General features: G+C 35.7%; 2 protein-coding genes across 2 annotated transcripts; one reads left to right on the forward strand and one right to left on the reverse strand.

The window, feature by feature from the left end:
- The first annotated feature begins 7,262 nt into the window (after nt 1–7,262).
- Nucleotides 7,263–8,369, forward strand: LOC122738151 (centrin-2-like). Its single transcript, XM_043980213.1, has one exon. The coding sequence runs from the start codon at nt 7,501–7,503 to the stop codon at nt 7,963–7,965; it is 465 nt and encodes a 154-aa protein (XP_043836148.1). The 5' UTR covers nt 7,263–7,500; the 3' UTR covers nt 7,966–8,369.
- A 19,307-nt stretch (nt 8,370–27,676) lies between these two features.
- Nucleotides 27,677–28,021, reverse strand: LOC122739696 (pancreatic progenitor cell differentiation and proliferation factor-like). The gene has a single exon (XM_043981345.1). The coding sequence runs from the start codon at nt 28,019–28,021 to the stop codon at nt 27,677–27,679; it is 345 nt and encodes a 114-aa protein (XP_043837280.1).
- Nucleotides 28,022–72,089: the final 44,068 nt, after the last annotated feature.

Raw genomic sequence — 72,089 nt, forward strand, 5'->3', positions numbered from 1 at the left:
CCCAACAGGAAAACTCCAAGGAATATTGTAGCCAAATTCCAGAATTATCAGGTGAAGGAGAAAATACTCCAAGCAGCCAGAAAGAAGCAATTTAAATATCATGGAGCCACAGTCAGGATTGCTCAGGACCTGGCAGCTTCAACATTAAAGTACCGCAAGGCTTGGAATATGATATTCCGGAAAGCAAAGTAGCTTGGATTGCAGCCAAGAATCTATTACCCAGCAAAAATGTGCATTTTCTTTCAGGGGAAAAGATGGACATTTAATGACATTGGGGACTTTCAATCTTTCCTGGTGAAAAGACCAGAACTGAATAGAAAATTTGATCTCAACATACAAGACTCAAGAGAAGTTTAAAAAGGTAAACAGAGGGGAAAAAAAAGTTACCCTATTAGGTTAAACTGTTTATATCTCTACACAGGAAGATAATACTCATAACTCTTAAGAACTGTAAATGTATTTGGGCAGAGAGAAGGACTTTATATAGAGGGTATAAATATAAATTGTCTTTGATGTGATGATACAAAAGAATTAAGGGGATAAAAAGGGAGTCTATGGGGAGGAGAGGAAAGGGGAGGTGGAATGGGATGAATTATATCATATGAAGAGGTGGAAAAAAACCTATTACAAGAGAGGGAAAGAAAGGAGGGGGGAACATGGTTTCAACCCTATTCTCATTAGATTTGACTCAAAGAGGGAATAACATATACGTTCATTGGGATAAAGAAACAACTCATTCTTTAGGGAAACAAAAGGGGAAGGGAAAGGGGGGACTGATAGAAGGGAGGACAAAAGCAAGGGAGAAAAGGGTAAAGAAAAGCGAGGGGGGTGATAAAAAGGGAGGGCAGATCGGGGGAGGCAGGGGTAAGAAGTAAAACGTCGGTGAGGAGGAATAGGGTGAAAGAAGGGGGGAAAATTACAAAGGGGGTAAATAGAATGGAGGGGAATAGACAGTCAGTAATAATAACTGTGAATGTGAATGGGATGAACTCTGCTATAAAACGGAAGCGAATTGCAGAGTGGATTAAAAACCAGAACCCTACAATATGCTGTTTACAAGAAACACATTTGAAGCAGAGAGATACACACAGAGTAAAGGTAAAAGGCTAGAGCAGAATATATTATGCCTCAGCTAAAGTAAAAAAGGCAGGGGTAGCAATCCTTATCTCAGACAAAGTGCAGGCAAAAATAGATCTCATTAAAAGAGATAAGGAAGGAAATTACATCTTACTTAAAGGTACTATAGATAATGAAGTAATATCAATATTAAAATATGTATGCGCCAAGTGGTATAGCATCCAGGTTCTTAGAGGAGAAGTTAAATGAGTTACAAGAGGAATTAGACAGTAATACTATACTAGTGGGGGATCTGAATCTCCCCCTCTCAGAATTAGATAAATCTAGCCAAAAAATAAATAAGAAAGAAGTGAAAGAGGTGAATAGATTACTAGAAAAGTTAGACATGATAGATGTCTGGAGAAAATTGAATGGGGATAGAAAGGAATATACCTTTTTCTCAGCAGTACATGGCACATTTTCAAAAATTGACCATGTATTAGGGCACAAAAACATCATAGTCAAATGTAGAAAGGCAGAAATAGTAAATGCATCCTTCTCAGATCATGATGCAATAAAAATTACATGTAAGAAAGAGCCAGGGTAAAGTAGAATGAAAATCAATTGGAAACTAAATAATTTCATTCTAAAGAATGAATGGGCCAAACAAGAAATCATAGAAACAATCAATAACTTTATCCAAGAGAATGACAATAATGAGACAACATACCAAAATCTATGGGATGCAGCCAAAGCAGTGCTTAGGGGAAAATTTATAGCTCTAAATGCTTACATGAATAAGAAAGAGAAAGAGGAGATTAATGAATTGGGCATGCAACTTAAAAAGCTAGAAAAAGAACAAATTAGAAATCCCCAATTAGACACTAAATTAGAGATCCTGAAAATTAAAGGAGAAATCAATAAGATTGAAAGCAAAAAAACTATAGAATTAATCAATAAAACTAAGAGCTGGTTTTATGAAAAAACCAATAAAATAGATAAAATATTGGTTAATTTGATTAAAAAAAGAAAGAAGAAAACCAAATTACCAGTATCAAAAATGAAAAGGGTGATGTAACCACCAATGAAGTGGAAATTAAAGCAATAATTAGGAAATATTTTGCCCAACTGTATGCCAATAAATTTGACAATCTAAATGAAATGGATGAATATTTACAAAAATACAAACTGCCCAGGTTAACTGAAGAGGAAATAAAATCCTTAAATAAACCCATATTAGAAAAAGAAATTGAACAAGCTATTAATGAACTCCCTAAGAAAAAATCCCCAGGGCCAGATGGGTTTACGGGTGAATTTTACCAAACATTTAAAGAACAATTAATTCCAATATTATACAAACTATTTGGAAAAATAGGTGAAGAAGGAGTTCTACCAAATTCGTTTTATGACACAAATATGGTGGTGATACCAAAACCAGGCAAAGCAAAAACAGAGAAAGAAAATTATAGACCAATTTCCCTAGTTAATATTGATGCTAAAATCTTAAATGAGATATTAGCAAGGAGATTACAGCAACTAATCACCAGGATAATACACTATGACCAGGTGGGATTTATACCAGGAATGCAGGGCTGGTTCAACATTAGGAAAACTATTAACATAATCAACCACATCAATAAGAAAACCAACCAAAATCATATGATTATCTCAATAGATGCAGAGAAAGCTTTTGACAAAGTACAGCACCCATTCCTAATAAAAACACTAGAGAGTTTAGGAATAGGGGGAGCTTTCCTTAGAATAATAAACAGTATCTACCTAAAGCCATCAGCAAGTATTATATGCAATGGAGATAAATTAGAGGCCTTCCCAATAAGATCAGGGGTGAAACAGGGATGTCCATTATCACCCCTATTATTTAATATTGTTCTAGAAATGTTAGCTTTAGCAATCAGAGAAGAGAAAGGAATTAAAGGAATTAGAATAGGCAAGGAGGAAACAAAACTATCACTCTTTGCAGATGATATGATGGTATACTTAAGGAATCCTCGAGAATCAAGTCAAAAATTACTTGAAACAATTAACAACTTTAGCAAAGTAGCAGGATATAAAATAAATCCACATAAATCATCAGCATTTCTATACATGACCAACAAAGTCCAGCAGCAAGAGATAGAAAGAGAAATTCCATTTAAAGTAACGGTAGGTAATATAAAATACTTGGGAGTCTACTTGCCAAGACAAACCCAGGAACTCTATGAACACAACTACCAAACACTCTTCACACAAATCAAATCAGATCTAAATAATTGGAAAGATATCAATTGCTCATGGATAGGCAGAGCTAATATAGTAAAAATGACAATACTGCCTAAATTAATTTACTTTTTCAGTGCCATACCAATCAGGCTACCTAAAAATTATTTTATACAGCTAGAAAAAATAATAACAAAATTCATCTGGAAAAACAAAAAATCAAGAATATCCAGGGAAAGGATGAAAAAAAAATTCACAGGAAGGTGGGTTAGCGGTACCAAACCTGGAGCTTTATTATAAAGTGGCAGTCATCAAAACTATCTGGTACTGGCTAAAAAATAGAGTGGTAGATCAATGGAATAGGCTAGGCTCAGGAAATGCAGTAGTAAATGACACTAGTAATGTAGCATTTGACAAACCCAAAGACTCCAGCTTCTGGGATAGGAACTCAGTATTTGACAAAAACTGCTGGGAAAACTGGAAGATAGTATGGCAGAAATTAGGCATAGACCAACATCTTACACCTTATACTAAAATAAGGTCAAAATGGATACATGATTTAGACATAAGAGGTGATACCATAGGTAAATTAGGAGAGAAAGGAATAGTGTACCTATCAGATCTTTGGAAAGGAGAACAGTTTTTGACCAAACATGAGATAGAGTATATTATAAAATGCAAAGTGGATGATTTTGATTATATTAAATTAAAAAATTTTTGTACAAACAGAAGCAATGCATCCAAAATTGGAAGGGAGGCAGAAAGCTGGGAAACAATTTTTGAGGCCAGTGCTTCTGATAAAGGCCTCATCTCTAAAATATATAGGGAATTAAATCAAATTTATAAGAATCCAAGTCATTCCCCAATTGAGAAATGGTCAAAGGATATGAACAGGCAGTTTTCTGATGAAGAAACCAAAGCTATCTATTCCCATATGAAAAAATGCTCTAAATCTCTAATGATTAGAGAGATGCAAATTAAAACAACTCTGAGGTACCACCTGACACCTATCAGATTGGCTAAAATGACAAAAAAGGAAGATAATAAATGTTGGAGAGGCTGTGGGAAAATTGGAACACTAATGCATTGTTGGTGGAGCTGTGAGCTGATCCAACCATTCTGGAGAGCAATTTGGAATTATGCCCAAAGGGCGATAAAGCTGTGCATACCCTTTGACCCAGCAATCCCACTTTTAGGTCTTTTGCCCAAAGAAATCATGGAAGGGGGAAAGGGACCCACATGTACAAAAATATTTATAGCTGCTCTTTACGTGGTAGCAAGGAATTGGAAGTTGAGGGGGTGCCCATCAATTGGGGAATGGCTGGACAAGTTGTGGTATATGAATACAATGGAATACTATTGTGCTGTAAGAAATGATGAGCAGGAAGAGTTCAGAGAAACCTGGAGGGTCTTCCGTGAGCTGATGATGAGTGAGATGAGCAGAACCAGAAGAACATTGTACACAGTATCATCAACATTGAGTGTTGACCTACTGTGATGGACTCTATTCTTCTCACCAATGCAATGGTACAGAAGAGTTCCAGGGAACTCATGATAGAAGAGGATCTCCAAATCCAAGAAAAAAAAAGAAAGAAAGAACTGTGGAGTATAGATGCTGATTGAACCATATTATTTCTTTTGTTTTGGGTGCTGTTGGTTTTTTTTTTCTATTTTGAGGTTTTGCATCACTGCTCTGATTCTTTCTCTTGTAACAGGATTAATGCAGAAATAGGATTAATGTTATTGTGTGTATATATATGTGTGTGTGTATATATATATATATATATATATATATATATATATATATATATATATATATATATATGTGTGTATGTAGATATATAGATATAACCTATATCAGATTACCTGCTGTCTAGGGGAGGGGGGGAGGGAGGGGAGGGAGGGAGAAAAATCTGAAATTGTAAAGCATGTATAAACAAAAGTTGAGAACTATCTTTACATATAACGGAAAAAATAAAATATCTCATTAATTTTAAAAAAAAAAAAAGAAAGAAATATCAACCTCCAGTGAAAGAATACTCTCACATCTACAGGAAAGGCTGAGATTTCCCCTAACTGGCTTCTAATCCTAGTTCTACTCCTAAGTGTCATTATAGTTATTAACATGTGGACCCTAGTTTTCTCACTTAAAAATTACATAGTTGAAAAGGATTACAGAAAAGAATCATTTCACCTTTAAAAAATAGTCCTTCTTGGGCACCTAGGTGGCATAGTGGATAAAGCATCAGCCCTGTATTCAGGAGGACCTGAGTTCAAAAATTTGGCCTCAGACACTTGACACTTATTAGCTGTTTGACCCTGGGTAAGTCAGTTAACCTTCACTGCCCCAGACCAAAAAAAGAAAAAGAAAAGAATAGTATTGCTTCTTTCTATAAAATACGGACTATGAATCCTTATTACTCCTGGAGCAAATACACACATATAATCTTATATGTGCACATGCACATACACATACATATCCCACATACACATACATAGGGGCAGCTAGATGGGGGAGTAGATAGAGCACTGACCCTGAAGTTGTGAGGACCTGAATTCAAATCTCACCTCAGAGACTTACTAGCTGTATGACCCTGGGCAAGTCACTTAATTCCAATTACTTTAAACATCCAGGGCCATCTACAGTCATCCTGAAAAATATCTCACCACTGGACCCAGATTCCTCTTGAGAAGGGTGTGAGATTGATGACCTTGCACAGTCCTCTCTCACATACATCCAATTCAGCACAAGTCATGACATCATCCTGATCATATTTTTGGGAAGAAAGGACAAACAACAACAAACACATATGCATACACATACACATACATATTCTCAGAAAAAGATCTCATTTCGCATGATCTTTAATTATAAAATTCTACTTAAAAAAAACAGTGAGGGACCAGATGTGCATGGAATTGTCTATAAATAATCTTGTTTGAAATGAATGGATTGGCAATGTAAAGTTCCATAATGTTTTGCTAAACAACAACAACGACAACAAAAAAAATCAAACAAAAAACATCGCAGCAAAGGATAAGTTTTAATGGGAAAATATGGTGATGTGTACCTGATCCTTTGTAACAGAAAATATTTTTTGTTCCCCATTTTGCTCACAATAAGTTGAACATATGTGCCCTTGAGCACTTTAAGGGTGTAACTGTCTGAGGGATCATTCAAGTGAAACTGCAGTCACCTGATCCCTATACTATATGCATGAATGATGGTGTAAAAAAATAGTGGTATGTTATCAAACTGGGTAGTGGCAGACTTGTTTCCCTACTATTAAAAGCAAATATGACTCTGGAAAAGAATGATTAATCAATGCTTACAATTTCATTAATGTGAACTATTCTTTCTTTTTTCCCAGAGACAGCACAGATGTGCTAATGGATAATTGCTTTGCTAGATTTCATTATGAAAGGGTCTATAAATGTTGGATAGCACTATGTAATTCTCACAGTTGAGTTCCTCCCACTCAATGAGGTGACAAAGTCTTCTACTGCCATAAGATAGATAGATATTAGCTGTTCCAAATGACACCTCTGTTAAATTGATGCCTCCTGGGTCTCAGAGAAGAGTATCCTGAAATATTCAAGGGACATTACTCTGAGGAGCTTATAATGTAGTTACCAGTACCTGAGCCAGCCCTACAGAGTATATAGGTTAAGAATCCACCTAGGGAGTGTCTGCCCTTTAGCCATCAGGAGCGGAGGCATGGTGAGTGAGGCTACTCCCCCTCCTGCCCCTCAATACCCTCTGGATCCCACTCCTTGGCCCGGCCGGGCCGTGGTCTTGTCTTTCCCTTGGCCCTGGTGGGGAACTCTCTTCTGGCCTCCTTTTCCCTTCCTGCCCCCGGTGCCCCCGGTGCCCCCACCTCCACCATCACCGCTGCCGCCGCCGCCGCCTCAGCCCCGGTGGGACCTGCTCCCCCTGCGCCCGGCCCGGAGCCTCGGCGTCCCCACTGTGGCCTGGCCCCCCGAGCGCGGGGACCCCGTTGCTTGGTCAGCCCCCTGGTCTGTGGCCGGGCCCTTCCCTGCCCGGCCTGCCGGCCGCCCAGTGGCCACCCGGCCCCCAGCCCGGCCCATCGCCCGGCCCGCCTCCTCCCGACCCGCTGCTCCCTCCCTTCCCCCTGACGGGATCTGGTCGGCCTACTTTCTCCCACCCCAGGCCAGGCCAGTACCATCAAGAAGCCAAACCTGGGCTCCGCCCCCCCAAGAAAGAAGATGGGACCCAAACCCGAACGCACAGAAGACCAGAAACAAGAAATTAGAGAGGCATTTGATCTCTTTGATACAGATGGAACCGGGACAATAGATGTTAAGGAGCTCAAGGTGGCCATGAGAGCTCTGGACTTCAAACCCAAGAAAGAAGAGATCAAAAAAATGATATCTGACATTGACAAGGAGGGGACGGGAAAAATCAGTTTCAATGACTTCTTGGCTGTGATGACTCAAAAAATGGCTGAAAAGGATACCAAAGAAGAAATTCTGAAGGCTTTCAGACTCTTCGATGATGATGAAACCGGAAAAATCTCCTTCAAGAACTTAAAACGTGTGGCCAGAGAGCTAGGGGAAAACCTCACTGATGAGGAACTGCAGGAAATGATTGAGGAAGCTGATCGAGATGGAGATGGAGAAGTCAGTGAACAGGAGTTCCTGCGGATCATGAAAAAGACCAGTCTCTATTGAGGTCAATCTCTTCCCCTTTTGCAGGCACATACAAATAGATTTTCTGGTTATGAAGGTTCCTTGTTTTCATTTTTTGAGGCATCACTACAGTACATAGAGGCTGATTTTCCCCTTCCACTAATTTATCTAGAAAATTACATTGGCAAATACTTGACTCAGTTGTACGTTTTCTAAAGAATTCTAAAAACAGTTCTAGATAAAATGCCTTGTCAATGAATTTTGCAATTTGAAACCTACTAGGCTTAAGGTTGGGGGCCTGGAACTCCTCTCCCCCCACCCTTTTGCCTGATATCTCTTCTTTCTTTCATTAATATTACACCAAACCCCAGAACAAAATTCAAGTTTTACGGCCACCAAAGTGGGAACAAAGAATATCTCCTTTAAGGTGCTGGTTCCCTTATCACCTTACTTCCATCATCTCTTCCCCCCCTGCCATGCTCAGGTGTATGATACAGCAGGACCATGTGATTGGCTTGTAGGCCACCATACCAGGCCATTTTCCCCCTCCCTCTTCCATTCACACCTTTGATTTTCATTGACTTAGCTCTTTTAAGAAGAAACTAGAGTACCAACTTCTTTGTTGTGTCTGGAAGCACACTGACATATGTATTGTCTTGTGGAGGGCTTAGAATGTTCCATAGTATCATCCTCTCCAGTCATTGCTGGGGTAGCTGCATCTAGCTCATCCACTTTGAGTGTCATCCTGGCAAATGCTCTTTCCTTTTCCCAGGCCAGGCCATCAAATGAAAAAAGCTAAATGTAATGTTAGCCTAAGAAAATCATAAATAGCATAGGTTGGCTTAATACTAATGTTTAAAAAACACACACACAAATAAGCATTTCCTTAGTTCATAAGCTTTAAGGGCTTAGTTGCTTTGAAAATTGGGGTGGGTCGTGTTTCAAGTATTTAGCAAAGCCGTTTTCCCTTTTCCCTGCTTGGATGGAAGGGAACTGGCTGTTGTTGTCTTCATTAGAAATCTAATGTAACCGTGGCCATTTTCTACTGATTTTGTCACAAGTTCCTCTTTACTGGTTAGCTCTAAGAACCTTTGGTTCTTATTAATTAGTCCATGACTTTCTCCTCTGATGTATGGACACTGACAACCAAGTGTCCCACATGGGTAGTTTGACACACTGCTTTGTAACTCCCAGTGGTCTGTTCTGTGTTTATGCTATTTATTTTCTTTGTTGTGAATAAAGTCTTTCTTGTTTTAAAAAAAAAAAAAAAGAATCCACCTAGGGACCTATAAATTAAAAGCCAGAAAAGTTAGAAGCATTTTTTTAAAGTTTAACTCTACTACGCTATATGTATCTAGGTTACTATGTTAGAATAAGTGTGTTACATTTTTAACGGAGCATCAAAGAATGATTTATCAAATGTCCATAGTATATTTTGTCAATATAAAGTGCAGATTTACAGTTCAAAGTACTACACTAACAATAAAAATTACCAGATTAATCATAAAATTCTAAAGTTGTAAACAATGTTGTCATCTCAAATTATCAATTGAAAAGATGGAAATTACAGTTAATTAACAGAGTGATAGGCACCATCTATTTCAGCAGAACTAAGTGGTCATGTTAAGCTTAATATTTCTACATGTATGTCAAAAGAGCTTTGATGTTATCAAATTCCAGTCAGATGCTCTCATCATTTATTTCATATTCCTTAATTTTTGATACTGTAGCGTTTTGCTACTGATAAACTCAAGGGTGCTTAGGTATCAGAGATGAAACTAGAACTCAGGTGTATGACTAATAAGTACCCTGGATAGGATTCAGACACATATCCTCTGATTTCATGTCTAGTCCTTTTTTCAATAATATACAATATCAGGTTCCAAAAGTTAAGATATTCTTTCAAAGAGAAGCAACTCTCTTTATTCAGTTTTGTGCAAATGATCAAATATGTGCTTGTGGATAGAAGTAATCTTGAAAAGTGAAGTAGAAAAAAGTATTCAAGAGAGATATATTTAGTTATAATTGAAGACAAATGGACCACAGATTGTGGTTGTTTAATGATCTTTACAGATTCGGGTGAGGAATGCTTTCCCTTTATACAAGGAGACATCTGTGTTTATTCTAAATGATCAACACTATCATAATCATCAGGAGGGGGGAGAGTGGGGAGAGAGAGAGAGAGAAAGAGAGAGAGAGAGAAGGAGAGGGGGGGAAGAGAGAGGGTGGGGGGAGAGAGACCTATGAATGGCTAAGCTAAGTTTCATAACAGACAGCTAGTTGGCACAGTGGATAAAGTGCCAGATCTGAAGTCAGAAAGACTCATCTTCCTGAGTTCAAATCCACCTTCAGACATTTACTCACTTTTTGACATGGCATAAGTCACTTAACCTTGTTTGTCTTAGTTCCTCGCATAAAAAATGAGCTGGAGAAAAATATGGCAAATTACTCCACTGTTTTTATAAAGAAAATCCCAATTGGGGTCATGAAGTCAGACACAACTGAAAATTAGTAAACCACAACAAAAAGGTTGATGATACAGATAAATAAATGGTCTGTAGTTTATTTCAGTTTTGTTCAAGGTTTTATCATGAGGGAGGCAAAGGATAGAAGAAATCATGCTTATCAAATGGGAACCAAGACTTATCAGATCATATATGTAGAGCTTAAAGGGACTTTAGAGGGCATCAGGTCCAACTTCTATATTTTACAGATTAAAAAAAAAAAACGTTACACTGAGATGTGTAGTGGCTTAAGTAGGCCGGCATAGCTAATAAGTGCCTGAGATAGGCTTTGATTTCAGTTCTCTCTGAATCCAAACCAGTATTATATCCACTGACACTTCCATAATAATTGCTAATATTCATATTGTTATCAGATTGAGAATAGGTGTTACACATGTTTTGAGGCTCCAATTGTGGTGGGGGGATGCCATCCTTGTGCGTGACTGAAAGGCAGGCAGAATGGACACTTCTAGCCTCTTCCCCCATCTTTCTCCAAAAGAGACTTTTATTCCTTCCAGAAATGGAAGTAAGAGGTTGGGGATAGAAACAACCAATCAGTTCTCTGCAGAAAGAGTGAGTGCAGAGCTAGCAGTATATCTATCTGGGGCACCTGGGTGGTGCAGTGGATAAAGTAGCATTCCTAGATTCAGGAGGAACTGAATTCAAATCCAGCCTCAGACACTTCACATTTACTAGCTATGTGACCCTGGGCAAATCACTTAACCCTCATTGCCCTGGGGAAAACAAAAACCGTATATCTATCTTCTCCAGTAAATTTTCTTCATCAAGGGATTATTATTAGGTTCCATTTAACCTTTCTAACTATCTAGTCTTGTCATTTTGTTGGGAAACAGGAAGCCCAAACTCTTTATCCTAGTCTTGACCCCTTCTCCCTGTAATACCAATTCTACAATGAACACACATAGAGAATGGCAAAGTCTATTTATCCAAATCATAGCAAAAGAGAAATCAGAGAAGGCATGCCTTGAAGAATATGTACCAGATAATACTGAGTAAAGTAGCTCTCCCATTGGGAGGAAGAAAACTCAGTTTAACCAAGAAAGAATGTTCTGGCCCTCAAGGAGAAATTTCCTTAAGTCTCAAGTATAGCAATAAGTAATAGTGGCATGATGGCACTACATACTCCTCTCATGTGCTCTCAGAATCATTTTCTTCAGTAACCTGAAATGAGCTGACCTTGTGAGAAAAAATAATGCGATATGTCGGGGGGGAGAGGGGGGACTCAGAGGCCCCCCCACTAGAGGGAACCTTGTCTGACCTCTTTTAAGGCCAACCCAGTCAGTAAAGTTGGAGCTCAGGCTCTGAATAAAGACCATAGAGATTAGAACCACACCTACCTAAAAGCTTTGTCCTTAGAGGGTCTGTCTTTCACAGACCTTGAGCAGCAGGGCACTGCTCATTTGGATATGGACCACCTTCAAGTCATACCAATCAATGGACTTAAATATTACTGGCCAATTAGCTTGGGTCAAGGTCCAATGATCTGCCTCTACCTTGGAGAGGGTAAAATCCTTGGTTAAGCACTGCCCCCACCCCCAACATCTCCCTGGCTTTCTCTCCCTCACTCTCTCACCCTCTCTCTCTTGGCTGGAGGAGGCAGACACACTGCCTTGCTCTCTTCTTTATCTAAGTATGTAGGGATTCTAATTCTGGGCAATATGCTCTCTCTCTTTACTAACATTTAATATGCTTTAATAAATGCTTAATGCCAAAAACTCATGCAGTGGTCTCTAATGTACAGTAGTAATATATTAGAAACCCCAGCTAAGTTCCCTATAACCTAGAACAGAGAAAAGCACCTCCATATATTTTCAAATAGCACACCTCTTCCACCTTTGATCATGAAACTGAAATCCAGGAACACTTGAGAGAGTCCCCAAAGAGAGCCTAGGGAAGGCTGGAGCTCTCTTGCTAACTCTGCCTAGCGCCTTACACAGAGGAGGTTAAATATCTCTACCAATAAGGAGAGAGTCCCATACCAATGAACTTAGGAACAGGTGTTATATTTATATAGAATTTTAAATTAATTCATATATTTCAAGTATATGTAATGCATAATTATCTGTATTACATGCAATTTTATTATATATTTACATAAAATATAAATGTATTTATAATATATAATACATATAATATATGAAATTACAAATAATATGTGTGAGAATAATCTCATTTTAGATTGGTGACGTTATTTACATTCATAATTATAATATTAATAAAGTTATTCCCATTATTCAGATGAGGACACTGAAGCTGAGAGGTCAAGTAACTCACCCAACCTGTAACAACTAGTAAGAATCTGAGGCAGTATTTAAATTCAAGTCTTCCCAACTTCAAGTGCAACTCCACCCTGCTCCCTAGCCTCTAAAAAGTTGAGAACATAAGGTGAATGGGACTTGAATCAATTACCCCAGTGAACTAACTGCTTGGCCATGGAACCAGTCCTACATGACACATCACAGTTTTACAAAATTTCCAAAGTGTAGGCATTGTGATGGATTGGAAAGAGTAAATAGACTGGAGTCAAGGGTTTTGAGTTCAGATCCCTTCCCTAATACTACTGATGGGAAATTGGATATGACATTTAACCCACCAGGGCCTCAGTTTCATCAATCCTGAGTACATAAGTAGTGTATGATGAAGGGCTTAACCTGATTTAGCACACACGTTGCTCTTGTTGATATTTTTGTTGCTGTTTATATTTTTATTAAGCATAAGGAAATAAAATGTCTCTTTAAGTTTCATGTGACTCCCTCTTCCCCCCACTTTCTTGGAGTCTGAAAATCAAACTGATAGACCTTCTGAATAAGAATTTATTCAGGATGAAAGCTTAAGGGTCATTTGATCAACTATGTTTTAGGGATGAAAAAACTAAGATCCAGATAGGATAAATGACTTCCCTAATAGGGTTATAAAATTAACAGAGATGGGACTAAACCAGTCCTCCTAATTTACAGTCTAGTGTCCCTTCTACTCCAATGTGAAACACCATGAGCAAGAGTTTGAATTTTAAATATAAGTACAGGAGGTAGGTAGGGGAGACAGGGGATAAAGTACTGGCCCTGGATTCAGGAGGACTTGAGTTCATACCGGCCTCAGACATTTGACACTTAATAGCTGTGTGACCCTGGGCAAGTCACTTATTCCTCATTGCCCCACAAAATATGTGTATGTATACACATACATACATATATATAAACACACATATATACATATATATGTATAATATTCAACTTTGACATATGTATTTATTTATAAAGATTCTGTGGTATACAGACCATTGTACTAATCATTGGAGGAGAAACAATTTGGAGATGCCAAAGTCCTTTCCCTTAGGAAACGTATTGGCAAAGAGAGAAATTAACAATTGAATGTGTATCTTTCATGTGTCTAAATTGTTTTTTCTATTCACATGGAAATAATTCCTTAATGGATTTTTTAAATTGATAAGCATAATGAAATAATAGTACTAAATAATATTCACAACAACACCAAAATAAAGGAACCATCTTCAAAATTCCTTTAGACAATACAGTAGGAAAAGGTTTTTTTTTAAACTTATGTTTGCCCCATCCAAGCCTTTGCTCCTTGATTTTTCTATTCTTTGAGTGACTAAAGAATTTAATTTCATAAATAATAGAGCAGAATGGACCCAAATGATACTAACAAAACTACTATTCAGTGGCATCCTCATTTACTTTGCTATAAGAAATGTTTAATAAAGGATATTGCAGTACTAAATATAGACACTGAACTTAGAAATATGCAGCTAATAAACTGGGTTAGGAATATAGATAACAGTAATATCTGAAATGCTTCCTTAATTTAAGTTCTTACAATGAGTATTGAGGCCAAACTAGTCAATGGGGTTGCATTGTTATCAGGCACAGCCAAAATGAACAAGTTTCCATATAGCTTACAATAATGTGTATTTCCATATACTATGAGGATCTGAATTCTTAGTTTGATGGGATTTTAGTTTTTTTCTAATGTTTTCACAAACTATTTTATATCTGTTATGACTTGATGTGGATTCCCATTTTTTGTAGCAATTTTGATTTTTTGCCAAGGAATAATCCATAATAGGTGAACTTGAGTTTGTATCAGCAACTTCAAGTACTGCACAATTCACGGGGGTAATATCTCTGCACACTGGATACATCTATTCCTATTGTCCATTTTTTAAAATATTCAACATTCCTTAAGCATAAAGTCCTCCTTAGAGAAACACTCATTGAGGTTGCTTTCTTTGAGTATGGTAGAATATCTCCTGCTTTCTTTCTAGTTTAAAGAATCCTCCAAAGTTTGAAATTACTACCTCCACTTTCTAAGGCTCTATAGGGATATCTGTCTCCTCAAGAGCTATTTGAGATACCTAGCATCTAATTAGTGGTAATTTCTTTTTCTTTCTTTTTTATATATTTTTTTAGTTTTTTGCTTCTTTTTCTGGGTCAATGAGGGTTAAGTGGCTTGTTCAGGGTCACACAGTAAGTGTCAAGTGTCTGAGGCAGGATTTGAACTCAGGTCCTCCTCAATCCAGGGCTACTACTTTATTGCTTTATCCACTGCACCACCTAGCTGCCCCCAGTGCTACTTTCTAAGGGTAAGCTCTAACCAAGTTATTCCTCCACATGTCTTTAAAAATCAAAGTCATAGGGGGCAGCTAGGTGGAGCAGTGGATAGAGCGCTAGCCCTAGATTCAGGAGGACCTGAGTTCAAGTCTGGCCTCAGACACTTGACACTTACTAGCTGTATGGCCCTGGGCAAGTCACTTAACCCTCATTTCCCCACCCCACCCCAATCAAAGTCATTACCATATATATATATATATATATATATATATATATATACACACATATATACACACATATATATGTATATGTATATATATGTATATATATGTATGTATATATGTATATATGTATGTATGTATGTATATGTATATATATGTATATATATATATATGGATTATACCCTTTTAATTCAATATAAAGATAGAATTTAGAGTAAAGATTTGATTTCTATAACAATGTAATGCTTTGAGTAGGGAAATGGTGTTTTTTGTAGGATCCAAGAACACTTGTTTCAAGTACTTCCTTTGACATTTCCTAGCTGTGTGACCTAGGGAAACCTCAAACTTTTTGTATACCAGGAAATTCCCTGAGACTTAGAGGAACTAGTTATATAATTTTTTTTCAAGTATTTCTCAGAGTATCACTCCTCCAAGTTGAAGGACTCACAGAACCTTTCTAAATTTTTGTACCATTCCATTTATTTATTTTTATTTTCTTTTTTATTTTTTGAAGTTTTCGCATATTTATTTATTTGGGTTTTTTCCAGTTACATGTAAAGGTAGTTTTTTAACTTTCATTTTTATAAGATTTAGAGCTCCAAATTTTTCTCCCTCCCTCCCTTTCCTCCCCACTCCACAAGACAGCAACCAATCTGATATAGGTTGTAATATGTACAATCCACAAGTACTCTTTTTTTTAGTCTGTTTTCAATCAATATCAGTTCTTTCTTAGGAGGTGGATAGTGTGCTTTATCATTAGCCCTTTGGGATTGTCTTGGATCATTGTATTGCTGAGAGTAGTTAAGTTATTCACAATTGTTTATAGAGCTATAATGCTGTTACTGTGCACAATGCTCTCCTGGTTCTGCTCACTTCACTACACATCAGTTCATATGAGTCTTTCCAGGTTTTTCTGAAATCATTCTGCTTGTCATTTCTTATGGCACAAGGATATTCCATTATAATCATATACCACAGCTTGTTCAGTCAACCCCCAATTGATGGACATTCCTTTAATTTCCAATTCTTGGCCACCACAAAGAGTTGCTATAATTTTTTGTACAATTTCTTTCCTTTTTCTCTTTTTCACAATTACTATTGTTAACTTTTTTCCCTCCATCCTATTCCCTTCTCTGTGATATTTACACTTTTATCTATCTTCTTTCACCCTATCTTCCTCAAAAGTGATTTGCTTCTGACTGTCCCCTTTCTCAATCTTCCTTCTCTCCTTTTGCCCCTCCCTCCTTATACCCTTCCCCTCCTATTTTCCTGCAGGGTTAAATAGATTACTCCACCCCACTGAGTGTGTATGTTATTCCCTTCTTGAGCCAATTCTGATGAGATTAAAGTTTTTAAGCCAATTCTGGTGAATGTTCCCTTCATTTACTGCCCAGCTTAAATAGATTACTCCACCTAAGTGGGTGTTTAGTACCATTCCATTTGTTCCAATCAATGGAATTTTATTTTTTTATATTGCAATAAAACTAGCACTGTGTTTGAAATTCTCTTGTAGATGTCAGATAAGAGGTACTTTGGATAGAGAGCTGAACTTGGAGTTCAGATTGAATTAAAATCCATTCTCAGACACTTAATAGTTGTGTGATCTTGGGAAATCTCCTTAACTTTTGTTTATACCAGTTTCATAAAAGGTAAAATAAAGTTAATAATAGTATCTGCCCCTCAGGGTTCTTATAAGGTTCAAATGAGGTAATATTTGTAAAGCATTTATCACAATGTCTAACATGAAAATAAAAATAAAAATAAATAAATGGAATGGTACAAAAATATATATAAATGATAGATGTTGTTCTTGTAACAGAAACATTCAACAAATTCAATTACTATATTAATTCCTATTGTGTGCAAACTGTGATGCTAGGAACAGATGATCCAAAGAAATACTTACTGTCCTCATGGACATTACATTCTACTGGGAAGAGTTATTATGAATCATTAATGAGATCCTTTATTTGTCCTCAAAAGATTCCAAGACTTCATGGATTTAAAGCTGACTCATTAAGATTTCAAAATTAAACATGTACATGATCCTGGAGAGAATGTCTATTTCTTTCGTTCCTAGATACAGAAGCTTTTGTCACAGTACCATAGATGATGTTAGTTTGATGGGCAGAGGGAGGCTTTATTAGAATGGCCTTAACTAAATCTGAAAATGTATGAAGATGGATATAGTGGATGCTAAGAAACCAAATTAAATGGCAGGTAAAAAAAATAGTTCATACTAAGGAAATAAGACAAAATTCACCCCAAAAGATGAGGATGAAAATTTAAATGATTTTTACTTGTAGTTTAATTTTACTTGAAGCAATCAAGCAGGGAGACTTACATAGGGAGAGCAAAATTACCTAAACAGATGTTAAATTTACAACATGCTTGTCCTACTGAGATCAAATGAGTTATAGTCCCACTTTCAGCCCCTCAAATTAAACTAAGACAATGTTTGGCTAATGGTGACTTAAGCAGGCTGAAATCCCTGTGAAACAGGATTCACATATCCCTAGAATGAAGTTCACAATCTCAATAAAGAGTTGAGTGTGGAGTTAAATGGACCTTTTCTTCTGAAAGTTTTGAACAAAGGGGAATTGATATCACTTTGACCTGTGTGAGCAATATGAACTGGGTCACTTTTGAATATTTTGCAACAGTGATACATAGCTATGGGAAGTAAGCAGAAAATGTATTTATTTTCACCTAGATTGGATTTACTCTATTCCTAGGAGCCCAACATTTATGAGACTTTCTAATTTCAACATTATTACATGGGGACTATTTTGTGGTCTTAATTATTTTCTTACATTTACCTCGCCTACCAGCCACAATGTTGTTATCATTGGTATAAAAAGAACAAAATAAAAAACTGGAAGGGAGATTGAAGTGACTAGAGACTAAGTAGGCTAATAATGAAAGAACAAAGTCATTTGGCATCTATGGCTCTCTGTTTCCTTATCCGCAAAATGAGGGGACTTGGATCAGATGAGCTATAATGTCCCTTCCAGTTCTAATATGATTCTACAGTCCTGTAGACTGACACTTTGAGTCAAGAAAGGGGAAGGAAAAAAATAACAAAGCAGAAGTAGATATAAAGAAAAAGGAAATCAAAAGAAACAGAAATTGGAGGGAGGGTGAATTAGGTCTAAGAAGAGATGAAAGGGATATGAACAAATTCTTCACATCTATAGTATATAGCCTGAAGTCCTTTGGAAGGATTAATTCAATTTAAAATTAGCAATATGATGGATTCTATTTTAGTTGTCTAAAGTATTTGCTATTTATGTTACAGGCATTCATAATAATCTTGATAACTGAGTTAGAGATTTTCTTCTAGGTCCTACTGGATATGTCAACAGTTCTTTACCCCTGAGTCAGGCATATATATTATTCTTTCTAAAGTTTCCCCCTCCTCCTTAGAAAATCCTTCATGAGAAAGACCTACTTTAGTAGATAGTTATATTTCTGTTGACATAATTAGATGTTATTTTTTGGTGAATCAAGTCTCTGCAGGTTCTGTTGTAATGAAGTAGTTTAATATCATAGATGATAATTACTGAGGCAGCTTCTAAATACATTCTTCCTCCTCTTATCCACCCACAACTAGATGGCTTCTATATCATTTAGAAAATTAAATGCTGTGGTTTTTTTTCTTTCTTTCTCTTTTATCCTAACCAGTGGTTCTCAAACTCTTTCAACTTTAAGGATCTTATTAAAATTGTAGAATACTTCCCCCTGTTTTTCTTCTCTCCCTACCCCTGGTCATCCCCTATCATTAAAACTATAAGGATAATTCTTACTAAATAACACATTATTGAGTAATTGTACTACCTTTTTTGGAAAACTCTGTGTTCACTGGGAGTAGGATGGTTTGGAAAGTCAGGGATACTTTACTCAAAATATTTTCAAAACCACTTAGCCATTGAGCAGGAATAATCACAATACCTTTTGAAATCTTGCCTGCTTAGTGAGACACAAACAGGAGGAAAATAAAAGATTGAGATCTGAGGACCCAATGAGGTAGAGGCTTTCTTTAGTCCATTTCATAAAGTTAAAAACTAGATTCTGAAAATTGTACACTACCACAGAAGATAACAAAATAGTGTGACACCCCTCTCACTCTTTAAGATCATAAAACTGTGGTGGGAGGTAGGCCTACTAACGTTCTGTAAAAGACAAGGCCACTTTTGAGCAAAATTGTAAAGCGTCAAATTTTTGTCATGAGTTTCTTCTAGCTTTTCTGTCTTCTGATACTTCTGGTCTTCTTAAAGTTTCCAATGTGTTCTTGATGTCTTCCCTTTCCTGTATCAAAACCATTTCTTCAGTAAAACTATGATCTTCATCCTACCTTTCCATAGGAACTTGAACTGTGTCTCTTTCTAGCTGGAAGTTGTATTATTATTATTATTAACATTATTTCATATTATGGATTGAAATACTTTAATCCCAGTGAGCAAGTACAGGAGGTATGCTATTTTGTTGGGTTTTGCTTAGGGAGAAAGCAGTTGCATGTTGGTATTCCTGCCACTTCTAAAATTAACAGGTTTCCACCTAGTCTATGTACATGAAAGGCAAAATAATGTATATTATTATTTTATTATACAAAAAGAAATATTGCCACATTTGCATAGCAATAATAGTATTTTTAGCCAGAAATGTGATTTCTTTAGTGTATACAGATGGGCATGTACTTGAATCAGGCAACCTTGTGGATAAATAGGTCACATTATTCTACATTGAACTTTGTATTTTATAAGGCACTTTCCCAACAATCCTATTAGACATGTTGTATAAATATTTATCCCCCTTTTACAGATGATGAATATGAGGTACAAAAAAGATAAATGACTTGGCCAACATCAATCAGCTAACAAATGTAAGATACAGAAGTTAAATCTAAGTCTTATAACATTTAGTCATACACTTTCCAATCCACCATGCTAATAGAGAATGTCTGAACTTGAGTTTTTGTTGAGCCAGAAGTAAAACATACTAAGATATGCATTAATTCATTTATACCATTAAAGTATCATATTTATAATTAGTTCTATGTTCTTGTTTCTTTTACAGGTCCTTGACATCATATGGGATTTTTTTTTGATTCAAAGATATTTACATTCTGATTAGATGTCCATAATATATTTTGTTATAAAGAAATATTTATAATGGCTTAAGGTGTATTTATCTGACTAATGCATAAACCTCTATTACATTTCACCAAAGCACCAGGTGCTGAGGTGATTCCTGGTGAACTGTACTGAGTATTTGCCTATTTTCTGTAATGGAACTCCTTTCATTACCTAGGCTACAGCAGTTAGAGAGGATAGGATATGAAGGCATTTTGCATCCATTCTCATACGCTGTGTACCCATAAGCAAGCTCTTTAGGTTCAGCTCTGAGAAAAACTGTTGCCAATGAAGGTTTTCTTGGATATCCTAATTCTCCATGTTCTATGTTCTGTGTTCCCCCTACCTACCACCTGGTAGCTGCCTTTTCCCATAAACCTCCTGCATCCTGGTTTTATAGCAGTTTTGATAGCATTCTCATCCATTCCTTCCTATCAAAATTTCCTCTCAGAAAGGGAACTAGAAGGTATAAATAATTGGTGATAGTTTAGTATAAAAGGGTAGTCAATTTTAAGAGAGCAATCAGTGAATTAATTTCCAGCACTGGAAACTCAATTAATAGCCCACAGCTGGAGGAGACCTGCTAAGGGTAGTACCTTTCTGACTATGATAACAGTCCTTCTGACAAGGTGTGGTGTGGCTGTCTTGCCAGGGGATCCTAGTAACTAAAGATTCTGGGAGGGGGCAGTAAGGTAGCACAATGGATAAAGCACCTGTCCTGGATTCAGGAGAACCTGAGTTCAAATCTGGCCTCACATACTTGACATTTACTAGTAGTGTGGCAAATCACTTAACACTCAATGCCCTCCTCCAAAAAAAATGATTCCGGGAGTCATATCTCTTCCAAGGATGGGAAGAGAGGAATTTAATGTGAGAACAGTATAAGAGCGTGGGGTTTTCCCACTACAGCAGGAGTTTCAAGGATCTCTAGAGAGAAGAAAGGGGAAAATATGTGGAGAAGATGGGCATTACTGGGATTCTCTGGCATATTGGTGCACCAACATGACTTAGGGAAAACAAACAAATGCACATTGCTGGGCACAAGTACACACACACACACACACACACACACACACACAGAGTATTTTATACCTCTATCTTTAGCTTTTACCTTTCCACTCTCCCAGAAAGAGTGGGTTATATGGTGTGAGTTTATGTTCCCTGTGTTATAAAAGTCACACTACTTTACTCCTTTTTGCATGTTCTCTTCTCCCTCTAGAAATCCTTGAAACTCCATAACATATAGAAAAAACCCTGCTCTCTAGTCCTGATCTGCTTCTGTGTCCTTTCTTTCTATACTGGGATAAGAAACAACTACCTTGGACTTAAAAACTTGGGCTTCTTGGCAAGATAGTCAATCCAAGGCTCTACATAGTCTATAGTCTATATATATGTGTGTGTGTGTGTGTGTGTGTGTGTGTGTGTGTGTTTGTGTGTGTGTATATATATATATATATATATATGTATATATGTATGTATGTATACACACACACACACATATATATATGGATCTCTCTTCTACCTCCATTTTAGGTGAGGTTTTATCATGTAGTTTCATTATAGAGTGCACCCACTTTTTCTTATTCCCTGGAATGAATTTATTCCACAAATTCCTATGTTGGAGAATACACTAGAGAAATTAAGTATTGAAGATCTCCAAGGAAGAGTGCCTCCTTTCCTTCTTCCTAAGGATCTCTAACTATGACAAATGATCTCTTTCATTCTTAGTCTAGCTTAATGAAACAAGGATTAAGCAAGAATTAGTATGGTTCATAGAGATGTTAAAACTGTAGCCTAGAAATATGTCATAGTCTGTCTAAATCATATAACAACTCTTGGAAGAACTTTGAGTATCATTGGAATATCCCACCTGTTTCTACTTAAAACCATCCTCTAAAAATCTTATTCTCCCTTGTATTTCCCCTCTTGCTCTCTTCATGTTTTTCTTCCCCTTTTGTCTTCTCCCTCTCTCCTACTCCTTCCTAAATAACAATGCTATGGACTGACCAAGTGAGACCAAAAGCTGGAGTATGGTTAAGCAGAACAGATGTGTCAGGTTAGGAAAGAAAGGAATTGAATCTAGGAATGCCAACAAAAGCAAGAATAAGTAAATAGGTTCCATAGAGGAAGTAGATAGGGTTCAGAGTCCAGGAGGTCTGAGTCAGCAAAAGTTACATCACTAACCAGATGACATCAAAGGAAAGTGCAGATCTTAAATCATAAGCTAGTTGTTCTCTGCTCTGGTTGATTGCTGATAGGTATTTTTTTATTTTATTTTAATTTAAAATTTTTTTTCTTTTTTTTTGTGAGGCAGTGAGGGTTAATGTGACTTGCCCAGGGTCACACAGCTAGTAATTGTCAAGTGTCTGAGGGCAGATTTGAACTTATATCCTCCTGAATCCAGGGCCAGTGCTTTATCCACTGTGTCCACCTAGCTGCCCCAATTGCTGATAGGCATTAATGGTAACTAAAACGTTTAGGATGTTGCCCACGGTATTTACAGTACCATTGATGTAGAGAGAGAACAGTAAAGTCAAAAGTAAGTTCTAACAATGCATATGTGTGTGTGCTTGTGAATAATTTTTTAAAGAATCTGGTTAATTATAAAAATTAATATATGTATGCCTGCCCCATGGCATCAATGTACAGAATGTTGTTTGAAACTTCATTTGTGTATTACAAAAAGAAAAGAAGTTCAAATGATGAAATGTAATGCTTTACTCAGCATGATATGGCAGCTACAGAGAATGGCAATAATGCTGTACAATAAATTAAATCAAGAATAGTTGGTGTGTTTTTCCCCTCCCATACTGCCAGCTCTTATTACAGTTTAACAATATACCTAATGAAAATCACATAATTTAGTTGTCTTTGATGCATTTATAATTGTATTTACTAAGACTTTAATACACAACCCACAATGCACATATTCATCTTGATACATAACATAGAATACACCTACATATTAGGGACTAGAAAATAATTTACAGAGATGGTGATTAGAGGCAAAATGATGCAATATTTTTTTAATCACTTTCATGGCACACCTTGGGAAAATGTGATTATCTTCCGTATCTTTCATATATTTAGTATCTGTTTGGTATTAAATAAATGATCCAAATGCACTAAGGAAATAGAGCTAGTAAGAAAAATTTGCTACATCATAATCTGAAAATAGAGTGAAGCTGTCCTACTGAAGAACAATTAAATCATTTAGCTGGATTGTTTGAAGAAAAAAAGGTTTCTTATTTACTCTAAAGAGATGCTACTATTGTTCAATTGTTCAGTCATGTCTGGCTCTTCATGACTGCATAGACCATGGCACAACAGGTCCTTTGGTCCATCACTGTCTTCTGAAGTCTTTACAAGTTCATGTTAATTGTTTCCATGATACTATCCATCTAATGCTCTGCCATCCCCCTTTCCTTTTGCCTTCAACCTTTCCCAACAGGGCCTTTTCCAGTGAGTGATGTTTTCTCATTATGTAGCCAAAGATTTGAAGCTTCAGCTTCAGTATCTTTCCTTCCAGTTAATAGCCTGAATTAATTTCTATAAGGATTGACTGATTTGATCTCCTTGCTTTCCAATGGATTAGCAAACGGTTTCTGTAACACCAAAATTCAAAACATTGACTCTGCAGCACTCAGCTTTCCTTACATTTCAATTCTCACAGATATACATTGCTACTGTAACAATCATAGCTTTGACTATATAGAACTTTGTTGGCAAAGCAATGTCTTTGCTTTTTAGGATGCTGTCCAGATTCACCACAGCTTTCCATTCAAGGATCAAGTGTCTTAATTTTGATGACTGCCATCACCATCTGTAGCAATCTTTGAGCCCAACAGTAAAAAATCTGATACTGCTTCCATTTCCTCTCCCTCTTTTTGCCAGGAACCTATGGTGCTAGTTCCCATCATCTCAGTTTTTTGATGTTAAGCTTCAAGCCAGCTTTTCCACACTCTTTTTTAACCTTCATCAAGAGACTTCTTAATTCTTGTTCATTTCTGCCATCAAAGGCATATCACCTGTATATCTGAGATTGTTAACATTTCTCCCAGCAACCTTGATTCCAGTTTTTGATCCATTCAGATTGGCATTTCAAACAATGTACTCTACATATAAGTTAAATAAGTAAGGAGACAATATACAGCCTTGTCATACTCCTTTTCCTATTTTAAACGAATCAGTTGTTCCATGTTTCATTCTAATTGTTGTTTCTTGCCTTGCATACAGGTTTTTTCAGGGAAAAGTATGATGATCTGGTACTCCCATCTATTTGATGACTTATACTCTGTGGTGATCTACATAATCAAAGACTTTAGTATATTCAATGAAGCAGAAATAGATTTTTTTTCCAGAACTCCCTTGTTTTTCCACCACTCAGCAAATGTTGGTAATATGGCTTCTAGTTCATCTACCTCTTTGAAAATCAGCCTGCTTTTCTGGTAATTCTCAGTTCCCATATTGCTAAAACCTAGTGTGCAGAATCTTAAGCATAACCTTGCTGGCATATGAATTGAGTGCAATTGTTCAGTAATTTGAAAATTCCTTGACATTGTCCTCTTTAGGATTGGGATGTAAACTGATTTTTTTTCCAATCCAGTGGCCACAGTTAAGTTTTCCTAATTTACAGACATGTCAAGTGGATTTAATATCATCATTATCTTTTTTTGTATTTTAAATAGTTCATTGGATTTCTATATGGCAGACATTTCCTTAGAAGTATTTGATATGTCTTGATCTTATACACAATTTATAGTTTAGGAATGTTTAAGTTGTTCACCAAGAGATTTTCAGCTTAATTTAATCAAAATTATATATTTTATCCCTGATAGAATGCAAATTCCTAGGAATTAAAGATTATTGCAATCTTCATATTTATATGCTCAATGTCTCACAGTGTCCATATGGTAAGATATTGTTTTGAGTAACTCTGTGGTTATGCAATTAACTGGAAACATGAAAAATGTGACTTTGAAACAACTATAATGTTCACTACATTCTGACCTCTGTGATTCTAAACATTGGTAATTTTAACTAAACTTCTACATGATTATTTATGTTTGATGTCTTTGACCCTGGAAATGTTGTCTTAATGTTTACTCAAATTGTAACCCTACAAAAAGGAAAGCTAAAGCTACCTTCCTTGGAAGCATGAGAATTGTCCCTTAGTCTCTTTTCCAGCAGTGTTAGCAACTACATATGCCATGGATCAGAAAATGTGTATATTCTCTTTGACGTGATAAAAGAAAAAAATGGTAGGGTCTTAACCAGCCTGACTCTGAAGTGGGTATTGTTCTCAGCTCACCTCAACCCGAGATCACCCTCAAGTTTAGTAAACCAATAGATTTAGGTGACACTAGCTAATTAGCTTGAAGCAGTGTGTAAGGACAGCCTCTTCCGGGGTAGCAGGAAGGGGCTTGGAGACACACAGTTCATGTCTCAAACAACCTCTTGGAGGAAGACTTGGGAGAAGAACCAGGCCAGATTGAACTCTTATCTCTCTTCTGGGGTGGATAGGTTTCTTAACTTTCTGAACTCCACATGTTCTCTCTTTACTCTTTAATAAATGCTTAATTCCCCCCTCCCAAAAAAACAAAAACAAAAACAAAAAACAACAACAACAATAACAACAACAACAACAAAATCCTGGTGCTAAAGCTTCTAATTTATAGGTAAACCTGGCTAGTTTTCCCTACACTTAGTACAGGAATAAGGAGACCACACATTAGATTTTACTCCATCCTATTTCTCTCTGTCTCTCTGTCTTTGTCTCTGTCTCTGTCTCTGTCTCTGTCTCTCTCTCTCTCTCTCTCACACACACACACACACACACACACACACACACACACACACACACACACACGACCAAGAACCATTTCCAATTAGATAATTGATAACAATATAAACAAATAGTTCTCAAAAGAAGAATTGCCCATGACTAGCAAGCATATCAAATATTGTTATAACTTACTACTAAGGGATACATAAATCTAAATAATCCTGAGGTTGTGCCTTAGTACTTACAAAATTAATGAAGATGGACATATTCTATAGAAAGAGAGGCATAGGAATTGCATGTTGGTGGAGCTGTGAATTGGTACAACCATTCTGGAAAGAAATTTTGAGTTCTGCAAAATAAAAGTGACTAAAATAGTCATATCTATCAACCCAGAGTTCCATAGGTAGGCACATACATTAAAGCACTCAAAGGCAGAAAGAGAAATCCCATATAGAGTTATTCCAAAATATTTATAACAGTACTTTTTTGTAAAAGAACAAATTTTTGAAAAATGTCTATCAATTAGAGAATGGCTAAATTGTTGTACATGAACATTATATAATGCTATTGTGTCATAAGTTTCGATAAATATGGGGAATTCTATGAAAAATGAGGAGATACATGGACTGCTAAAAATGAAATAAAAGCAGAAGTAAAGCAATATACATAGTGATCACAACAATGAAAATATAAAAGAATAATAAATAAAACAATATTCTATAATTATTATGAACTTGCTTGGGCATGCAGAAAAGTAACAAAAATGTATTTCTCTTCTTCCTTTACAGATATGGGGTTATTTGAGTATACATTATTTGTATAGGTTATACAATTCATATTATGTTTTGGTCAGTTTTCATAAGATGATTTTTTTCTAAGTTTTTGTTATTTTTCTTTTTGTCTTTGACTTGATTTTGCCAGGTTCATTTTTTTTTTATTCTGGTAATTTGATTTTCCTCCATTTTGATTAAGCTAACTAAAGATTTATCAATTAAATTCAGTCTTTTCATAAACTACCTTTTAGATTTCATCAATTCTAAAGTAATTTATTTTCTGTTTTTTAATTTCTCCTGTAGTTTTTAAGATTTATTCTTTTATGTTTCTTTTGGAGTTTTTATTTATTGGTACATAATTTTTCTTGGTTACATATTAAGTTCTTTAGTCTTTTTTCTATGTTAGTAATATATATTTTCATTTTTTTTTAAAGGCTGCTCAAAGTTTATTAGTTTCTGTTGAGTACAAAGTTACTGAGGCTGCTGGAAAGCACACAGGTGATTTAGATAGTAAAAAAACCAAACGATAAGTGTGGTTTCTTTACTTGTTTTTTTTGGTGTTTTGCTTTTGTTTTCGTTTTTTTTAAAAACTGCACACACAACACAACTTTCTACACTTATGAAGCCTGTCTATTCTAAGGGAATAGGTGGGAGAGGGAAGGTCAGGAAAGGGGGGGAGGGGAAATGGGCTCTGATGCCTAGCACACTTTTCAGAAGCAGGGGAGCCGCACAGAGGGTGCTGCTGCTCATGCAGAAGGCCCAGTGTTTGTTTTGCTGGGTTCGTTGACATACCGCTTCTTCATGGCCTCCTGAGCCAGGTCACAGGTGATCATGCCATGAGCAACCTGGAAAGTTCTTGAGTTCTCTGGGGATTCCAATACAGTTGTCATAAATGGATGACTCGACTTCCTGAAAAAGAAGCTCGCCCACCAGTGGCCTGGGTCTGATTTGGGAAGACCAGGATGGTGGGTGATCATTTTCCCAGAGTACTCAGCACTTCCACAGGAGCTGTTGCTGGAAGTGGAACCCAGACGTCTTCGGTAGTGGTCGTGGGTTGCTACGAGTGAACCGCCAGACGGGATTGCTGCCATGTTGCTTGTTTCTTCTTGTGCTGATGTAAACCTTAGTGGTGGCTCCGGAGCAGCCCCTGTCAGGCAATGGGCTGCTGCGGACGATCACCGGTGACCTGGCTCGGGGGAAGGGGGCAGTAGGCCATAGAGCCCATTTGTGAAGGAGATTAACAGGAGAATACTCCACGGCAACGGAAAATGTGAGAGTTCTTTGGGTTTGATAATGTATATTTTCAGAGATACATTTTGTCTCTTTTCAAAATAGCTTTAGCTATATCTCACACATTTTGGTATATTATCACATTTTTATCATCTTGTTATTTATTTTAATTGTTATTTTTATTTTTTCTGTGATGGGCTATTAAACTTGATCATCAGTCTCAATATCACAATTAAATTTCCATTTATAGCTATATTTCCCCCTCTTCCCCCAATCCCATATAAACTGTTGCATCAGGTTCTCCAATTTTCAAACTGAAAGTAACAGATCCCTTCGGTCCACATATTGACTTAGAAAATCACAAATTAACATTATGTATGTTTTATTCTATTTGTATTTATTTTGTTATACATATCCCAATTGCATTTTAATCTGTTTCAATGCAATCGGGAATCTGGTAGCACCTTGATAACAGGCCATGTGTTTGACACCTCTGCTCTAAAAGATGGATTTTAAATTTATATATTTTTAAAAAGGCATTTGTTGTTCTTGCCTTTTTTTGCAAAATCATAATGTAGTGCTAAAAATATGTGTTGTGGAGAAAGAACACTTTACCTCAACCTAAAATCTGCCCTATTTATTTCTCATTTATTTTGCTGCATTATTATCTTTTTACCACTTTTAACTAAATGAACTAAGAAGGGGAAGTGAGGTGATGCTGTGGATAAAGCACTGGCCCTGAAATTGGGATAACCTGAGTTCAAATCTTACTTCAGACACTTACTTGCTATGTGACCCTGGTCACTTAACCCCCATTGCCTTAAACATCTGGGGCCATCTCCAATTGTCCTGCAATGTACCTTGCCACTGGACCCAGATGACTCTGGAAGAGAAAGTGAGGCTTGTGACTTTGCAGAACCATCCCTTGCTTAATTTCAATCCATTGCAATTCATGACAACAACAAATTAACTAAGAAGTATCCTTTTTTAGAAACAAGAAGTTTGGGCAGCTAGGTGGCACAGTGGATAGAGCACCGGCCCTGGATTCAGGAGGACCTGAGTTCAAATCTGGACTCAGACACTTAACTCTTACTAGCTGTGTGGCCCTGGGCAAGTCACTTAACCCTTATTGCCTCACAAAAAACATAAAACAAAATCAAAACCAAAAAAACCAAACACTTCTCAATGACCTTATGATGACTATATTGCATTTACTTATTCTAAACCTCTCAATGCAAATTGGTAGATTATATGCCACAGGAACCAAATGTATTTTTGAAACTCATTCACCAAGACATTCACAGTAACCCATTCACTTCCTGTCTCTAATGAAGATCCCTTGTCTATAGTTGTTTATATATGCAATTATAAATAATGCTACTTTCAGATATATTTTTTCTGAAAAGAGGAATCTTCTTGTTAACCAGAATATGACCTTTAAGGTGCCACAAAATATGTAAATATTTCAGTGTATTCATTCAGGTAAAACCACAAATATAGATCTAAATTCTTTAATGATTTTCTCAGTTTTATATTTTCTTGGTTATCTTTTTGTTAGATTTATCTAGCCTTGAGAGAGAACCATGAAAGTTTCCTACACTTACTGTCATTATTTCTGTCTTACTCTGCTTAAATGTTACTCTGTTCTCACACATTCTCCTCTCTTTCTCCTGCTTGTATTTGCTTATCATATCCCAAGTTTTTGGATTTACTTATTTTTTCTTTCTTTTTATTTATTCTATTCCCTCTCTTATGTAACTTTTCTTTCTTAAATGTAGTTTCAAAAATCTCCCATCCTTCTTTTCATTCCAACCTATTATTTCAGCTAACTTTTACATCTTTTACAAAAAGTTATCCTGTATTTTGCCTTCCTCAATAATTTTTTTTTCCTGTCTTTCATGTTATTCTAAATTTTAATCTTTGGATTCTTGAAATGTCCTCATTTTTTTTTCCTTTTTGTATTCTCTCTTTTTTTTTTTTTTTGCCTCGTGGTGAAATTTTTGAAGTAACAAAGTTGAAATCTTTATGACATTTCTATATTAATTCCTTTGAGGATCTTACCCTATCCTTTTTTCCCCCCTGCTGTGTCTTCCCTTAGAAATACCAGATTACCACGGAACTAATTAAACATGGAAGCAATGTTTTCTGGCAGGAGTCATTCTGCTTCCCCAATTTTGAAGCTTCATCCTAAAACCTATTCTTGTCATGATAAAAACACCATTTTATCTTTTCCTTCCATATACATCTCTCTGATTGCTTTTGGTGTAGGTTGACCTGCATAGAATTTACAATCCTCTCTCAGGGTTGGGATGTTTTCTAGAAGGTATAACATATCATAGAAAATGGTTTCTCAAATTGCAAAATCACCAAAGAGCAACTCCATTAAAAAAAGTCCCTGAACTAATTACAGAAATAAAACGCCTCTTCCAAGACATTTTTTTTGTGTGTGTGACACCCTTTCTTTTTTATTTTATTATCTTGTTTTGAATTTTATTTTTTCCCAAATCACATGTAAAAACAAATGGTAACATTGATTTTTTTTTTTTGGCAGGGCAATGGGGGTTAAGTGACTTGCCCAGGGTCACATAGCTAGTAAGTGTCAAGTGTCTGAGGCTGGATTTGAACTCAGGTCCTCCTGAATTCAGGGCCAGTGCTTTATCCACTGCATCTCCTAGCTGCCACAACATTGATTTTTAAAACTTTGTGTTTCAACATCTATCCCTACCTCACTCTCCACTCCCCTTTTAGAACTCAAGCACTTTAACATGTCATTCATGTGTAGTCATGCAAAACAATTCCACATTAATCAGATTATGAAAGAAAACATACAAAAAGAATTTAGAAATAGGAACTAACAAAAATTATGCTTCAATCTGTATTCAGAAACCATCAGTTCTTTCACTGTAGATGGATTGCATTTTTCATGAGTCCTTCAGAATTGTCTTGTTTCATTGTAATGCTGAAAATAACTACGTCATTCACAGCAGATCATCTTACTATATTTTACAATATTGCTGTTACTTTGTATACAGTACATTTCACCTTGCATCACCTCATGTAAGTCTTTCCAGGATTTTCTGATAGCATACTGCTCATCATTTATTTTTTCACCATTTATTTGTTTCTTTGTCTTTTTATGAATTAATTCATTCATTCATTTCTTTATTCATTTAGCTATCTATTCAGTCATTCAGTTATTCATTCATTCATTTATCTATTTATTTATTTTGGCATTCATTCATTCGTTCATTCATTCATTTATTCAATTATTTATTTATCTATTTATTTAATTATTTAAGGTTTTGAGTTCCAGATTCTATCCCTCTCTCAATCCCTCCCTTTCTCCTTACCTTTTCCCCTCCCCAAGATTGAAAGTAGTCAGTATAGGTTATACATGTGCAATTATGTAAAACATTACCATACTTGTCATTTTACATAAATAACTCAAGTACAAAAAAAGAGAGAAAGCACAAAATAGCATGCTTCAGTTTGTGTTCAATTAATTTCAGTTCTTTCTCTGGAGGTGGATATTATGCTTCATCATTTGTCCTTTGGGATCATTGTATTGCTGGGAGTAGTTACGTCACTCACAATTGTTCATACAGCTATAGTGCTGGCACTGTGCGCAATATTCTTCTCGTTCTGCTCACTTCACTATACATCAGTTCATATGAGTCTTTCCAGGTTTTTCTGAAATCATCCTGCTTGTCATTTCTTATAACATGATAATATTCCATTACAATCATATACTACAGTTTCTTTAGTCATTCCCCAATTGATGGACATTTCTTTGATTCCCACTTCTTAGCCACCACAAAGAGTTGCTATAAATATCGTGTGTACATTTTTTTTCCTTTTCTCTTTTTCACAGGTACTATTGTTAACTGTTTATCTCCATCCTGTTCCCTTTCCCATGATATTTACTCTATTATCTATTGTATTTCCCTATCCCTCCTCAAAAGGGGTTCGCTTCTGACAGTCCCCTCCCCTGATATGCCCTCCCTCCCTTCACCCCTCCCCCCTTATCCCCTTCCCCTCCTACTTTCCTGTAGGGTTTGATAGATTACTTCACCCAATTGAGTGTGTATGTTATTCCCTCTTTGATCCAACTCTGATGAGAGTAAGGTCTTTGAGCCTATTCTGACCAATATAAGGTTCCTTCACTGCCCTGCTCCTCCCATTTCTCCCCCTACTCCATAAGCCCTTTCCTGTTTATTTCATATGAGATTTAACCATCTTCCCATGTAGGAACGTGTGGTAAGATTATTGAAATTTGGCTGTCTGATTGGATGAACCACACCTGGCCTTCCCTGAAGTGACATATGCTGCTGATGTCAGAAGGAGAAACCACTCTCCATAGGCAGTTTTGAAGGACCTCCCCTTTGGGTGGAGGAAGATTAAATGCTCGCTGAGGAGAGCTCACTCGCTTCTGGAGTCTTCTTTTCCTCCTGGTGGCGTGTAAACAGCAGCAGCAAAAGAGTCCTGCAGGCCTGTGCTGAGTGAACATACAAGCCCTGCTCTTTTGAATTAGCTGAACTGGATGTGAGTTTGGCAATTGTATACTTAGGTTAGAGGTAGGAGGATTATCCATATTTCTTTATCTGTATTTCGTTGTCTTTAATTTTTTATTAATTTTACCTTTGCTGTTTATCTATTTCCATTAATAAAACCTGATCCATTTGTGGGAAAGAGGCTGTAAGGCTCCTTTCTTATTTGCCTGGGAGAAATATCTAAAAAGAGAGTTCAGAGGGAAGGAAGCTTTGGAACTATAGGTCTCTCATTATTTCCAGGACCCCAATATTATGGCAAGCCACTCAATTAACTCTCCATATATTAAATTTGGCCCTCACAAATGTAAACTGTTTAACCTTTTAATATCCCTCTTAATTTATTTTTCCTGTTTACTTTTTTATGCTTCTCTAGCATCTTGTATTTGAAAGTCAAATTTCCTATTCAGTTCTTTTTATCACATATATCTGAAAGTCCTCTTTTTCATTGAAGTCACATTTTTCTCCTGAAAGATTATACTCAGTTTTTCTAGATAAGTGATTCTTGGTTGTAATCCCAATTCCTTTGCCCTCTGGAATTTCATAGACAATGCCCTCTGATCCTTTAATGTAAAAGCTGCTAGATCCTGTGCTATCCTGACTGTGGCTCCACAGTACTTGAATTGTTTCATTTTGGCTGCTTGCAATATGTTTTCCTTCACCTGGGAGCTCTGGAATTTGGCTATAATATACCTGGGAGTTTTTATTTGGGGATATCTTTTAGGAGGTGATCAGTGAATTTTTTCAATTTCTATTTTACCTTCTGCTTCTCAAATATCAGGGCAATTTTCCCCTGACAATTTCTTGGAAGATGATGTGTAAACTCTTATTTGATCATGGTTTTCAGGTAGTCCAATAATTTTCAAATGATCTCTCCTGGATCTATTTTCCAGGTCATCTGTTTTTTCCAAGAAGATATTTCACATTCTCTTCTACTTTTTTTTTATTCATTTGGATTTGTTTTAATGTGTCTTGATTTCTCATAAATTCATTAGCTCCTATTTGGTCAATCTTAATTTTTAAGCAATGATTTTCTTTAGAGAACTTTTGTAGATCCTTTTCCATTTGGCCAATTTGGCTTTTCAATTTGTTGAAGGCTTTTTTGTTTGTTTGTTTTTTTATGACCCCCTGCTTCATTCATTTCTCTTTCCATTTTTTCCTCTACTTCTCTTACTTTATGTTCAAAGTCCTTTTTGATCACCTCTATGGCCTGAGAACAATTCATATTGTTCTTGGCAGTTTTGCATGTAGGAGTCCTATTGTTGATATCCTCTTCCAAGGGTGGACCTATGGCCCTCACCATTCTCTGTCTTATCATCTTGCTTATCTTTTACTTGACTTTTAATTCCTTGAAGTGGGGCACTATTTTCAGGCTTCACTGTACCAAGATTCACAGTGTGCCAGGTGGTATGATTTAAAGAATAGCAGGTTTTTCACTTGCCTGGACTATTCCCTGGTATATAGATAACAGGCCAACATGCTAATTAACCAGACAGCAAAACCTTGTGTACTGTGGTTATTAACTATGACAAACCTGTGCCCATCCCCCACCTGGCCCACCATCACTTGAGCCTACTTTCTGGTTCCCAGGAGGGGTGAAAAACTCACATTCTGCCTCAGCACCAGCAGAGTGCCCTGTAATCTCCCCTTGGCCAACCACTCAGCTCTCTTGCCAGACTGTGAGCTAAATTCCAGATGACACTGGTGCTGCAGCTGATTCTGAGCCTGGGGGGGGGGGGGGTTCTCTTTCCCTTGCTCAGCCTGCCTCGGACTGGATCTGTGTCTGCGTGATTTTAGGGTTGGGCACCACTCCTGCTCTGGCACAGAAATCCCCTCCTAAGCAGTTCTTGGATGGAAAATGGTCTCAGCCCATTCTTTTATGGGTTTTGCTGTTCCAAGAATTTTGTTATGGCATTATTTGGAGGTTTTTTTGGAGTGATTGTATTGTGAGTCTTGAGAGTTTACTGGCTTTCCTCCACCATCTTGGCTCTGCCCCAGAAAAATCCCTGCTCATCTTTTTTTTTTTTCTTTTTTTGTGAGGCAATTGGGGTTAAATTTACAACTTTACCAAGAGCATATTAATGTCTCATTTTTTCCCATACCTCCTACAACATTGGTTGTTTTCCTCTGCTGTCCTATTATCCAATCCAATAGGTATGAGCTAGTAGCCAAAATTGTTTTGATCTGAATCTCTCCAATCAATAGTGAGCATTTTTTTTTAAAAATATGGCTATAGGTAGCTTTGATTATTTAATCTGAAAACTTCATATCTTTTGATCATTTATCAACTGGGGAAATGACTTTAATTTTAACAAATTTCACTCAGTTGTCTATGTGTTTTATCAACATTGTTAATCAGTCCTCATCAATCAATCCTAGTCTTCATCCAATTATAATCAATCTATCCATCAATCAATCAGTCATTATAATCATCACCTTACATTGCTCTTGCCTCTGCTTCAGAATTTTTTTTAAAGTTACTATTGCTGTCTCTCTCCATCCTATTCCATCCCCATGATATTTACTCTGTTTTCTATCTTCTTTCACCCTTCCCCCTTATCAGAGAAAGAACTTAAGGTATCTGAATCCAGATTGAAGCATACTTTTTTTTGCTAGGTCCTTTATCTGAAGTTTTGCTTTTGTTTGTTTTCCATCTCAACCTAGTTAATGTGAAAGAGTATTCATGTTTAACTTATATTGAATTGCTTGAGCTCATGGTGGGGGCAGGGAGGAAGGTGGGAGGAAGAGAATTTGGAACATAAAGTTTTTAAAAATTGATTTCACAATTTGTATTTACATGTAATTTGGGAAAATAAAAATTCTCAATTTTTTTTTAAAAGATACCACTTTACTTGTTAGGAGTCAGAAAATTTAGTCCATGAAGTATTCAATCTCTTCAAACTTACTTTCTTCTGATTTTGTACTTTTACTTTGAAACAATTATCACATTTTTCTTTTTTTTTTTCTCCTAAAGAGGAATCTTTCTCTTTAAAACATTAACAATAGGGGCAGCTAGGTGGCGCAGTGGATAGAGCACCAGCCCTGGAGTCAGGAGTACCTGAGTTCAAATCCGGCCTCAGACACTTAACACACACTTACTAGCTGTGTGACCCTGGGCAAGTCACTCAACCCCAATTGCCTCACTAAAAAAAAAACAAAACAAAACAAAACAAAAAAAATTAACAATAGTATTGGTGTATATGAATCCAATGGATTTGTTTCTTGTTTTTACTTAATTCTGAGAGCACTAGACTGCCACAAAATTGAGTTTCAAATGCTAGTCCCCTATATACTAGAGTTATTCATTCCCCTCTAGTCTAAGGCTCAGAATGTCACAAATTTTCCATAATGTCTGAATCACCTCTCCCTACCCCCAGTATTTCACCATTTCATTAATGTGATTGAGACTTCTGTCACTTTTTGGATTCTTACAATTTGCAGGGAAAATTAGGAAATAGGGGAATTGTTGAGAAAACCCACTTCCATGGTGACTTGGGCATGGCACATTAGTCAAAAGATTTTTAGGTTAATTGTGATCACTGTATGAGGCACACATAGTCATTTTAGTCACAGAGTCATATGAAGAGGTAAGAATGTGAAATGACATCTCTAAGTATTACTAAAATTTCCTAGGATTAATCCATTAAATATATTTTTTTTAATTTTAAAAGTATTTTATTATTTTCCATTTACATGTAAAGATAGTTTTTGACATTTGTTTATATAAGATTTTTACTTCCAAATTTTTCTCCCTACCTCCCTTCCCTACCCTCTCCCAAGATAGAAAGCAATCTGATATAGGTTATATATGGACAATCACATTAGACATATATCTTCACTAGCCATGTTGTAAAAAAAAACAATCAGAATAAAAGGGAAAAAAACCCAAAAAAATAAAAACAAAAACAAAAAAGTAGAAACAGTATAGTTCAATCTGCATTCAGAATCCAATTTTTTTTTCTATATGTGGAGAACATTTTCTATCATGAGTTCTTTAGAATTGTCTTGATCAATGGATTGCTGAGAAGAGCTAAGTCTATCACAGTTGATCATCACACAATGCTGCTCTTAATGTGTACTATGTTCTTGTTCTGCTCATTTCATTCAACATCAGTCTACTTCTTTCCTGTTTTTTTCTGAAACCTGCCTGCTCATCATTTCTTATAGCACAATAATATTCCATTAAATTTGTACACAACAACTTGCTCAGCCATTCCCCAATTGATAGGCATTCCCTTGATTAATCCATTAAGTGTTTACATTGTAACAGAGAGTTATGTATTCTTACCTTGTGATTTTGGTGAACTTTCAAATACCTGGTAGTTAATTTTTTCTGAGATTTGTGAATAGAAAAGTTTTCAGAAAATAGCTATGCTTCTATTGTTCATATCACACAATCGTTAAGTCACGTGTGGATACAAGATACTCATCAAGCATTTGCTAAACACCTGCAATGTGTAAAACATTGAGCTAGAATCAAGAGTTACAAAGACCAAAAAAATAAAAGAGTTTTGGCCTTGAGCTTTCAACTAGGGAAGCACCAACTTGTAGAACTGGTAGAAAATACAAAGATGGTTCATCTAACCACACTTACTTTATAAATAAATCAAAATCTACAGAATTGAAGTGGTTTGATCACAGCTAATTAGTGTCACAATTAGGAACAGAACCCAGATTTGTGACTCAGAGTCCAATGTGCTTTCCATTAGAGCATATCTGCCTCCTAGCCTTTTGAAAAGATAATGCATGACAGCTAAAAATGTTGTAGAGCCATCTGATTAATGGACACAAGTTCTTGTTTAACCTTGATCTGACAATGAGTGAGAAGGCACTGGCAATGGGGAAAGAAAAATAATCTGTGGAGCTTAAAATTCTAACTGTGACGTCTAAAAATCTAATGTGTGGTCACTTTAAATTAGAAACATATAACACCAATCTTTGGGAATTAAGTATTTATTAAAGTATATTAGGGGTTAGTAAAGAGAACATGTGGAGAAAGAAAAGACCCTAGCTCCCTGCACCTGAAGCTGCTCCTCTCACCACCTCCAATGGAAAGGAAAAGGACCTTTCCCCTTCACTTGAGTGGAAGCCCTCTCTGGGCCCACCCAGATGTGGTCCCTACACACACAACTCCAAGCTAATTGGCTGATAGCATTGATAGACAAGAGTTACAGGAGGTAATTTTCAGATGCCAAACAGGTTCCTGAGGCTTAGTCACGTTTTCTTTTCAGGGGGGTGTCACCCTGGTTCTCACAATGTCCCTCTTAGCATGGTGGTGAAACTCTGATTCTCACTAATCTAATCTTTGGGTTTAATTTATATAAATATGATTGCCCTGAAATTCCTATATCTAATGTGTCCTTTCTTCAAAGACATTTCTGGTAAACAAATAGAAACTGCACAACTGCCAGGGCTTTGTTTACCTTTATCAGCTTCTCTTTTTTGTTGGAATATATCATTTGTTATGGTGACATAGTGAACATAAGGTATAAGGGGAAGAAGGTTATTTTCTTGTAAACATGCATTACATATTTACTGAAGAAGGAAGGTTTTTCTCCTAGTGCTACACAAATAACAGAATCAAACAGACCTAAATATACTTCAAGACTAATGCTATACCCACAGCTACACTACAAAAAGCTGGATCTTGCTTGTAAATGGTGAAGTACTACCTTACCATCATTCAAGATAGGTACTTTACAGAAAGACCCAGTAGAATACAGGGATCAAGGGATTCTAAATTTACAGCTGAAAGTGGCTTTAGAGACCAGGTTTCATAACCTCCTCATTTGGCACATAGGGAAACTGAAGGTTGATGTTTTGAAATGATTTTTTCAAGGTTACAAATGTAGTAAGAGACAAGGGCAGGATAGCTAAGTGGAGCAGTGCATAAAGCACTGGCCCTGGATTCAGGAGGACCTGAGTTTTTTCCAGCCTAGGACACTTGACACTTGCTAGCTGTGTGGCCCTGGGCAAGTCACTTAACCCTCAACAGCCTACAAAAAAAAGACAAAGGCAAATAATTGGTAAATTTGACAAAAAGAAAAGTCATAATGTTTATCAGTCAAGTAACAAGTATTTATACCATAACTTCTATGTGTTTGCTACTATGTTTGATAGTGTGGTGGATACAAACCTCCAAGACATGGTCATGTCCTAAATTTATCATCTTGTTTCAGTCATGAGACTAACCCCAGGAATCATTTAGTGATCAGCACAAAGTAATATGTAACCAGTTGCTAAGTAAGTTATGGGGTAGACAATAAAAATGTTGGAAAAAATTATTTGGTGTACCATTTTACTCCTTCCTCTCATGTTTATCATTCCACTGGTTCCCAGATAGCTTGTCTACTTGTAGTATGTTTAACAGCAATTTCAAATAGTAAAGCAATTGTGTGCTTCATTGGAAAGAACAATATGTTTACTTTGATTACTTAGTCATTTTCCTGACTTCTATAGCTAAATCCTGATACTAACCTTTTACTGTGTATTTTATATAATAATATGAAGTTATAATCAGAGATAGGACATATCTTTACATATGGAAATTTTGACCCTGATTGTGAAAATATAATGAAACTTTGGATATATGTGGTTTGAACTTGTGATTTCTTCAAGGAAGTGAACTCTAAATGAATAAATCAGCAATATACATTTAAAAATCAGTGTCTCATAAGTGATATAGACAGGGTTCAAATCCTGCCTCTGATATTTTTATTACCTCTGTGGGCTTGACCCATCTAGATGTTTAAAAATGATGACTTTCAAGTAGACAGCTTTTTAGGGACTTTCAAGCTTTATAGCAATGCTTTAAAAGGCCATGATTATCAAATGCACCGTAACATGAAGTCTTGGAGCATTCCTTGGGACATTGGGTTAATTCATTACTCCTGGGTCATATGCCCAGAACATATAAAAATGAGCATTTGAACTATCTAACTCTATTTGTAATAGAAAAAAAAAAACAATGGTAATGACACATATCTAGATGAGTCAATGGAGGAAGTTTTCACATCTAGGAATCCCATGTTTGAGATATCTACCTACATACCCACATACAAACATACATATATACACATATGTGACTGTGTAAGAGGTGTATGTATATATGTATATACATGTCCAGAAGATTACATGTAATATAATTATATATATATGATTGTGTAATATATGTATATTCATCTATAAACATGTATCTTTACATATGTAATTTCCCCTAAATCATATGCCTTGCTAGAAATAACATAAACCTGCTTTGTTACTTTGGATGTCAATCGCTGCCCAAACCCCCTTACTGTGTTTGTACCTTTCCACTCATACTAAAAGAGAGAAAAAAACATACTAAATTATTCATTAGGACATTCTGATGATAACTCAGCAAATAAGAGGAAGGGTAATGGGATACACCACAGGAAAATTATTAAAACAATAAAATTTGTCAAGCGTACTGTACTTCACTCTACACTTTGCTATGTAATTTATTTTTCTACTGAAGCATCTTTAAATAAAATTATCCCTCTTGCCCAATTTAGTATTTATGATATTAATCTACAGAAAGCATGTGTATGGTACCATTTTCTTCCCAAGTATCAAATTGTTTTTTGTAGTGGAAGTAAAGAGTTCCCAGATGTTAGATGTTCCAGTGGTTGATATTTAAAAGATTTTTTTCCATAAGTAGGAGAAAAAGGTATGTTTGGGTGTATATGACCTTAATGATCAAAACTTTCAATAATACTTGGAGAAGATGAAACACATTTATGTATGCCTATTATCTTATCTGTTTTTTTTTCCTTTTTTTTTTGTAGGGCAATGAGGGTTAAGTGACTTGCCCAGGGCCACATAGCTAGTAAGTGTCAAGTGTCTGAATCCGGATTTGAACTCAGGTCCTCCTGAATCCAGGGGGGGTGCTTTATCCACTGCACCACCTAGCTGCCCCCATGTCCATTATCTTATAATGACAACTTCCTAATTATCCAAATGATACCTTGGCAATAACTCATGAATACAACCTTTAACTAATATAATATACTGCTTTCATTCTTTATGTGGTAAAATTTCAAAGTATATATTCATATGGAGCAAATTAAAATAGATTAATTATTCATTTGTTCATAGGAGAGATTGACAAGGTTTTGAAAACCTGCCCCCTATGGCAGACTTACAGGAATCTGTAATCTGTCATGGGCCAGATTCCCAAAGGAAAGGTAAATGGGGTGGGTCATTATCTTGTCACTGAAGAAAGTATCCCCACATCAGTGAGATCACAGATACCTTAGAATCCTATATTGTTATTGGTTTTTGAATAATAAACCTCTAAAACTAATAAATTCATAATAATCCAGACATTCTCTTGACCGTGATTTGAAAAATATCACTATTTATAAAAGTATATATGGTACAGCACTACAGAGGGAGGCTGACTTCTAAGCACAGACTATTAAAGACAACATTGTCGATTTTCCTGCAATGAGAATCTCTAACCATAGACTTTAAATGAAGCTTTTTGACTATTTGCCTTCTGAGGAGCTCTGCTAACATCCCACTGTTTTTCAAGCAATTAAAATGCAAATAAACATTTAAGGGCACTAGATTCGGAGCCCAGATTTGAAAAGGATATTACTCTATATTCACTGAAGTTGTTTGGTTTCCTTTAATTGAGTGCTGCTTTGTAGACTCCTCTTCTGATTAATACTATTCACCCCAGACAGTCTTTTCATTGGCAGATAAAACTTTGTTTCTGAGCTTTTCATGCTGAAACTGATTCTTCTTCTCTCTATAGCTGGGCTGAAGTATTCATCAAAAAAGAAAGAAAGGAAGAAAGAAAATTTAAAAAAAAAAGAAAAAGAGAGATAGTACTTTTCATCAATGTCTTCGAGTTGCAAATTTAAATTCTTAAGATTAGGCATAAGAATCTCTCCAGGATATATTGAAGGAAGAGGCACTGATGTTTGCCTGCAGATAAAGAGACGAGCAGTAACTTACTCTTGCATTGCTTACATCAACCAACTCCTCACCCATGAATAAATGTATAATGAAGTATATTAATTTGTGAAAAGCAACTCTTTAACAAAGAGGTATCCAGATGGTGCTATGGCACTCTAAATGCTCCTAATGGAATTATGTGATGCCTTTGCGACTGATGTCAAGGTATTTTATTTCATCTTGTCTGCAAATAGGCTGGCTATTATCTCAGATGATAATTATAAAAACCATCATAATTGTTTCAGGAATTGGTTGAGATGAAATTCCTTTCTTACTCTTAAGATCTTACTAGGGTAAAGAGGAAATTGAATTTCATCATATTTGTTGGAAAACTATATTCCATGTTGAAAGTTATTTAGAACTGGGGTTACATTTCACCTTTATTTCCTGTGTAGTTAGGTTGCCTAATCTACATGCCTATTCTGTGACCTCCTGGAATGATAGAGGTGACCTTGAGTCTTGAAGGTTATTACAGTGGCATGCAGAGCCAGCAAAAGATATTTCTAAGGTTGGAAGTGCAGCCTACTTAACTTTGTAGAGGCTCTTCATTAAAAGGTAAGCTACCAGGTACAGAAATTTTTTTAATCAATGGCAATCCATGATCACCTTCTAATAAGGCCTAGAGGATCTGTGATCATTGTGGGTGGAAAGATTTAAAGTGTAAATCCTTGAAGTCAGAAATGACAGTTAGTTATTTGGGTTGGAAAACTGGAATAAATAATGGTGGATTCTTTTTTTTTTTAATTGACACTACCTTTCCTTGAACTATTAGTATTTTTTTGCTTCCCACACTTTATTGTCTCACCTCCTTTCCACACTACTTTTCTGTGATTTATATCAGTGCTAAAGGTAGGAGGCATTGAGGGTTTGTGGTGCAAGTAAAAAACCTTCTGAATTAGTAAATATAAACTTTAGTTCTAATTTATATTTCTGTAAAAATACCACATTCTCCATAAAACTTTTCAAATTTTTCTACTCTTATCTCTGCAACAAAAGTTTAAACACTTTTAGAGTTAACATGGCCTCTTTTTAAAGTAAATAGCTAGCACAAGGCCCTACATATAGTTGGTACATGCTATTGCTTTTTCATTTTGATGAATACTAACCTGACAATTGAATTAAGTCCACTCTATAGAAAATGCAATGCAGTCCTATAAAAGTATGACTCAACTCCTTATAATAGGTTTCAGAATTTAAAAAAAAATAAAATAAAAGGTCCATACTGTTGTCCTCATCTCACACAGTACATGGGATGTGAGAATGGTATGTCTGCTATACAATAAGATGTTTGATGACAATGAATTGAGGTGGCAGAGTCAAGATGGCCAAGGAAAGGCCATGACACCCCCAAACTCCCAATAAACCCATCCAAAGACTCCAAAATAATGACATAAAACAACTCCTGGAGCAGCCTAAGCCACATAAGAACAGAAAGAGACTATTTTCCAGCCAAAGATGGCAACTAGGATCACCTGCTGTTCAGACTGAGAGAGGAGCATAGCACATGGTGTGGACCCAGCCCAGGAACAGACCATGCTTCCAATGCCTCAGAGTCTTCAGCACCAGACACTTCTTCTGAGACTTGGCTCACAGACTAGTAAGGGGATTTGGTGGTTGCCCGGGGTGAAGTGGCTGTGATCTCTGCTGGAGTTGGAGCAAAGTTCCCTGGTTCTGATCCAGTTGTGATGTTTAAAATCTAAATGTGTAGTCACCTTAAATTAGAAGCTTTAGCATGAGTCTTTTGGCATTAAGCATTTATTAAAGCATATTAGGCTTTAGTAAAAAGGAAAACATGTGAAGTCCAGAAAGTTAAGAAAAAGCCTATCTAGCCTAGAGTTGCGGCCTGATCTGGTTCTTCCTCAAGTTCTCTACCATGAGCCTGCTTCAACCACCAACTGCCCCTCAAACTGAGTGTAGAAGCTTTTTATAGGTCTGGAGCAGAAGCAGTCCTTACACACTGCTTCAAGCTGATTGCTTAGTGTCATCTAAATCCATTGGTTCACTTAACTTGAAGGTGGTCTCAAGTTGAGCTCAAAGGCCTTAGTCCTTAGCTGCTGAGAACAATACCTTCATAAGGGCTAGCCAGTTATGGTTACAATCTAATTGACTTGAAGTAGACTAATCAGCAAAGTCAATCACTCTCACATAATTCAATCAATTTAGATTAATCTCCAGGTGAGCCTTTGAGTATCTGCCAAATCTCATTATTTTCTCACATTCCCCCCTGTGCTTCATTAAGAAACATTGTTTCCTTAATGAAGCAACAGCATTACAGATACTTATGACTAACAATGTAAAGAGAATTAAAAGAGAGAAAAGAAATTGAGGGAAGCACTGACAGTAAACTAAAGGGGGCACTCCCCTTTAGAAGGTGGACATTACAAATAGTGTAAAACAGGAAAATATCCATTTCAGTTTTTGGAAGTCTTTTCTCAGATGATGTCCTCTGGGTGTAGTTGTGGTGTGAAAGACTTTCAGGTGTGGATGCTGATGATAAACTAACAAGTCTCAGGTGTAGAATTTCAGGTGTGATTGTAAAATTCCTCAGGTGTTTTAGATACTGGTAAACAGCTGGGAAAGTTTTGTACATAATTGAGCTTAATACAACTTTAAATAGCTTTGTCAATAATCAAAAATAATGAGAGTTCTCAAGAACATGTCTAAGGATATTTAGAATCTTTTAGAGATTTTACAATTATTGTCCAGTTGTTATGCATGAAACATAATAAAAACAAAAATAGAAACATTCTCTAAAAGTTAATATTGCTACACATTGGGCTGAATCGTGTAATGGTAGCCCAGCTGGGGAGGGGCACAGGCACAACAAGCTTCCAACCATAGAGAATAGGACCTGAATTAGGCATCTGCTTCAGCTGGGGATGAGTAGGGAAAGAAAACAGCAGACTATATAGACCTTTTGGGGGAGGGGTAGACCAGAATATACCCTCAAAAGAAAATAATAACAAAGTCATAGTTTCAACATCCAAAGCTTCCAAGAAGAATATGAATTGTTCTCAGGCCACAGAAAGTCTCTAAAGGGACTTTGAAGAGAAAGTAGGAGAGATAGAAGGAAGATTTAGAGAGATGGAGGAAAGAATGGAAAGGAAAATGAGAATGATGTAGGAGAGTCATGAGAAAAAAAGTAAACGGCTTGAAAAGCCAAATGGAAAAAGAGATAAAAAAGCTCTCTGAAGAAAATAATTGCCTAAGAATTAGGATTGAACAAATAGGAGCTAGTGCCTTTATGAGAAACCAAGACACAGTAAAGCAAGTCTAAATGAATTTTTTTAAAAAATAGAGGGAAACATGAAATATTCCCTTGGAAAAACACTTGTGATAAAATAATGGAATTTCGAAGACTCCCAGGGGCCCCATCTGATTGATTTAGTATTGTTTTAATTGGGTGAGAATGATAAACTGAATAAATACCTACTTAAGGATAATTGGATGGAGCTCACACCTGGCTGACCCTGAGTGACCTGTTCATGTACTGCTGATGTCAGGAAGAGACCACTCTCAACCAACCAGCTTGAAGGACCTCCCCTTTGGGGGAGGGAGAGAGGAACTAGGAAGTGGATGCTTGCTCATAGAAGAACTCTCTTTTTGGTGAGGAGGGATAAACGTGGCAGCAGATGGAGAACAGGGGCCGGGGGAGGGGTGCTCTTAGTCTTTTGGACACCAGCTTGGTGGTGAGAGATTTAATGTGGGCTGCTAGGAATGGAGATTGCTTTCTTTCTCTCAGGCTATGCCAAATTGCTGATTAGATCTGAGCTAGGATTTCCATGCTATAAGGAATCTATTCTCAGTCTCTGTCTCTTCACTAACATATATTTTAATAAATCTTTAAAAGCCTAAACTCTTGCTGAATTTATCAGTGATTTTAGCCAGCTTCCCCCCAAGACTGGGGAGGGGGCAAATTAGAACCTACAATTTAGGTTTTAAACAACACACAGCTGACCTAGAAAATAGATCCAGGAGAGATAATTTGAAAATCATTGGTCTACCTGAAAACCATGATAAAAATATGAGTTTAGACATCATCTTCCAAGAAATTGTCAGGGAAAATTGCCCTGACATTCTAGAATTAGAAGTTAAAATAGAAATTGAAAGAATCCACTGATCACCTCCTGAAAGAGATTGCTTAAGTAAAACTTCCAGGAATATTATAGCCAAATCCTAGAGATCCCAGATCAAAGAGAAAATATTGCAAGCAACTAGAAAAAAAATTCAAATACTGTGGAGCTACAGTAAGGATAACACAAGATCTAGTAGCATCCACATTAAAGGACTGGAAGGGATGGAATATGATATTCCAGAGGACAAAGGAACTAGGATTACAGCCAAAAAACACCTACCTAGCAAAACTTAGTATAACCTTTCAGAGGGAGAATGGGACTTCAATGAAAAAGAGGACTTTCAGGCATTTGTGATGAAAAGACCTGAACTGAATAGAAAATTTGACTTTCAAATACAAGATCCTAGAGAAGCATAAGATGATAAACAGGAAAAAGAAATCATGAGGGATAATAAAAGATCAAACTGTTTACATTCCTACATGGGAAAAATAATACTTCTAACTCATAAGAATTTTCTCAGTATTATGGAAGCTGAAAGAAATATACTTAGACAGGAGGTACAGGTATGAATTGAATATTAAGGGATGATATCTGTAAAGCATTTTTTATCATTGTTTTTTGTGGGGAAGGCAGGGTGGAGTGGGTTATGTCTTGTGCCAGATTTGGGCTTGGGGCCTCCTGAGTCTAGGGCTGGTGCTTTGTTCACTGTGTCACTTAGCTGTCCCATGATGAAATCTTTAAAATAAAGTTAAGGGATAAGAAGAATGCACTAAAGAAAAGGAAAGGGAGAGGTGGACTTGGAAAAAGTAGCTCACAAAAAAGAAACTTACTCTCATCAGAATTGGCTCAAAGAGGGGATAGCATACACAATGAAGTGGGTATAGTAATGTGTTTTGCCCTAAGGGAAAGTGGAAGGAGAAGGAGATAAGGCTGTGGGGGGAGAGGCAGATTGGGGGAGGGGGAAATAAAAAGCAAAACACTTTTGGGTAGGGATAGGGTGAAGGAAGATATAAAACAGAGTAAATATCAAGGGAAGGGAAAAAGATGTAGCATAATACAGTTAGTAATAGTAATTGTGAAATAAATGAAGAGTAGGAGATATCAAAATGATGTATGAAAACTGCAAGCCATCAACAGTGGAAGAACTGATGGTATCTGAATACAGATTGAAGTATAACTTTATGTGTTAGCTCCTCTTTCTAAAATTATTTTGTTTATTTTCTTTCACAACTGGACTAATGTGTAGATGTTTTCCATAACTGCACATGTATGACATCTTGAATTATTTGATGTCATAGGGAGGTTTGAGGAGGGAGGAAGGAAGAAAATTTAGAACACAAAGTTAAAAAATCAATATGAAAAAAATTGTTTTTAATTTCTTTTTTGCGTGTAACTTGGGGAAAATTCTAAATAAAATGAAAATAATATTTAAAAAGATAACAATGAGTTGATGTTTTGTTTTGCTTTTTTTTTTTTTATAAAATGAAACCCTCTAAATGTTTGCCCATACCTTTACTTGATATATTGGATCTAGCTATTATGAGCATATATTTGGGCATAAAGTCTTTGATGATAAAGAGATATTCCTCACAGTGAAACAGAAATGCCATTATAATCTGGAGCCAGACTAACCTGATAGTAATGGATTGAGAGATGGAAAGGGTCTTGGAGGCTACATGAAACTCTTCCATTTTACAGATGAGGAAATTGGAGTTTTGAAAGGTCAAGTGACTTGCAAAGGGTCACGTAGTTAATGATTGTTTGAAGCATGATCTGAAGTCAGGCCTTCCTGATGCTTAAATCCAGCATTTTATATAATCTGCCACCTAGCTGCCTCATGTTGGTTTGCAGTAAATTTTCTACTTGAACATGAGTTCTTACAGAAGCCAGGGGGAGATTCTTCTTTCTAATAGAGGGACAAAAATTATAGCAATCTTGGTTTTGGAACTTAAAGTGATCTGTATAATGCAAAGTGATCCTCCAAAAAATGTTGGAGCTCTCTGCCTCTAAGATGCCAGGAAATATAGCTTAGAAACTGGTAAAGTAGGGACATATTTCAATGCTATGTGCCATTTCTGATTCAGTCATGGAGACAAAATGCATAGAGCTTACCAGATGGTTAAAAGAAAAGTCTGTTAAGCTATAATCATCCAAATATTATTATAATGACTAAGAAATGGAGTGAGGGAATCAGTAGGATAGATTACATATACAATACACAGTAGTGAATGACCATAGTAAGCTGGTGTTGAATAAAAACCAAAGATCCAAGCATTAGGGGAATTTCTATAAGCTCTTTTATGTGGTGGCAAAGAATTGGAAACTGAGGGGATGACCATCAGTTGGGGAAAGGTTGGAAAAGTAATGGAATATGATGGTGATGAAATGTTCACTCATTTTCAGTCATGTGTGACTCTTCATGACCCCATTTAGAATTTTCTTGGCGGATACTGGTATAGTTTACCATATCCTTCTTCCTTCTCCAGCTCATGTTAGAGATGATGAAATTGAAACAAATAGGGCTAAGTCACTTGCCAAGGGTCATACAACTAGTGTCTGAAGCCAGATTTGAACTCATAAAAAGGAGTCTTCCTGACTCCAGGCTCAGAACTCTCTCTACTGCACTATCTAGCTGCCTCCTGATGCAATACTAAAGTATTGTGTTATAAGAAATTATGACCATGGTAGTTTCAAAGAAACCCTGGGAAACCTTATATGAAATAAAGTCAAGTAAAGTGAGAAGAATTAGATAATTATACACAGTAACAACCAGTATTATAAAGATGATTAACTATTGCTACTCTCCTACAATGATCCAATGTAGTTCTGAAGTAATCATGATTGAAAAATGCTATTTAACTCCAGAGATAGTATTGCTAAAATTTAAGTTCAATGGAATATTTTTCTTTCTTTTGTTTTGAAGCATGGATAAATAGAAATATGTTTTGTATGAACTTGCATGTATGCTTGATATCATATAGATTGCATTCTCAATTGTTAAGGGAGAAGCTGGAGGGAGGGGGATAATTTAGAAATAATTTTTAAAGAATAATTGTTAAAATAAATAATATTGACTTGAAAAGTTCATTGAAGAAAATCACTATAAGGTGTCTGTGTCATGAGATACTTCAAAGAGCAATATTTTGGAAGTTAACAAAATAAAAATTTGAATATTGATATTTGCTACATCACTTTAAGTCACAAACTGGTTAAATTATATTTGTTTAGGGGAGCATAACTTTGAGTTTCTATATTTAAATATTTTAAAGTCTTCATCAATTAAAGGTGAGGAAAAAGAAAAATGTTAGATAAATGTGACAGACATACAGATAGTTACCCAGGATCAGGAATGACTTCCTGGCACTGAAAAACTAAAAAATAAAATTATTGTGATTCATATTTAAAATATTAACTACAACACTGAAAGAGCAACATAGGAGACAAGACATTGCATCCTCCCAGAGTCTATACCCTCTTTTTAGACTCAAAACATTTCTGATCACATTATCATTTATTGGGGTTTCCCATTCAAAAGCATGAGGAAAAAATATGTATCAGTGGAAAATCCTTCCAGCAAGCAATTCTTTAAAAGTTGAAGGAGATATGTTTCATTTTGAATGTTTCTATTATCAACCTTAATTGCAAATATTCCACATATCAATAAATAGTTTCATGAGCTTCTATGATTTAAGATAAATCATCTAAGCATAGGAAACTGTTGGATAACAAATTTAATATTAATGACACTGTGTTACTTCTTTTTTTTTTTTTTTTTTTTTTTTTAGTGAGGCAATTGGGGTTAAGTGACTTGCCCAGGGTCACACAGCTAGTAAGTGTTAAGTGTCTGAGGCCGGATTTGAACTCAGGTACTCCTGACTCCAGGGCCGGTGCTCTATCCACTGCGCCATCTAGCTGCCCCCACTGTGTTACTTCTTAACCTAAATTATATGTATGCATTTTAGGGTGTCCTTGAAACTGAATGAAAAAAATCTTTATTTCAATATCATTACTTTTCTTTGTAATCTTCTTTCTTTGCTTTATGGCTTCAAAAACATTCAGAGAAGGGATGTATAGATTTGCCAAGAATGCCAAAGAAGTTCATGACACAAAATTATTTAAGAACCCCTGTGTTAAAGTAATTTAGGAAAGGCACTTCATTTTCCCAGTACTTAATCTCACCTAAGACACTTACTAGATGTGTAACCCTGGGCAAGTCACAACCCTAATTGCCTTAAACATCTGGGACCATCTCCAGTTGTCCTGATATATATCTTGCCACTGGACCCAGATGGCTCTGGAGGAGAGATTGAGGTTGGTGACTTTGCACAGCCCTCCATCACTTAAATCCAATTCACTGAAAGTCATGACATCACTTCCTGATCTCCTTGTCCTCTCTGAAAATGAATGAAAAACAACAATAACAACTCTCTCATTTTATGCAAAAAGCATTCATTTCTACATTCCTGTCTGACACTTTATGGAACATAAAAAGTGGAACTAGTTATCAGTTTCAAATAATCTCTAAAAAATTTTTGCTTTTTTCCAGTGGTTCAAGAATCCATGACATTGGTGTGGCAGCCCTTTATAGCAACATATAGTGCCAGTCATACAGAGCTTATTAGATATTTTCATGGATCGTAATATTTTTAAAGCCATCTCCCAATAGGCAATCTTTAGGTAATATATTTAGCAGGGCTGCTCCCTGGATGACAGCCATGAAATACATTCATTGCCAACCTGATCATAAATGCATTCCCAGCTAAAAAAGGTAGCATATAGTATGTGTTCCATTGACATTAACCCAGAAACATCCCCCTAACATGATGTAGCATCAGGGTATAGGATTTGAGTCATACTCTCTAGTCTAATATTAACTATGCCAATTCTGACAAGGTTATGTGAGCAATAATTACAGAACCTACTTTTTTCATAAAAATGCAGGGATCTCTATAAAATAGTATAAAATATTAAGGAGATTGGCTCACAAAATTAATGACTTCTAATAATACAACTATAGTAAATAATTTTTCAATGCTTTTCCTAGTTAACTAACCAAATTCAGACACATTCTACAATTTTAGAATTAAAAAAATTAAATGGTGAAGTCAGAAAAACTTGATTTTTACTATCATGCTACAAAATAGTATTTAAAATTGCTTTTAAAACATATTAAATTTTTGACATTTCATATTTATTAAGCTATATAATATGGCATGTAATTTTGTTGACCCTTTTAAACATGAAATCAAGAAATGTGGGCACCAGTATAAATATTAACCAGGCAAGGATTTTCCATCATATATCATGAAAATTAACTCAGGTTTTTCCAAAGAAGCAGATGCCTCCAAAACATGAATCTCCACATAAAACAAAGAGAAAAGATAGGTAAGGAAGTTACAGTGTTGACATATCCATTTTTATATATCATGTATTTCTGAAAAAAATGTATTTAAAATTATCTTTCTAGAAGGGAGAAGTGGATAAGGATAAATAAAACTATCTCTACAGGCCAATGACTCAAGCCATAATGTCAGTAGTATCACAATTTCCTCCATCATTAGGAATCATAATTCATCTAAAATCGACATTATTTTAAATATAATAGATAAACATTTTTGAAATAATTATCTGGTGATACCCCTTGAAAAGTAAATAATTTTACCCTAACAAGATGGTAAATATGCATTTATAGAACACATTTATTTAAAGTGAAGTGAAGCCAATACTAAGATTCTTTTATCCAAACTGATTATCATTATGTGGCTGCTATATGACTAATTAGTATCTTTTACATTAGACATTTGTAACATGGGCAATCATTCTTCAGCCTACACTAGATTCAAATGCTAATGTTGTTAATTTCTTTAAAAATAAGCCATAAAAGTCTAATTATGCGACTTTAATAACCTTCATATTCATCATGTTTTAATCAGTTTCGGTCTAAGACCACAAACATCAAATCAAAAAGAAAATTAAAAATAAAAATAGTAATTTACAAAGAAAAGACTAATAATAAGAATTATGTCAAGTCATACATATATCTTCATATATCTTATCCAAGAAAATGAAAGATAAGTAGTATATTTTATGATAACCTGGATTTTTGGAAAATTATATCTAAATTTTTTGATGCATTATTTTTAGTGTTTTGTAAAAACTAAAGAACTATATAAGTATTAGTCATTATTATTGATTATACTGTTAATTTAAGGTATAACAAAATCAGTTACAATGCATTGCAATATACCAGAAAGAGCCTTGAATTTGTAGTCATGAATTGGTTATTAGATGTGTTCTACTTGGAGAATAAAACTAAAACTCTTAGGTGAAATGAATTAGAATGTCTGCTTCAGCAACAAACTTCAAAATATTAGAAAACTGAAAATTATTTTAGAGTAATGAAATTTTTGTTACTGTAAACCTTCAAGGAAGCTGGGTGGTAACTTGTCAAGTAAGTTCAATCAATCAACAAGCATTTATCAAGTGCTGTAAGGACCAAATTTAATATGGGGAATTAATTGGGTGGCTCACTGTAATAATGGGATAAGGAAGGAGATTAACAGCTTCTTTCAGAATAAACAGAACAGGTTTTATTGTTGTGAACAAATTTAAAAACACAAGTATGGTTAATAAAATAGGGACAAAGAAAAAAGGAATAGGAGAAGGAAAGTTATACAACCTGCAATCACACCACCACCCAAGGTCAGCCCCATCTCTCTCTCATGCCAGAATCAAATATCTGTTCCTTCCCAGAATATTCCTTCCTTCCCAGAAAACCCCCCTCCCAATCTGGAAAACTGGGCAGTCAGCACTCAGCCCCAAGCTAATTGGCTGGCAGCCCTGATTGACAGGATTAAGAGGCAGCTGTAGAACTGCCAGCCTTCCCAACTTCTGGATGCTGAAGGTCACCTGACTACCTACACCATGCTTCTAGTCATGGTAATTTGGCCAGGCCTATGTAAGCATCAGCATATGGTGATGATGTGAGCTACAGAACTATGATGACAGCCACAGTGGGTGGATCACTGTGCCAACATGGAGTCTGTGGCACCTGAGGCCAGCCAGGGTGCATGCCAGGGCTTCCAATTTTAGCCAAAGATTGGGTCACAGAAACCTCAAATCACAATTAATTCTTTACAGTGACCACTATCAGCTAAGCACCATAGGCATAACTTTTCATTGGGTCGAGATGAGAATATAGACCTTTGATATTCTTTCCAAACTGATTATTCTATAATTCTATGGCAAAGTAAAGTAAATATATATATATATATATATATATACATATATATATATACATATATATATATACACACACACATACACACAGATACATGCATATACATACATATATAAATCAAATTTGATATTAATTTTTCAACACAGCCACTGATATTTAAATATGTGTATATACTTAGCTGTACATTAATGAATCTGTGATCTTATTGATATGGCATTGCCTCCACTGAAACTAGTCCATAGTTTCTCATTTTTTCAATTCTTGTTCATTTCCTTTAATAAATCTCCGATTGAGGTTCAGCCAATGGAAAGGTAGGCTTTTTTCCTTGATATTTCAGCATTTCAATGATGAAATGAGATAATATTTATGATACCCAATGCTTAGCACAAAGTAAGTGCTTAATAAATGTTTATTTTTCCTCCCCTTATCCAACTTGTTTTATAGGTAACAGTGGAACATTTGTTATCTTTCTTCCATTATTCGTTATTTCAGCATGGCTGTTCTACTTTCTTTTCTGAATATATTTTGATGAATCAATAGCCCTTACTGTCCTCTAAGGTCCTATCTACTCATATGTCTCCTTATAGCATGAATCTGACTGTGGGCTCACATAAGTTATGTTAGCAGAACATAAACTGGTAAACTATTACTAAAAAAGTGTCTCAAAGGACTCTTGTTCCCAGCAGACAATAATTTATTAAAGGTGGATAAGAAAAGACTACTGTCTAAACAATTAAAATTAAATTAGTTATTCCATTTAAAACATGTTATATATTACATATTAGGTATATACATATATACACCCATACATTATATGCCATGCATTATGCTAATGGTAAATTTAATATATTACACAGGCACTTCATGTTAATATATTATATTCGATCAATGAGGCTAAAATATGAATAAGAAACAGAAAAGGACTGTTTAGGGCTAAAATTCTAGCTAAACTGTCTAAAATATCTAATGAGTGGTTGCCAATAAATTATAAGCTTTAGCAAGAGTTAGACTTTTAAGCATTTATTAAGGAGAATAAGAATTTGGTAAAGAGAGAGAAAGGTCTAGATTCCTATCTATTAAAGGGTGAGCACATTTCTAGCTCTGCTCTCCATCAGAGTCCAAAGGAAAGAGAGTCAGAGCGAGTGCCAGTCTCTTCCTTCCTCCTCCCACTAGCCCGCGTCACTTCCTGACGCCAAAGAAAAGACTCCTGGTCTTGCCCTCAAAGACCTTCACTTCATGGGTGGAACTCTTCTACAGTAAGTCTCCAGCAGGTGGCGTCATTCCAATCGTTACAGTTCCTTCACCATTGAAAATTACTATGGTGACAGGAAGGATTAAAACAAAAACTCAGAGGAGGACAACAATGTTAAAATGTCTACATTTGAAGCCTTAAAGAGAAGGAGGAATTGGTCTCAATACCAAAATGCTCTCTTGGAAGAGCTCAAAAAGGATTTTATAAATCAAATAAAAGAGGTAGAAGAAATATTGGGAAAAGAAATGAGAGTTATGCTGAAAAAAATTAATTGCTTGGGAAAAGAAATAATGCCTTAAAAAATACAAATAGACAAATGGAAAAGGAGGCGCAAAATCTGACTGAGAAAAATAATTCCTTAAGAATCAGAATTGGGTAGATGTGAGCTACTAACTCAATGAGACAACAGGAAAAATTAAAGCAGAATTAAAAGAATATAAAATCAGAAGAAAACATAAAATCCCTCTTCAGAAAAACAAAAAACCTGGAAAATAGATCCAGGAGGGATTGCCTACGAATAATCGGACTTCCTGAGGACCATGATCAAAAAAGAGCCTAGACACCATGGTTCATTACATTATCCAGGAGACCAACCCCAATGTCTTAGAACCAGAGGAAAAAATTAGCCATTGAAAGAATCCACTGATCACCTCCTGGAAGAGACCCCAAAAGGAAAACTCCAAGGATTATCGTAGTCGCATTCCATAATTATCAAGTAAAGGACAAAATCTTGCAAACAGCCAGAAAGAAATAATTTACATATCAAGGAACAAAAATCAGAATTACACGGGACCCGGCAGCTTCAACATTAAAAAAATTGGAGGGCTTGGAATATGATATTCTGTAGGGCAAAGGAAATGGAATTGTGACTAAGAATGTATTACCCAGCAAAATTTAGCATAAACTTTCAGGCTAAAAGATGGACATTCAATGAAATACAGGATTTTAAAACTTTGCTAATGAAAAGCCCAGAATTGAACAGAAAATTCAATCTAAGAATACAAGACTCAAGAGACACAAGAAAAGTGGAAAAGGGGAAAAAACTCAAATGTTTACATCCCTACATGGGAAGAAGATACTTGCAACTCTTGAGAACTGTATCTTTAGGCCCAGTACACACAGACAGAAGGTGTGGGGATACATTGATTCAGATGTGATGATATCTAAAAGAAAATAAATTTAAGGGCCAACAAAAATCATTGTTCTAGGAGAAGAGGAGATGAAAGGAAGAAGGTGGTAAATCGGATCACATGAAGAGGCATAGTGGAACAACAGATGGAAAGAAGGAAGGGGTGAATATTGTTTTTTTATCTTCTTCTCATCTATTTTGGCTCAAACAAGGAATAACATACACACTGAGTTGGGTATAGAATTTTATCTTACCCTATAGGAAAATAAAATGGGAAAAGGAAAAGAAAAGGATGGGGTGCTGATAGAAGGGAAGGTAAAACTAGGAGGTAAAAAGGGGAAAGGGCAAAAAGGAGATGGAGCTTATAGAACTGAGAGTAGACTGATAGAGGTAGTGGCCAGAAAAAAAAAAAAAACATTACTGGGGCAGCTAGGTGGCACAGTAGATAGAGCAATGGCTGGATGCAGGAGGACCTGAGTTCAAATCCAGCCTCAGACACTTGTCCCTGGGCAAATCACTTAACCCCAATTGCCTCACCAAAAAACAAAAAACAAAAACAACAACAAAATCATTAGTGAGAAGGGACAGGGTCAAAGGAGAGAGAAAAGTACAAACAAAGAAGGAAATGGGATGCAGGGAAATACACATTTAATAATCATAACTCTGAATGTAAATGAGATTAACTTTCCTATAAAACAGAAGCAGATAGCAAAGTGTATTAAAAACCAGAATCCTACACTATGTTGTTTATCTAGACATAAAGGGTGGCAACATAGGCAAATTAGAAAAGGAAGGAATAGTTTACTTGTAATATATATAGAGAGGGGAAGAATTTATGATCAAAGGTGAGAGAGAATATTATGAAATGCAGAGTGTATAATGTTGACTATATTAAATTTAAAAGTTTTGCACAAACAAAACCTAAGCAAACAAGATTAAAAGGAAAGCAGAAAGCTGGAAAACATTCTTTACAGTGTTTCTTACAAAAGTCTCAAATCTAAGATATATAGATAGATAGATAGATGTGTGTGTATACATATACATGTATATACGTATATATATATGTGTATATATATGTATATATATATTAGAGAGAGAGAGAGAGAGAGAGAGAGAGAGAACTGAGTAAAATATATAAGAATGTAAGTCATTCCCTAATTGAGAAATGGTCAAAAGATATGAACAGGCAGTTTTAAGATTAAGAAATTAAAACTATATATAGCCGGGGGTGGCTAGGTGGCACAGTAGATAAAGCACCGGCCCTGGATTCAGGAGTACCTGAGTTCAAATCCGGCCTCAGACACTTGACACTTACCAGCTGTGTGATGTTGGGCAAGTCACTTAACCCCCATTGCCCCGCAAAAAAAAAACCAACCAAACAAACAAACAAACAAAAAAGTATATATAGCCATATGAAAAAATGTTCTAAATCACTAATTATTAGAGAAATGCAAATTAAAACCACTCTGAGGTACCACCTCACACTTATCCAATAGCTAATATGACAAAAAAGGAAAATGATGAGTGTTGGAGAAGATGTATGAAAATTGGAACAATAATGTACTTTTGGTGGAGCTGAGAACCAATCTAACCATTCTGGAAAGCAATTTGGAACCATACCCAAAAGGCTATAAAACCATGCAAAGAATTGAAAATTGAGAGGATGCTTATCAATTGGGAAAGGGCTGAAATTTTTTTGGCATATAAAAACAATGGAATACTATTGTGCTATAAGAAATGATTAGCAAATGGATTTCCATAAAACCTGAAAAGACTTACATGAATTGATGCTGAGTGAAATGTGCAAAACCAAGAGAACATTTTACATAGTAACAACAGCACTGTTTGATAATCAACTGTAATAGACTTAACTCTTCTCAGGAATACAATGATCCTAGACAATGCCAAAAGACTCATGGTGGAAAATGCTTTCCACATTCAGAAAAAGAATTATGGAGTCTGAATGCAGATTGAAACATACTCTTTCCACTTTTGTTGTTGCTTTTTATTATTGTTGTTGTTTATTCTTTCTTGCATTTTCCCCTTTTGTTCTGTTGTTGTTTTTTTTTGCTTACAACATGACTAATGTGGAAATATGTTTAGCATGATTGTAATGTACAACCTAAAAACACACAATATGCATATAATATATCCACAAAGTAACTACAACAATGTAAATGTAAAGAAAAACTACACTCCAAAAAAAGTAAAAATTTAAAGAACAAGCAGGACCAGAATAAAGAGACATGAGAGTCCCAATCCCCCCAAACCTCACCTTTCTGTGTAGGTGGAAGTTCCACAGTTATTGTATGCATTTTCTGAATATTTCAATTTATTGATTAGATTATCAGGTTTCCTTTTTTTTTCCTTTTTTCTTTCTTTCTTTTCTTTTTTTTTTTTTTGCAGGGCAATGAGGTTTAAGAGCCTTGCCTAGGGTGACACAGCTAGTAAGTGTCATGTGTCTGAGGTCTGATTTGAACTCAGGTCCTACTGAATCCAGGGCCAGTTCTCTATCCACTGTGCCACCTAGCTGCCCCCCAGATTTCCTATTTAAAAACAATATTTGTTGTATAAGATAGCTCTTTAGGAGGAACAAAATAATAAGTGAGATTTCTTCACTATCCTGCTCCATAAATTTTAATGGCTCACTATTTCCTCTCAGAGCAAACAGCATTTTTTTGGTATTTAATTTCATTCACGAACTGTCTTCAATCTGTGTTTCCAGTCTTGTTTTACATTACTCTTTTTCATATTCGCTTTGGCTGACCTGCCCCGCTTGATCACAATCCTCTTACTTTTTTGAAACCCTAGTTTTGTTCAAAAATGAGTTTAAGGACAGAGCCTAGATAGCAGCAGAAAAAAAGTGTCTCCCCAACCCCCAAATACATTAAATAATTTCATAAGACAATTCCTGGAGGACCATAACCCACAAAGGCACAAAGTTAAATCATTGTCCAGCTAAAGACAACAAAGAAGGTCAGTAGGGAAAGTCTTTCACACCAGGGTAAGAGTAGAACACAGTCCAGCTCAGGCAGTTCTAGCACAGACAAGGCCATAGCAATTCAAAAGCAGTACTTAGGAGCGAACTTGGTTTCCTTACCTGGGACTTCCCTAGGCCATTCACAGACCTAGTCCCTACCCAGGCTCACTTTAGTGACAAAGAAATATGAATGTAGAAATGCCCTTAGGATGTGCTGGATCTGACCAGCTGTTCGCTGTTTTGCCCTCTCCCTTCTCCAGGCTTCAAGGATGACTTCTTGGGAGGCAGAGGTGGAGGCTACTTCAGGAGCTCTCAGCCAATGGATGACAAGGGGGTCAAACAACTGGTCAGAAAGGAGATTATAAGGTCTCTTTTTTTGGCATTTAGGCAGGACTCACTTGTTTTGCCCATACTCATTTTATGTTGTAGTTGGGGGCAGGGTAGGGAGAAGTCCCAGGGTGAGGAGGACCAGTGGCACACCAAAGCTTGGGCCACAGTCATCAGGTATCCTCCTCACAGTTCCAGGGAAGAAAAAAAAATGTTTGTGGTAACTCACAAACAAGAGCACAAACTAGGAGAGTAGTAAACCCAAATCTCTTTAGATCATACCACTTTGGAAGAACTGAAAACTTACTGGACCCTAGAAGTATCTGAAAACAGCTGCACAACACCCCTGATGGTTGGAAAGTGCACTCTCCACCCTGAAAAAGAGGTTTGCTTTAACAAAGTTAAAAGCAAGAAACAGTCTGGGAAAATGAGCAAACAGACAAAAATTCTAACCACAGAAAGTTACTATGGTGACAAGGAAGATCAATCAAAGCATGCAATCAGAAGATGATAAAATCAAAGGTTCGACATATAAAGCCTACAAGGAAAAAAAAAGTATGAATTTGTCTCAGGCCATTGAAGAGTTCAAAATGCATTTTGAAAAACAAATAAAAAAGATATAGGAAAAATTGGGGGAAGATGAGAGTGATTCAAGAAAATCATGAAAAAAAAAAGCCAATAGCTTGGGAAAGGATATGCAAAAGTTCACTGAAGAAACAAAAAATCTCCTTAAAAAGTAGAGTTGGGCAAATGAAAAAGGAAGTACAAAAGCTCTCTGAAGAAGATAATTTCCTAAAAATTGAAATTGAGCAAAAGAAAGCAAATTACATTATCAGAAATCACAAAACAAATAAACAAAACCAAAAGAATGAAAAAATAAAATGTAATGTTAAATATCTCACTGAAGAAACAAGGAACCTGTAAAAATTGATCTCTGAGAAATTATTTTAAACTTATTATATTTACATGTAATCCTGAACAAAAAAAGGGCCTAGACACCATCTTTCAAGAAATTATAATAGAAAACTACCTTTATATTCTAGAACCAGAGGGTAAAATATAAATTGAAACAATCCACTATCACCTCCTGAGATTTCAAAATGAAAACTCCCAGGAATATTATATCTAAATTGCAGAGCACCTAGGTCAAGGGAAAACTATTGCAAGTAGCCAGAAAGAAGCAATTAAATTTTGTGGAGCAAATCCGGATAACAAAAGATTTAGTAGCTTCTACATTAAAAGATCAGAGGTCTTAGAATATAATATTCTAGAGGTCAAAGAATTTGGGATTATGGCCAAGAATCACCTGTCCAACAAAACTGAGTATAATCCTTCAGGGCGAGAAATGGGAATTTAGTGCATGAGAGGACTTTCAGGCATACTTGATGAAAAGAACAGACATGAGTTGAATATGAAGGAATGAGATCTTAAAAATAATAGTGGGGTAAGTGAGGAATACATTGGGAAAAAGGGAAAGGGAGAAGTAGAATGGTGTCAATTATCTCACATAAAATAGGCAAGAAAAAGCTTTGACAGTAAGAGGAAGATGGAGAAGGTGAGGGAGAGTGATTGAACCTTACTCTTATCAGAATTGGCTCAAAGAGGGAATAACATACACACCCAATTAAGTATAGAATTTTGTCATACTCTGAAGGAAAATAGGAGTGGAAGGGGATAAGGAGGTGATAAAGAGGAGGGGGGCAGGTTGGGGAAAGGGTAGTCAGAAGCAAAACGCTTTTGAGGAGGGAAAGGGTAAAAGGAGAGAAAAAACTGAATAAACAGGAGTATGGGGGGGAGGATAAAGTGTTAGGGTTAAGGTTTTATTGGTTACTTTATTAGAAACAAAAAAAAAATGATTAGCAGGATGCTATCAGAAAAACCTGGACAAACCTACATGAACTGATGCAGAGTGAAATGTACTGTATACAAAATAACAGCAACAGTGTAAAATGATCTGCTGTGAATGACTTGGTTATTTTCATCAATGCAATGATAAAAGATAACTCTGAAAGACTCGTGAAAATTTCAGTCCATCTACAGGGAAAGAAGTGTTGGTATCTGAAAGCAGATTGAAGAATAATTTTTTGATAGTTCCTTAATCTGAAGTTTTGTTTTTGTCTGGTTTCCTTCACAACCTGGATAATATGAAGATGTTTTGCATGACTACACATGTATAACTTATATTTAATTGCTTTAGTTTTTGAGGGGGGTGGGAAGGGAGGGAGGAAGAGAAGTCGGAAAACAAAGTTTTTTAAAAATATGATGTCGAAATTGGTTTCACATGTAATTTGGAAAAATAAAATTCTAAAGAGAAAAAAAAAGATAATGAGCAGTTTTCAAATGAAGTAATCAAAGTTATCTACAGCCATATGGGAAAAATGTTCAAATTTACTATTGATTGGAAAGATGCTGATCAAAACAGTTATGTGTTGCTACATCACACCTGTTAGATTGACCAATAAGATAACAGAGGAAAATGACAAATATTGGAGGGGATGTTGGGAAGATGAGACTCTTGGAGGAGCTGTAAATTGATTCAACCATTCTGTAGAGCAATTCAGAACTACGCCTAAAATCCTAGAAAATCATGCAGTGTCTTTGATCCAATATTACCAATACTAGGTATGAATCCAAAAAGAGATAAAAAATAAAATGGAAAGGGAGCTATATGTACACAAATATTTATAACAGCTTTTTTCTGGTGACAAAGAATTAGAAATTGAGAGGATGCCTATCAATTGGGTAATGACTGAATTATTCTATGTGATTATGATGTAATACTATTTTGCTATAAGAAATGATGAGCAGTATGCTCTCAGAAAAACATAGAAAGACTTACATGAGCTGATAAAGTGAAATGTAATGTGTACAAAGTAACAACAATATCATTAGATGATCAGCTGAGGATGACTTAACTATTCTAAGTAATATAATGATCCAAGAAAACTCTGAAGGACCTATGATGAAAAATGCTATCCCCAGAGGAAAAAAAAATGATAGTGCCAGAATACAGATTTGAAGAATATTGTTTTACATTCTTTGTTTTTCTTAATTATTTTTAGTTTGTATTTTCTGTTAAAACATGAACAATATGGAAAAATTTTGCAAGACAACACATGTAAAACCTTTATCAAATTGCTTGCCTTCTCCATGTGGGAAGAGGGAGGGAGGAAGAAATATAAGTTAGAACTGAAAAATTTTAAAAACAAACGCTAAAAATTGTTTTTAAATGTAATAAGGGAAATAAAATACTATGTGAAAAAATTGGTTTAAACTCCACCTATAGTGTTTCTTAATCCTCTTATGTACCTCATTCCTTACTTTGTGTGTGTGTGTATATATATATATATATATATATATATATATATATATATATATATATATATATATATATATATATTATACAACATGTTCTATTACAAGAATCTAATCCTCTTGATGGTTAGATCTCTCTCTCACTACCTTGGATATTGTAGTACTGAATATATTTTTTTTACTAATTGATATTACTTAAAATAGTATTAGAAATGATAACAATTATAATGAGAGAAGAAAAAATGAAGTTCTAAATATGCTCAAATAGGGGCTTAATAATCCTTATTTACAAATGACAAAGGCATTAGTCAAAATACCATTTAAAGGATATAACGGCTTCAGTAAAATAGCCATATACTAAAATTCATAAAGACACCAACCTATGTATAATATGTCTATATCATCTATTATATTTTTATTTTTGTCATCATCTATATCCATATCCATACCAATATCCATATCTATATTGTCAAAGCGCGAGTCCATGAGAGACTGCCCCACTAGGCAAAATTTTCCCTTTCTCCCTTTCCTATATTGTTATTAGCATATTGTTTGTTAGCATAGGTTATGATATTCTGTTATTTTTATTGCTTCATCAAGGAAACACTCCTATGTTTCTTAACGAAGCAAAGGGGGGAATGTAAGGAATTAATTGTGATTTTGGGTTTTCATAACACTATCTCTGCTTTATTATGGTCAGACTAAAAGTTGTAAACTGAAAAGCCTAAGAGAAGATGGGTATGTACTTTGGGAGATAATTGAACAAACAAGAAGAACTCTGACCACAGGGAACATTTACTGAAACTAAGTAACTAGCCTTCCTTTAATAGCTTTCCCATGCCCATTGGGTCTGGCTAGATTATAATGGGGACAGCCCATGTGGGTTTGCTGAGTCTCCTGTGGAAAAGTCAGTTAGAGACAACTGAGATTCAGTTAGAGAGAGTTAGGTAAAAGGGCAGTTAGAGAGGGTTCTGAGAGAAACAGGCAAGGAAGGCAGATGTTTAGAGGAGCTGCTGGTGTTTGACCTTTGGACAGAAACAGAAGAGACTTCACAGCTGATTCTCCTTAAAGCTTCAGCATTTGGGTGTGCTGAGTTTTGTGGGGCTTCTTAGGCAAAGCTAACTGTTTGGAGCTAGCTGGGCTGGAGGCAGGTTTTGGGTGCCTGGGGACTTTTTACCCCAGAGATTTATGCAATGTTTCTAGTTCTATTAATCTCACTTGTGTGATTTAGATATTGTTTTAAATTTGTTACCCTTAATAAATCTGTTTTTTCTTTGAAAGAGGATGTTTCTTTTCTTACCCAATATTAAGGCATGCCACACAATTAATTCTTCCCATACTAAATTTGGCCCTTACATTATCTATATCTACATCTACATCATCTACATCTACATCTAAATCTACATCTATACCTATACGTCTATCCACATCCATATCCACATCCACATCCATATCCATATGCATATCTATTTGTATGTATATGTGTATATATTTTAGTACTATGTATTTAAATATATATGCATGTGTAAATGTGTGCATACATATACACACACCTACAAACATATGTGTATATGCATATGTATACACATATGTGTGTATTTACTCCTAGAATGAATCATATATATGAGAAAATAATGAATTTCATTCCATATAAGTACAAAATGCTTAAAATATCTAGAAGCCAGCAGATCAATACATACTTGAGACTTAATTATAATTATAAAGGACTCTTCATAAATAAAAGAAGATAAATAATTTGAGGGATATTTACTGCTCATAGTTGAACAATATAATACAAATTAAAAAGCCAAATGCCAAGAATATCAAGAGAAATAATAAAGAGAAATTAGAATAAAGAAAGTGATGGAGAAGTGAGTTATCCAGATCTGTCATTAATTAACTCAATAACTTTAACATGTTACTAAAAGTTTCTAGCCCTCAATTTCCTAATTTGTATAAATGGAAACCTTTGTATCTCTTCTGGCTCTAAAATGCTAAGATTTTAAGTAGGAATATATATTAATTTTTAGAAAAAAATTGATTGCATGTGACTATGTTTTCAATTTAATTTATTTGTTAGAGAAATGTTTTACACCACCAAGAAATGCACTATCTATTAGCATTCAGTGATTCACATATTTTAGTTTGAATACAATTTACAACAGATCTAGAGAGAAAAATAAATCAAAGGATCTCATGTCATGACCAAACATTATATCATACCCAAAGCCATCATGTGAAAGAAAGGAAATAAAAAGGCACTACTCCCTTCTGCTTTAAATTATTAGTTGAAAACAACAATAACCAAAAAAAAAGTATACATTTCTCTCTGCATGGTACATAGTTATTGAAAAATTGAATGTCCCACTTCATTCTTTATGCCTTGGATCTTGCACTCTTTAAAAGATAGAATTGAAGACTGGAGAAAAAAATAAAAGTTTTATAAAGCCACAGTGTCAGTTGAAAGGCATGATTTTTATTGGCTTCCATTAATTATGTGGAATACATGGAATGTTGATTTATTTCTCGTCAAAGACATTCTCTTTTTTATTTATTTTATTCCCTATTAAATCCCCTCAACATACAGTCATTCTTTTAACTCCCCTACATATCACCATAATCCTTTCAGGTACTAGGGAAACTTAATAAAGTGAATTTTACTTCTTATCCTGGCAAAATTCTAGAAGAAATTCTTAACAGGATGATTTGTGAGAATTAATATTAACATCATGGTGGATTTTTTTTCCAAAGCTCATTTATATTAGCAGTATAATATATGATAATAGTAGTAGGCCTCCACCAGTTGCTAACGACCACAGATCAGCACCTTGAAGAGCCACAGACCACAGTGTGGCTGTGTATTGTATATATCTTATGAGGAGCAGCTGGAGTGTCCTCTCCAGGGTGCTGTCCTGTGCAGATCAATATGGAAAACAAGCTTTTGCCCATGCATCAGGTTTTCCCTCTCTGTGACATTGGTGGATCCAAAGGAAAGGCGGAGCCAGTACAGTTTGGCACCAGTGCTGCCGCAGGAGTTGCCAGAGGGATGTGATGTCCAACATCCAACTACCTAAGGGACATCAACTCATGATTTTTCCTCGGGGTTAACTCCCGAATCTTTTCCCATAAATGGGTATAGCCGCAAGGCAGCAGAGGTTTAAAATCAGGGTTTTCCTTCCATTAGGCTAGTTGCCTACCAAGGCTGATGAGCCCCACCTGCCCGAAACGACTGGTTTTAAGGCGCCAGTGACTCACCTTTGCCCCTTCTCCTGTTAGTGGAAACAGTTCCACCATTTGAGACACACGCCATTGGAGCATTTTATAGAGAGTGGGAGCTTATCCCCACTCCCACCCCAGCATGACAACCTTTGGAACCAAATTAATAACAGTATAATATGTAATAAATTTCATGTTAACAGTATAATATATGCTAATATATTAAATTGATTTCATATTAACAGGATTACCATGGGAGGGGTTAGGGAAATTAGATTAGAACAAGGAAATGCCTTAGATGTGCCATTTTTTGTTTTCATCAAAGCATTTAACAAAATGCCTGATGCCAACCTTTCAGACAAGATGTGGAAGCTAGTATATAGCACAGTTAAATAAATTCAGAGTTGGCTTAATGGAGTCCTAAAATAGGTCCTAAAATCACTGACTTTTAGAGTTAGTAGCTACATTATCAAGTCTTTGTCTACTTTATAATTTCCTCATCTTGTTTCTAGTTCTGCCTTCTAATTCCTCTTCCCCATTACAACTCTTCAACATTTTAAGACAGTTATCAATATAAATCTTCTACAAATCCTTTCTTCTATTAACTAAACAGTCCTTCTTACTTGAACCAATTAAGAAAGCTCTCACTTTAGGGCTGTTAACATTCTAGTTGCCCTTCTTGTTATTTAGTTATTCCAGTTGTGTCCAAGACTATTTCATGTCATTGGGTGTTTTTTTGGCAAAGATACTGACGTGGTTCACCATTTCCTTCTCCAACTAATTTTACAGATAAAAAAAAAAAACAACTGAGGCAGAGAAGACTAAGTGACTTGTCCAGGGTCACATAGTTAGTAAATATCTGAGGTTGGATTTGAACTCAGGTCTCCCTGACTCCAGACCTAACACTCTATCCACTGTTCCACCAAGCTGCCTCAGAATAGAATACAATAAAGGGTTCCTTTATTCCTGAAAGTCATGCCTCTTAATCAGGGCCAAGGTTATATTTCTTTTTCCTGGCTGCCAAATAACATTGTTGGCTTTTACTGAGCTTTCAATCCATTAAAACCATGCAATTTATTTCATTCAAACTGCTATATCTATATCTCTCTCATCTTATGCTTCTGAAGTTGATTTATTAAGCCCAAATGTGAGTCTTTACATTTTTCTCTAATAATTTCATCTTAATAAGTTTAGCCAAGTGTTCTAGCATGTAAAGATATATTTGGATTCTCAATGTATATTCCAATATCTTAGCTATCCCTCCTAATACTGTCACCATCAAATTTTATCAGATCTTGGGGAAACTGGAATCCATTTGATACAGAACCAATTAAAAATAGACTATCAGTAGAATATTGCCTTTCAACTAGTTTTTTCCCTATTTAATATTTCATTTTCCCAATTATGTATAAAAACAGTTTTTAACATTCCTTTCTTTTAATGTTTAATTCTGAATTATCTTCCCTCCCCCACCCTGAAATGGCAAGCAATTTTATATAGGTTATATATGTACAATAATTCAAAATGTAATTCCATATTAGTCATATTCACTTAGTTTTTTTGTTTGTTTATTTGGTTTTTTTGCAGGGCAATGGGGGTAAAGTGACTTTCCAAGGGTCACACAGCTAGTATGTGTCAAGTGTCTGAGACCGGATTTGAACTTAAGTACTCTTGAATCCAGGGCAGGTGCTTTACCCACTGTGCCACCCAGCTGACCCCTATATTCATTTAGTTTTAAAGGCACTATCTAGGAAACATCTTTCCATCTTTCCATATTAATAGCATGAAATACTATAATAAAATTTTACTAAAATATACATGAAATATAAACTACAACATTTTTATTCTAACAATATATTAACTGTCAAAATAAAAGATATTAGTTAAGTCTGCCATAGTCTTTTTTTTTTTTGGTGGGGCAATGGGGATTAAGTGACTTGCCCAGGGTCATACAGCTAGTAAGTGTCAAGTGACTGAGTCCAGATTTGCACTCAGGTCCTCCTGAATCCAGGGCCAGTGCTTTATCCACTGACCCACCTAGCTGCCCCTGCCATAGCCTATTAAAAATGAAATCATCCTGTATATTTGTATTTTTTGCTTCCATTTCTTTTCTTTTTAAATATGTTTAAATTTGTTTCATTAAGTATTTCTAAAGCACATGTAAAATTATTAATTTTTTTACAGCAATAGGGGTTAAGTGACTTGCCCAGGGTCACACAGCTGGGAAGAGTCAAGTGTCTGGGGCCGAATTTGAACTCGGGTCCTCCTGAATCCAGGGCCAGCACTCTATTCACTGTACCACCTACCTGCCCCTATTTTAACAATTTTTGTTTTCTACTTGTTAGGTCCACATTCCCTCTCTGAGAGAAATGGCTCTTAATAACCAATGATTGGGGAAGATCCAAAATTCTCGCCTTTCTTCCAAAGTCCTGATTTCAAGGCTTAGTCTCTGAAGGACAGGAAGAGCTTCTCCTCAATCTAATGATTGTTCCCAACCCTACAAGGAATTTAATCAAAGTGAAATCCCTAATCTCTTGTTTTCTCCTTAGGTTTTGGTGGGGTATATAGTTCCTTCATCTAGATTTCCCCAAAGCTAGGGGTGATTTGGAAGGAAATGACATGATCAAATTTATATTCACTATTGCCTCCTGAGCTAAGGTCCACCTCTCACTGTAATATTCATTCTCTCTGATTAATTGTTAAACAGTCAGAGTTGATTGCCACCATCAGGTACAACCACTCTTCTAGGGATATATAAACTGTAAATCCACCACCATAATTGTCTTTGGGATTCTATGTTGTCACTGACCCATTTTATTGGCAAAATGTTAGAATTATTGCTAAAATGATTAATTACCTACAAATTATGTCTCTTGAAATTCTTAAATGTCACATTACTACATACTCCCCCCTTTCCCTCTCTTTGAGAAGGCAAGCAAAATTTTAGGTGTCACAGTGGATAGAGTTCTGGCCCAGTAGTCAAAAGGACCTGAGTTTAAATCTGGTCAAGACTCTTACTAGCTGTGTAGCTCTGAACAAGTCATTTAACCCTGTTTATCTCATTTTATCCATGTGTAAAATTAAGTAGAGAAGGAAATAGCAAACCACTCTAGTAGCTTTTCCAAGAAAACTTCAAATGTTGTCACAAAGAGTTGGGCACAAATAATCAACAAAAGAACAACGAAATGCACATGAAGTTATAAAAACATTTTCAAATTTATCACTTTGCAAAAGAAAAAAACTAAGGAAAATAAATTTTTAAAAATGCTTCAACTGTGATTCAGAAATTTTCCGTTTTCTCTTTGTAGGTAAGTAGCAATTTTCATCATGAGCACTTTGGAATTATATTGCACTGAGGAGAGTAACTAAGACTTCCATAGTTGATCACTCATAATATCGTTTCTGTTGTGTATAGTGTTCTGCTGGTTCTGTTCAATTCACCTCATCTAAAATAGTGTCATTTAACTATTCCCTGTTCTCTTCTGTTAATCTGGGCAGTCTCTAGTACTGTACATATTCATCATTTCCCTTAGATTGTCAATTTTACTGGCATATAATTGAGCAAAATAACATTAAATAATTTATTTAATTTGTTCTCCATTGGTTGTTGCATTCATTTCTGATACTAGTAATTTGGTTGGTCTATCTACCTTAAGTTTTTCCCTCCTCTAATTTATCTTCCACTCAAATATAAAATTAATCTTGCCTTTTTTCTTATTTTAATCTTAATCATATTTTTCCAGTTACATTTGTTTTTAATAAGATTACAAGTTCCAAATTTTTCCCTTCCTCTCTTCCCTACCCCCTCCACAAGACAAAAAGCAATCTGATATAGTTTATATATGCACAGAACATCAAACATAGTTCCATATTAGTCATATTGTGAAAGAAGAATCAGAACAAAAACCTCAAGGAAAAAAAAAGCAAAAATAGTTTGGTTCAATGTGCATTCAGAATCCACAGTTTTGTTTTGTTTTTTCTAAATGTGGAGACCATTTTCCATCATGAGTTCTTTGGAATTGTCTTAAATTATTAGATTGCTACAAATAGTTAAGTATATCACAGTTGACCATCATACTATGTTGCTGTTACTATGTACAGTGTTCTCCTAGTTCTGCTCACTTCATTAAACATCTGTCACTTAAGTCTTTCCAGGTTTTTTTTTTCTGAAATCTGCCTTATAATAATATTTCTTATAGCACAATAGTATTCCATTACATTCATATACCAAAACTAGTTCAGCCATACCCCAATTGATGGGCATCCCTTCAATTTCCATTTCTTCTCTCCCACAAAGACAGTTGTTAGAAATATGTATGTATATGTTAGTCCTTTTCACTTTTTATGTTCTCTTTTGGATACAGGCCTATTAGTAGTATTGATGAGTCAAAGGTTATGCGCAGACCTATCATCCTTTGGGCATAGTTCCAAATTGCTCTCCAGAATGGTTGGATCAGTTCACAACTCCACCAATAATGCTTTAGTGTTCCAATTTTTCTGCATCTTCTCCAACATTTATTATTTTCTTTTTTGTCATATTAGTGAATCTCATAGTTATGAGGTGGTACCTCAGAGTTGTTTTAATTTGCATTGCTCGATAAATTCATATTACTTAAGAAAAGTCTGATAAGACTGAAAGAAAATGGCAGCTAACCTCTCATTTACAAACCTCAGAACCAGATAATGTGTTTAACTAAATACTAATGGAGGATTCTAGAAAAGAATACAGTGATTCCTTTGTCCAGACCAGGTAAGCATAGGGAGACATCTGGAACTGTGTATATACACTAAGGGATTGGTAGGAGCACACCATGAGTTTTCCTATACCCAGTAAGAGGCTGTGCACCAGAGAAGAGGAGGTTTAAGATTCATATTTGGCACTTTCAAATCTATTCTAGGGCAATGCAATCAGAAGAGGCTCCAACTGGCAACTTTGTTTAACACTAACCAGGTCTGATCCAGGAAAGAATTAGGAGAATTCATAGTGGGTGATGTGCCTAAGTACACACTGAATGGTTTACCAAGAAAGTTCTTTAGCCAAAATTCATTGTTTGGCTTAGAAACCACAAGACAATAGTGATCCCAGTTCCAGTGTCTAGCCTAGCCTGCAAAGGGATACTTGGGTTAGAAATCCTATACCAGAAAGTAGACTTGTACTTCTGTTGTTCTCAAACAGCTGAACATCTTAGAATGGAGCCCAATAGAATACTGTGGTTATTCTAACTTAAATAAAGATCTGAAATTTGCAGAGTTTAGACCAAAGGGGCATTAAGCAGACATTGTCCTGGATGTGTCGTGAATATTTTTAAGTCCGACAGAGGAACAGAAACAACAAAGTCTCCAAGCCATAGAAAAGAGGTTTATTGAGAGAAGGCCTCACAATAAAGCTTGGCCTTCAGGGGTTGGACCTGAAAGACACTGAATTACAAAATCAATGGGTTTTAATACCGCTCCAGAGCTTGAATGCTTCTATACAATTCTATTTAAAGGTATCTAAAATTAAAGGATATTCTTAGGAAATATTGAAACTGCCTACATGACAAATGTCAGCATTTGCCAATACTCATATCATCCTTCTTGTGGCAACAGGGTCCTAATTCTGCTGCATGACACTTTCTAATCAAGTATATCACTAGTGAGCTGCATGACCCCCCTTGAGTCAAGCATAACACTCGTGGATTCTAAAATATAGTATTGCTGACTATTTTATCTTCTGATATTACTTAATGCTTGACATTGGGAAGTATCATCTGACATTATTAAGTACTAAGAAGAGAGACTTAATCTACTAATAAAATTAAAATAAGATATCTAAATTCAATATCAGATATCAGTTAATATGCTGATTATTATCATACTTAAATCACTTTAAACTATATTAAATCTCTTATAACTAAGGGATGGGGAAATCTCACTCAAATTATCCCTCCTTTGATCCAAAGACAAATACAAAAATTTGTCCTTTGGATCATTAACAATCTAAAAGATGGATATAATTCAATGCATAGAGGGAAGTCCTCTATGGGTGGCACAAAATTCCAGAGGGGGCACTCCCCTACTGAGGTGCAAAATTTACAAAAAAATAATGTGAATGGGTACAACTTATACAAATACAGTTAATAAGATACAACAAAATTCAAACTAAATAACTATTACTCACTAGAATCATCCAGATTATTGAATGGGTACAGAATTAGAAATACAGCAAAAATAAGTAATATTTTCATAAAATGATGGTTAATAACATTTTATACATGGTGGACTATAATCAACATAAGCTTGATAATACATTACTGTATAAAGTCTCAACTACAGGTTAACCTGAACACCATCCTTAAACCTGCAAGAGCAACAATTAAATAGCCTAGAGATTCCCATAATATTTAACAAATGTGGTACAATTATTTACAGTAATTTACAAGCTCTTGTCACAAATCAAACTTAACAAAACTGTATTAAATACAGTAGTAGCAATGATTTAGCAATAATGTTCAAATATTCAGTTCAGTTCAGAGTCTTTCATTGAAGGATGTAGTAAGCTCTAATGATGACTCAGAAGCAGAGCAGTCATATATTATTTCTTTCTAATCCAAGCAGAAGTATCAGCTATTGGTCCTAGGTTGATGGATGTGTTGTCATCACCAGAAGAAAGAATAAAGTCCACACAGTACAGATGAGATGAAGTCCAGTAGTATCAGGTGTCAACAAAATCCATATATTAGAGGTGAGATAAAATTCACCAGGATTGAAATCTTTGCAGATGTCAACGGAATCTTCCTGTTGTACCATCTTGGAATAATTAATTTCTATGGAAATACAATCAGAAATCAAGGTAACATTTATAAAATCAGAGATAGAACAATTC

The sequence above is a fragment of the Dromiciops gliroides genome, chromosome 2, assembly GCF_019393635.1.
Source record: "Dromiciops gliroides isolate mDroGli1 chromosome 2, mDroGli1.pri, whole genome shotgun sequence".
In the NCBI taxonomy this organism is placed as follows: domain Eukaryota; kingdom Metazoa; phylum Chordata; class Mammalia; order Microbiotheria; family Microbiotheriidae; genus Dromiciops; species Dromiciops gliroides.

Coding starts and splice junctions, on each gene's coding strand:
- LOC122739696 (XM_043981345.1), bottom strand. CDS start 28,021: ATGGCAGCAATCCCGTCTGGCGGTTCACTCGTAGCAACCCACGACCAC.
- LOC122738151 (XM_043980213.1), top strand. CDS start 7,501: ATGGGACCCAAACCCGAACGCACAGAAGACCAGAAACAAGAAATTAGA.